Source organism: Apodemus sylvaticus, chromosome 19 (genome assembly GCF_947179515.1).
Source record: "Apodemus sylvaticus chromosome 19, mApoSyl1.1, whole genome shotgun sequence".
Taxonomy (NCBI): domain Eukaryota; kingdom Metazoa; phylum Chordata; class Mammalia; order Rodentia; family Muridae; genus Apodemus; species Apodemus sylvaticus.
Genome location: NC_067490.1, coordinates 57,468,780 through 57,540,868, shown reverse-complemented (window position 1 = coordinate 57,540,868; position 72,089 = coordinate 57,468,780). Strand labels below are relative to the sequence as shown.

Sequence of the window (72,089 nt, the reverse complement as noted above, 5' to 3'; positions counted from 1 at the left end):
CAGCATCATGAACAGTGATTTTAAATCCAAATCTTGTTTCTCTGGTGTGTTGGCATAACCAGGACTTGCTGATGTTGGAGAGTTTGGTTCAGATGCTGCCATATTGCCTAGATTTCTGTTAGTAGCGTTCCTGCATTTGCCCTTTGCCATCTTGTTCTCTGGAGCTAGTTGGTCTTGTCTCTGGCTGGTGTTTCAGGCTCCTGAGAGGCTCTAGGGCAATTTCTGCAACACTGGATGGCAGGGGTTCCCCTGTTGCAGATTGCTGATGTGCTGTCCCTCTCTTGGGTGCTTTTGCAGCACTAGTGTGTTTTGCCCCAGATTGTGACTGTGAACCAGATAGTGCCTGTTTGCTCCTTCAGGGAGTGCTGAGGGGTGTATGCTGTGGGAACCTTTTCTGCGTGCTGATCACTCTGCTGGCCAGCGGAACTCCCAACCAGGTTGGTGCACACAAGGCTAGCCTTGCTGCTCAGGCTCTGAGTCTAGGCAAAAGCCTGGCAGGCTAATGTCTGAGCAAAGTTCCCCTCAGCTGTGAGTGTTAATTGGGTCTGTAAGGTGGCCAGGATGGCGGCGTGCGCGCGCTCCCTGAGAGTGCTGGGAGAGTCTGCTGGGCTAACAACCTCCTGGCCAGGTCAGCACACAGATGGCCCACCGGGCAGCCCAGGGACTGGGGGCAGTCCAGGGCTTGACCTTCTTAGACCCCAGCTATGTCATCCTCGGGCTAGCCTGTTAGCTGGTTTGCCTGCTAGGACTCTCTGGCTTCCCGTAGGCAAAATGGTGGGGGCTGGCGAGCCCGCCCGGGCAAACAACCTCCTGGCCCGGTTTGCACACCGGTGCCCCCCCCCCCCCGACCAGCTCAGTGCCTGGGTGCAGGCCAACACCCGTTGGGCTTTGACCCCCGCGATGTTGGTCCCGGGTTGTATTTGCATACCTCAGTCTGTCTGATTTCTCTGGTGTCTGAGAACCAATATGGAGGCCTTGTAACTGACTGGCGGGAGGCAGAGTTCTGATGTGGCTTCTGTGTGGTGAAAGGCGTCGTAAATCCTCCGCTGCTTGCAGCCCGGCTGGCCAGCGATAGCCAGTGGTTGTGGGCGCAGGGTCTGCTTGGGCCCTGTCAGCTTGGTTCTACTGCTGATGGCCCTTCCTCTGGACCAGCCGCCGCTGCTCCACTTGTGAGAAATTCTTATCTAACATTTAACTTTTACCTTGTAAAAGCTTCTTGACTTAATCAATGCTTTCCGTACCACAGTGTCAGAGCCTCATCTACATACACACAGCCATATAAACCTACATGTGGTTGGAAGGTTGTAATTATGTAAATGACTATGAGGCAAAGTGTTGCGATTCTTTTTTTATTTAATTATATATTTTTATTTTCTATATTCTTTGTTTACATTCCAAATGATTTCCCCTTTCCCTGTTCCCCCCTCCCCATATGTCCCATAAACCTTCTTCTCTCCACTCATTCTCCAATCACCTCTCTCCTTTTTCTCTGTCATGATACTCCCTTCCAATGCTAGATCAAGACTTTCCCCTTACTTCTTCATGGGAGTCATTTGTTATGCTAATTGTACCTTGGGTATTCAGAGCTTCTGGGCTAATTAATATCCACTTATCAGAGATTGCATTCCATGTGTGTTCTTTTGTGACTGGGTTACCTCACTTAGGATGATATTTTCTAGATCAAACCATTTGCATAAAAATTTCATGAATTCATTGTTTCTAATTGCTGAGTAGTATTCCATTGTGTAAATATACCACATTTTCTGTATCCATTCCTCCATTGAGGGACATCTGGGTTCTTTCCAGCTTCTGGCTATTATAAATAAGGCTGCTATGAACATAATGGAGCATGTGTCTTTATTGCATGCCAGGGAATCCTTTGGGTATATGCCCAGGAGAGGTATAGCAGGGTCCTCTGGAAGTGTCATGTCCAGTTTTCTGAGGAACTGCCAGACTGATTTCCAGAGCAGTTGTACCATCTTAAAACCCCACGAGCAGTGGAGGAGTGTTCCTCTTTCTCCCCATCCTGCTGTCTCCTGAGTTTTTAACCTTAGCCATTCTGACTGGTGTGAGCTGAAATCTCAGGGCTGTTTTGATTTGCATTTCCCTAAAGACTAATGATGTTGAGCACTTCTTAAGGTGCTCCTCAGCCATCCGAAATTTTTCAGGTGAAAATTCTTTGTTTAGATCTGTACCCCATTTTTTAATAGGGTTATTTGGTTCCCTGGGGTCTAACTTCTTCAGTTCTTTGTATATAATGGATATTAGCCCTCTATCAGATGTAGGGTTGGTGAAAATCTTTTCCCAATTTGTTGGCTGCCAATTTGTCCTTTTGATAGTGTCCTTTGCCTTACAGAAACTTTGTAATTTTTTGAGATCCCAATTTTTAATTCTTGATCTTAGAGCATAAACTATTGGTGTTCTGTTAAGGAACTTTTCCCCTGTGCCCATGTCCTCAAGGGTTTTCCCTAGTTTCTTTTCTATTAGTTTCAGTGTGTCTGATTTTATGTGCAGGTCTTTGATCCACTTGAGTTGAGTTTAGTGCAGTTCTTAAAAAGAGTTTGAGGTCAGTGACTCTACTTCAACGAACGGATTATTGGCTGGGCCATTAGGATACCCTTGTGAAGAGAGGACGAGAGGAAGTTTAGAGTAAATTGCTTTTTGAGAACTATCGGCTCAGAATTATTTTCCAATCTGGAGAGTTCCACAGCCTCCCCAGGAGACTTTCTCGCCTTTGGAGTTAAATTCTTTAGCCTGTGGAACTTTTTTGTCACACAGAATCTACTGGGGCTGATGTGGCACACAGTAATCTGAAAACATATCTTGGAATAAATCTAAGAAAGTGAAATATTTCTTGAGTGAAAAAGTTTAGGATACTGAAGAAATTGAAAAAACTACTAGAAGATGAAAAGACCTTTCATGCTCATGGATTGGTAGGATTAGTATTCTGATAGAGCCATTCTATCAAAAGCAATCTCATATTTAATTCAATTTATATCAATTGTGTTTTTATATGAATCTATCGTATACATTTTGAGTTTTCTATTTTACAATTTTTGTGTACAACAAAATATACTCACACAAGTTTAAGCATTCATAATTTTTAATGTGTAAGTGTTGGTAATAGAACTTTAAAAATAATAAAATTGTGTGATATGTCACTCATGTAACACATTCTTATGGTATAATTTAATAGAATATAGAAATAGTTTTACTTCATGTTGAATGTAATAGAGATAGCATGTCTTCTAACAATATGTCTAATAATTTTTACCTCTTTGACCTGTCCAGCAGGTCCATTTACTCTCGGGTCCCAAAGAGCCACTACCTGAGGGTCAAAAATGGGGGAAAGAGAGAAGGGGGCCAAGTACACTAACAAAGTCAGAGTCAGTCTGGGTTGTGTCAAGGCCTCATTTAATGTCAGGGAGGTAAGTGGGTTTTAAGGCTTACAGAGAAGGAATTGACCTTCACACAAAAGCAAAGGAGGGAAGGGCGGAGACACCCCTAGCAATGGAAGCAGGAAGCGAGAAGGTCATCCAAGTGGGGACACCCGGAGTTAACACAGGCAGGAACATTCCACGGTTAGGGTAGGAACATCTTGTGGTATTCTCTGGAATCTTCTCGCACCGATAGCTCAAGGGGAAGGCTCTAGTTAATTGTTCTTCCTTCTAGGCAGCCGCCACCTTAGGGCTCTGAGTAAACATAAGTCCGAATAGCTCGGGACGGTTCCCCACACCTCTTTAGAATGTAATATGTTCATATTTTGCTTAAATATCCACCATAATTGCTTATGAAATTCTTCCTGTACTCTTATTGACATTAAATACTTATATAATGTTAATTCCTGAAAACTGATTTAAAATGCATTTAGCAAAATAGATATTGAGGTGGATGGAGGGAGGAAACTAAAAGGGAGGGGAGATGGGAAAGGGAGTGGGCTTTGAGGGGATCAGGTATAGAGAAAGCAGGAGACAGAGAATGGAAATCAGAAGAGTAGGATGTGCATCTCTAGGAAGTGCCAGAGACCTGGGACAGGGCAGTTCCCAGATTGTCTATGGGGGTGACTCTAGCAAAAAAATCCTAGCAGTGGGGGATATGGATCTTTAATTGGCCACTTCCTTTAGCTAGGCTTGACTCCCAGTGAAGGGATAAGAACAACAGCCCACCCACAAAAACTTCAACCCAAAATGTGCCCTGCCTATAAGATCTGCAGAGACAAAGACAGAGCAGAGCTAGAAGGAATGGCCAACCAATGACTGGCCCAGATTGAGACCCATCCCATGTGCAATCACTAATCCCTAACACTATTAAAGATAACTCTATTATGCTTGCAGATAGGATCCTAGCATAACTGTCCTTGGAGAAGCTTCACCCAACAGCTGACAGAAACAAATGTAGATAGAGATCCACCACCAAAATTACCTGGAGATTGGGAAGTCTTTTGGACGAGAGACAGGGAAGAATTGAGGCCTCGACAAGATTAGCAACTTCACAGGAAGACTAATAGAGTCAACTAAACTTGACCTTTAGCAGCTCCCAGAATGAACCAAAGAATGAACATGGACTGGACCTAAGCCCCAAGACATATGTAACGAAGGTTTAGCTTTGTCTTTATGAGGGTTCCCCAAGAATGTGTGGTGATTTTACCTGTCTGTGGACTCTGTTCCCTAAATGGGTTGCCTTGTCTTACCTCAGTGAGAGAGGTTCCACTAAGTCTTGTAGTTACTGAAGTTCCAAGAGGAAGAGGAGATTATGCTACTCAGAGGGTAGGTCCCTCTTCTGAGATAAGAACAGGAGGAGAAACTAGTGGAGGTCCTTTGGTAGGACCTCCTGGGAGAAGGTCCTACTGGGAGAAGATGGAGCACTGATATTAGAATGTAAAGTGAGTAAATAAACACATTTAAAAAAAAAACACAGATATCCCATCTACAGACAAGTTTTGGGATGGCCTGCACTCCAGTTGTTCAGGACCCACATGAAGACAAACTTTCACATCTGCTACATAAGTGCTGGGAGGCCCAGGTCCAACCTATTTATGTTCTTTGATTGGTAGTTCAATCTCTGAGAGCCCAGTACTCAAGGTTAGTTCTCTGTGGTCCTCCTGTGGAACTTCTATCCCCTTAGAGGCCACAATCCTTTTCTTTCTGTTCTTCCATAAGAGTCCCCAAGTTCCATCCATGGTTTGGCTGTAGGTGTTTGCGTCTGACTGACTTAGCTGCTGAGTGGAGCCTCTCATAGGGAAGCCATGATACACTCCTGTCTGCAAGCTTAACAGAGTGTCATTAATAGTGTCAGGGATTGGTGCTTGTCCATGGGTTGGGTCTCAGGGGGGCGTTGGTTACAGGTTAGTCATTCCTTCAGTCTACTCCATCCTCTTTGCCTGCATTTCTTGTGGTCAGTATATATTTTGGGTCAAAAGTTGGTGTCCCTATCATTCCATTAGGTTTTCTGTCTGGCTATAGTAGGTGGCCTCTTCAGGTTCTATATCATCAATGCTGTGAGTCGCAGCTCAAGAAATGCCCATTGATTCTTGGGTATCTTCCTTATCCCAGATCTCTGTCTCTTCCTGGATGTGTTCCTTACCTCCTCAACCCTGTCAGTGTAGGCTTCTTTGTTTGGCCTCAGTAGCAGAGGATGTGATTAGCATCACAGAGACTTGATAAGCAAAGTGCAGGAATACCCATGGGTCTCCAACCTGCTCTGAGGAGAAGGGGGTCAGGGAAGGATTGTGGAAAGGGTGAATTGGAGGTGGCCAGTATGCAGGATGTAAAGCAAATACATAAATAAATTCTAAATACATAAATATCAAAATAATTAAATCTATAAAATTGTGTGTGTGTTTTTAATATTAAATTATCACATTAGAGAAAAAAGTGGTCTGTGCAGAAGACAAGTCAGCTTAAGTACTATATTTATAAAAATGGCATTTCCTGAAGATGGAGAAATGGCTCAGTGATTAATAGCACTGTGTGTTCTTCCAGAGAAGCTGGGACCAATTCACAGCTACCATGTGACAGCTCACTACTGGTTGTAATTTCAGTCTCAGGGGTTCTGACTACCTGTTCAGACTCCTGGGCACTAGGCATGCATGTGATGCACAGATATACATGCAGCTAAAACACTCATAAATATTAAATAAAAACTATAAAAACAAAATAGTAGTTCTTGGTCCACATAATTTGATTTACACATAATGATAATCACAGTCAAATAAGCATTTATTGTTCTATAATGCAATCAAATACATAAAAAGTGATATGTTTACCACAATCACTTAACATTTATTTATCTAAGAACATGAAATAAATATACAAATTAATAAACAGTATACTCACATATAGCTGAAAAATAATACTTTCCACATACTTGTTAGGCTTTTATAAGTATGGTAGCTTGTGTTTAGTTTGTTGTTGTTTTTTGCACATGTTCTTTTGCAGGTATTACCCAATAAACTCATTCAGAATACACTACAGGAGCTCAGGCTCTGTTCTGTTGGCTCTCTTCAGTTGAATATAGTCAGGTTCCTATTTGGTTTTGTTCTTGTCTGATCTTTTTCCTCTATGTATGTTACAAGAGCAGTTTTCTTCTTACAGTGTTTTATGTTTTCCATATGCATATGAGTTCTCATGGGAAGAATCTTGCCTTAACTTTCCATATGCATATGAGTTCTCATGGGAAGAATCTTGCCTTAACTTTCTTGTTTATAACATGCAATGGTATGTTGGGTATGTTCTAGTTTTAACAATATTTTATTTTTGAAGCTGCTTCCTGATGTCAGCACTATCACTGTTGTAGATTTTCAAATTCGTCAAATGAACAGAAGCTATTCAGGGACTAAGCATGCCTTATAGTTACTTGAGGATGCCATTTCACTATGCTGTTTTGGTCTTTTTGAAAGAAGAAATCAGGAGAAGGGAATGGAGAAAGGGGTACTCTATAAGTGGGGACAGGGAGGGGGTAGCATTTGGGAAGCAAATAAATAAAATAAATGAGTAAATAAATATAAAAATAAAAAAAGTAGAAATCAAACAGTACAGGAAAGTCAGATTTAATTCATAGGAAATAGTACTAATGTTTCACATCTTACCCCAATTTCTGAATTTTGTATTCTATCATCTAATGACTAATTATCAAAATCAGGAAATTGGAAAAAGTAAAATATTACAAGTCCCATAATATGTTGGCCTAATTATGACAGAAGGGTTTCTAGTACTGTATATCTTCTATTCCAGTATCTAATCCAGAAATCCAGTTGACATTTAATTATTATATATCCTAATTTATTCTAGTCTCTTATAGTTCATTAGCATTTTTATCTTCTGTGACCGCACCTTTGAATTACTAATTTTGCTAGACTGTCTATGTATTTGAATTCATCAAGTGATTCTTTTTTTTTTTTTTTTATATTGAGGTTGTACATATTTGGCACAAATACCAAAGAATGTTTCCTGCTTTGCTTATCTCCGTTCAATATTAGCGGGATGCACTGTATTTTAATCTCCTGATTAAGGAGCAATTAAATTATTTTAAACTATTTTCCTTTTGTAATTACAAATATTTTAAAGCATTTTTCTTTTGTATTTCCTTTTAAAGTAATAGAAGTCTTGGGAGAAGTACTTACAGACTATGGAAATGTTCTGTGATCCTTCAAAACATTAGGCACTGTATTCAGCAACTCAGTGATTTTTTTCCCCAACACTATGACCTTAAAGGTATTTAATGCATGTAATTAGGCTCTGAAGAATGATTCTGAGGAGTAGATAATTTTTGTCCTTCTGTTTAGGTGAATCCTGCCTACAACATTACTGCAGTTTTAGTGTAATGGTAATTTTTTTATTTCTTTAAAATTTATTGTACACTTAATTATAATTTTATCTTCCTTTCATTATACACTTATTTGATTATAATTTTATTTTGTGCATTATAATAACTTCTATGATTATTTGTGCTCAAAGTGCTTCAACTTTGGCCATTGAAAGCTCTTTGAAATTGACTCCTTGTGTTTTCAGCATGTTGCATTTACTTCATGATTTTGATGGTTTGTTGTCTTATTTTTGAAATGACCCTACTACTTCTCCAAGGAACTATGGTTTCTTTTCTCATGGAATGACACCCAGAATCCAATTATCTGATGCTAGCTGACCTTTTATATTAGCCTTCCATCACCTGTAAACCCATTTCAATTCCTGTATATGATGCATATGTGTATGTTTGTGTGGTGTGTGTATGTATGTGTGTGGTGTCTGTGTGTGTGTTTCTGTGTGTGTTTATCTGAAACTATGATGTTGAGAATCACCTGGCTGGAGTTCTTTTCTCCTATCCTGCTGGAAATCATACATGGGGGGAGGAACTATAACTATGCCCACAATTTTAGGCCCTGGGTGCTCAAAGCCTTGAGTGTGGACTGATCTAACAGTACACAGAGTAGAGGCTAACAAATCAGTACCCTGAGAACTGCTTAGCTCTTCCAGTCCAATGCAATGGGTTTACATGTTCTGAGGAATATGGAATTGTCCCATAATGAGCTGAGATCACTTAAAAATAATTTGTCAGAAGATCTCCAAATGTGTTCTGATTCATATGCACATACATAAACTTATAAATTTTAGAAAAAATCTTGCAAATATGTCAATAACTTTGTCTTTATTTCTTCTCCTGTAATATCACTAATATTTTCTTTAAAATTGTTTAGATCTTAGAAAATGCTGACAGTTACTTCCCATACATTTTCATTAATGGTTTGTAGCATATAGTTTCAAAAGTTGACAGTTTGCATTCTTAGAATGTTTACATGTTCTGTAAATACAATCTACAAAAGAACTATGTAATTCTACATTACATGTGTATGTAGTTGCATCTGAAGAATTTAATGACTTTGATGAGAAGAAATACATGGCTTCATAGGATTTTTTTAAAAGATTTATTTATTTATTATATGTGAGTACACTGTAACTGTCTTCAGACACCAGAAGAAAGCATCAGATGTCTTTTCTGTTTTCGGATGGTTGCGAGCCACCATGTGGGTGCTAGGATTCGAACTCATGACCTATTGGAAGAACAGTCGGTACTCTTAGCCACTGAGCCATCTCTCCAGCCCCTTAAAGATTTATTTATTTATTATATGTGAGTATATTGTAGCTGTCTTTAGATACCCCAGAAGAGAACATCAGATGTCATTACTGATGGTTGTGAGCCATCATGTGGTTGCTGAGATTTGAACTCAGGACCTTCAGAAGAGCAGTCAGTGCTCTTAACCACTGAGCCATTGCCCCAGCCTGCCTCATAGGATTATTAAGGTGTTAAGTGCAATGTTTTGAGAACTTGTGTAGAGTACAGAGTTAACAGGCATATCAGGGGCTGAACAATGGCTAAGAATGGATTCTGAGAACTTGTAAGACTCCTGAGATATTAGCATGTGATTTTAAATTCTGCCAGAAGAAAATGTTAAGTACTGGATTAACCTACTAAAGTTATTTAGTAGCAAGCATACTTTTCCATTTTTTACAATTAAAAATAGTGCCAAGTAAAGAGAATACTCTAAAACAAAGTTATGTTTCTAAAAGATTGTTTTAAGACAGCCAAGAAAATCACAGTGGTTTTCTTTGTTTGCTTTGACAGACTGTGCACTCTTTCAGGAGCACTTTAGGATCCTCAGTTACTTATTATCAGAACTTTCTTCAGGCCCAGAGTTCTTCTCAGTGCTCCCTTTACTTCCTTGTTCCTCAAGCTATAGATGATGGGGTTCAGCATGGGTGTCACTGCTGTGTAGAAGAGGGCCAAGAGTTTGTTCATTTCTGGTAAGTGGCTAGACTTTGGCTTCAAGTAGGTAATAGATCCTGAGCCATAAAAGAGTGTGACTACAAGTAGGTGGGAGGAACATGTGGAAAGAGCTTTATGGCGCCCCTCAGGGGAAGGCATCACCAGCACTGCAACCAGAATTCTGACATAGGAATAAATGATGAATAATAATGGACTAGATATACAGAGGATTGTTACCACAAAGATGGCAGCCTCATTTTGGGATGTAGCTCCACCAGGCAAGCGCCAGGACAGGTGGAAGGTCACAGAAGAAGTGGTCTATCTCACAGGGTCCACAGAAGTCCAAAAAGAAAATAAAATTAGTTTGTCCCAGCTCTACTATAGATCCCATTCCCCATGAAACTATTGCTAAATGGGCACATACACCACGACCCATTTGGGTTGCATAGTGGAATAGGGAGCATATGGCCATGTAACGGTCCAAGGCCATGGCTGCCAATATGCAGCACTCCGTTATACCAAAATATGAGAAGAAAAACATCTGTGTGGCACATCCCTCCCAAGAGATCTCTCGGACCTCACTTACAAGGCTCTGCAGCATCGTAGGTATGACAGAGCAAGTGTAGCCAATTTCCAGGAGAGACAAGTTGGCCAGAAAGAAGTACATGGGGGTGTGTAGGGCTGAACTGATACAGATGGCAAATGTTATGAGTGCATTTCCTGTCAGTGATACTAAAAACATGAGGAGGATGAGGGTGAACAGGAGGAAGCATTCTCCAAGGACCTCAGAGAACTTAGCAAATACAAAGTATTTGACAGACAAGCTGTTCTCTTGCCACAGAGAGCAGTTGACACTCATCTGGAAGACAGAACAGTAAGTCATTAGAAGGTTTCTTGCAGATAAGGGAAATTTATCCTTGTAATACTTTTAGAGCCTCAGTTACATCAGAGACAGAATCTTTATCTGCAGTCATAAAATCAAAACTTAGAAATGATTTATCTCACAGATTTTCACATCTAATACTTTCTCTCTTCACATTAGTTGATATTCCAAAGTGTACTGAACATTGAGCAAAGTGTACAAATATTTACAGAAGATGATGGAAACTTGTCGTCCTGGCACTGATGAAGCTCAGGCAGAAGGCTTACCATGGGTATAAGTTCATGTGTCATGTAAGCTATCATTCAAATAAAAGAAAAGGAAAGTATTAATTGTATCTCAGTTCTTTACACATTCTTCTCATTAAGTAGTTATCAATGTTACACAGGAAATTTGATCGACTCACACTAATCTATGTGATTTCCTGTTGCCTCATATACAGTCACTTCAACCATTCTCTCTGTGTATTGGGCCCATATTATTTTGTGATTGCTATTGCTTGTATTTAGATCCATGCATTAAACTTATCGTTTCCTCAAGACTCATATTTTTGAAGGGAAAGTAAAATCAAATAACAATTCAATAAATAAATAATGACTGTTTTTAATGTATAGGATTAAAGACAGCGCACATACTGATGTCTGGACAGTAATGAGGTGGTCAGAAAAGCTTCTTATCATAACACAATACCCCTTCATGCCACAATCCTCAATATGACTGCTGATTCTGCAACTTAATAGTTCCTATTTTTTTATAGAACATGTTTTCTTATTGATGGTATCACTGCTTATACATTATCTTTCTGTTTTCATAATATTGTTTATGATATTCTATGAATCAGACTATTGAGTTAAATAAAGGGAAAAAGACTAAAAGGAATGGTGACTTAGTATGTAGCCCAGGCTAACCTAAAATTCCTAATTCCTCCGTCTCAGTCTATTGAATGCTAGAATTCTAACAGTAAGACATTTTGCCTGGCTTGATAGAAATTTCTTCCTAACCTTCCATCTCAACAGACCTTACATTTCAATACCATCAAATTTCCTGTATTTCAATACACGTGTTATCTATACCCTTCATTCCTCATTCATTTTTGCACAGGGTAGCTGATGTGTGTTTGCTTGGTTGCTTACATAAAAAACTGTTCATTCCCAGCACAGCCTTGTCTGTTTTCCAGATATCCTCCATCTCTTCTGCATATGGTTTCACTCTGTTTTTCACACTATAACTGCTAAACTAGCCTTTGGTATTCTGGTAGTGACTATTTCTCCTTTCTTTCACAGTGTAGCCTTATACAGAGATTGAGTATGGACTTCAATGTTCTTTTTTTTTTTTTAATTTATTGATTTTTCGATTTGTTTTTTTCGAGACAGGCTTTCTCTGTGTAGCCCTGGCTGTCCTGGAACTCGCTCTGTAGACCAGGCTAGCCTCGAACTCAGAAATCCGCCTGTCTCTGCCTCCCAGAGTGCTGGGATAACAGGCGTGTGCCACCACCGCCCAGCTTGACTTCCATGTTCTTATCATTATAATGACCATCTTTACCAGTCCATGAGTTCTCATGTAATGAGAATTTCCAGTGTTTAGCTTACTCTGGCTCCTCAGGTATTCTACATGTTCCTGCCCATTACATTCTCTGAAGTTCAGTCTCACCACCCTCAAATATTGGAGCCACAGTGAACTTATTTTTCTTCCAGTCTGATAACATTTTCTTTCAAATGAGATGACCTTTATTGTTTTGTGGGGTGTATGTGTCTTTGCTGAAGTTTGTGTCTTCTTGCCAAAAATCTGAATACACCACATTTTTCCTGACAAGATAGAATAGGAGACATCACCAGCCTATTAGGCCTTCCCTCTCTTCACTTGATACAATGAAATGACACAGGTTATGCTATATTGTATGTGAGTAGATCAGTTCATGGTTGATCCACAAATCAAATGTGGGCTTCAGTATTTCCAAATTATAAATAAACATGTTACCCATGTTCATAAACACATGTAAGGCATACATATATACATGCCACACATATGTGTGTGCCTATATATTAATGCAGAAACACATACACAGAGAAACACAATAGAGTAGAGCAAGGCAAGATTGTGTGTGAGATAAAATGTTAATATTAACACCAAATCAGGGTAACAGAATTTGTTCACACTCTGCTTCTTCATTTGGTCACTTATAAAAGGGGCTGAGAAAAAAATGTGTTCCCCATGAGGTTGTTACAGTGAGAATTAAGTTAATTTTCCAAATCACTTAAATTGATCAGGTACTGAATGCTTATTAGCTACATAGGACATGAACATGTGTGTATGTCTTCTACCCATAACCACTTTAGATTTACCTCTGTGTATACTCTTTTTTTGGGAAATTTCTCATCATAATACATAATTTTTGTTCCTATTAACTAATTGATCACCAGATTATTTTTCTATAGGGGATAATGAAAACCACTCCCCCCAAACAAAACATTATAAAACAAAACAAAACAAAAAACCCCAAACTATACATAGTTTTCTTATCCTGGGGACATTTAGTTGTGTATACTAGCTTATTGGATCTATTAGATTAGATATGCACCCATTCATGCAAAAGTTTTAAAACTCTAAGTATAGAGAACACAGGAAGTATTGCCTTAAAGCTCTGACAACTATGAAGCAGGAGGTTTGTTCTACTTACTTGATGTCTCTGTGGATTCTGTGCTTATAAAATTTGCTGAAATGCTGAGAGTCCTAGCATGAGGGTTGTAATGCATTTTACACTTATTTTAATGTACTGTAAACATTTCTCTGTATTAAATTAAAACAAAACAACACAAAACCCAATAATTAACCCTCCCAATGAAAACACATAAATGACTATTGTTTAACCTGAAATATTTTTTCAAGCACCTTGCCTTTCATTATTAGTGTCTGCATTCTTTATAGGTAGCTCTGTAGTTGCCTCTCTCAGTTAAATTTCCAGAAACTCAGCTCAAGACACAGAATGTTATATTTTCATTTACATTTGTTTCATAAGAATGATTTTCTCAGAAACAGTATCAAGATTCTTGAGAAACAAGTGTCACAACACTCTGTAGATATCTCATCTGCCTCTCATTTCTTATATTTTTTGACTTAAATTGTGGGTGCACTATTTCCTTGTAAGCTCCATAGGATGTAATCCTCCCCATCTTTCTAGTTGAGCTGTTTGAACTGGTTTCCTACCAATAGTCAACTATATTTTATATATAGACTTTCAGGGTTATAAAAAAATCAGGTGTGCACTAAGCACTGGTAAGATTCTGGTAATATGAATATGAAGGTTCATATTACAAACTGTGTTTTTATTGGCAACTGTATATATGCAAGACATGGTATATGATATGAGAGAACACTGAAATCTCACTGTCTTGGTGTTGCGTGATACCTTATATAGGCTGAAGATAAAAGTCAAGCACACTCTACATAGTTTTGCTTTGTGAATGGAGCAGGTGAAAAACAGTCTTGTTTTTCATGTTCTCATAAGGTTAGAAGTGTTCACTGGTGGGTTCAGTCCCTTATCTGATCTTTTTAGGCCACCACACACTGTTAGAAAATTTTCTGAAACACTACAGTATCTGTATGTAGAAATCCTCAGGAAGTGTTCATCTTCACTACTATCTAGTAACTATTTCTAAATTCTATAACAGCACATACAACTTGTGTATCTTGCTTAGGAACATTATTAGGAGGCTCACCCCTGACCTCCCAGGTTCCTCCTACTCACTCACCATTTATTAGCACAACACAATAGAGACAGTGGGATCACTTGACTAGATTACAATGTACAGTATAACTTGAGTGTTTCAGAATTAAGTGAATTCTAATTTACGATGATATAAGTGATTAACAAAATACACAGCTGTTTTTGGAGAGGGATACTGGAGTCTGCCTAAACTTTAACAGTCTTCAAAAGAAGAGACAATAATTACTTAGAATAACAAGAATGGAAAATGTTTTGAGTATCAGATATCCTTTTATATCCCTTAATTCACTCTCCTCATGCCTAATCTTGAAAAATTAATTATGACACCCACCTCAAATCACAGTAAATGAAGAAATAATAAGATAGTTTCTATTTCTGATTAGCTACTTCAAGGTTTCTCTTCATCCTCTCCTTACAACATACATGGAACACACAACATTCCCATCTTCTTCTCTACATTGTTTTGAAAAGCTTTTTTTACAGTCAGACACCATGCCTGATGTCAAGAAGATTGCTTCTCTCAGGAGAGAGAACTGAGCAATGTCCAATATCACACAAACACACACACACACACACACACACACATACACACACACACACTCCTCACACACTTAGTTTACTATTCCCATTATATGCATTTTCTCCTTTCCTGGAAAACAATGAGCTACAAGCCTATTATGCAAAAATTCTGTCTTCTGAATCCTTTTCCTCTTACTCTCCCCAGGAGACTCATAATCTCTTCTCACTGGTGAGTTCCAGGAGGCTTCAGATTGCCCTCCTGAGAGTCTTTATGGATAGAACAATAGCTCTGTGCAGAGGAGCAGAATTCTACAACAGCCCTTTCTCCTGAGAAATAGTTCCATCACAGAACATCTGAATCATTTCATCTACAAGGAAATATCACAATAAGATAATCATCTTTCTACTGAATCAAAATAGTCACACTGATGACAAAGATCCAACATAAGGCCTCCTGGGGAAAAAGTCATATAAACCACAGCTCTTGCTCATGCCTGGGCACTCTGAGTTTTGTGTTTATATGATGAATATTATATTCTTATCTCGTTAGTGATAGCCGAGTAAAGTTTTCATTCACATCATAGTATGCTTCATCATACTGTGGGTTTGCTGTGGATGCTAATTATTTCTATTTGTTATGAATTATCACTTGTTTTTTTAAAAATCATGAAAATATTTTCGATTTTATGAAATGAATTTTTTATTATCTACAATAATTTTGTGTCACTGATATTATACACTTACTGATTTCTAAGAAAATCAGTATTATTTTTCTACTATTCTACTATATTCTACTATATTATTCTACTATACTGCTGTACTCATTCCCTACTATTGTGTGGTAGGTGATTGTTGTTCTTATTACCTTATCTTTGTTACAGTAAGGTTGGTTTAAGTTTTATTCCTGAATGCAGGAACAAGTGACCTGATTTGGGCAACAGAAATAGAGGCATTGTTCCATGTTCTACTATACTTTAGAAGAGTTTGAGGGTTATTATTTATCCTGTATTAAGTGGTTGACAGAATCCATCAAAATATATGGGATGGAAACCAGATGAGGGAATATGGAGTGCTGACCATATCCTAGACACTACCCTAATAGGGCAAGAGTGGAGCCACTCTCTACCCAAATAAACCTTGAGTCTACTCAACCACATAGAGACTAAATCCAGGTCATAATAGCACCAGTTAGGCTTCTGTTTCCCCAATAGAGGACTGGCTTCTCAGAAATCATATGATGGCAGTCCTTCTAACTGATAGGCTTGGAAAATTCCTGCCTCTTCCAGAGTGCTTTGGCATTTGAATTGCCATGCAGCATTTACAGTTGCAGGTCTTCAATCTGGTCTACATGTGTAAATTAGGTGTCTTTCCAGTACTTTTTTTTTTCTTCCCTAGCCCCTGTGTCCAGCTCTATGAACTAGTCCTGCCATTTCCGTTCCCAAACTGTGCTCTGATATAGTCTCCTGGAATTTTTATACCATCCATACCCAACGCCACCAAGAACCTGATCCTTAGCTCCTCTAAGCACCCAGAGACCATTGTTGTACAACAACTGATCCTGGGTAAGGACCCACAAAAAAACTCAGCTGTTCAAAGATTTTACTTCATTAGCACTATTTTAGATAAATACAGAGTTTGTGTTTCTAAATCAATCAGTATTGGTAGGTTTTGTTTTAAGGACTTTGCACATATAATGACATAAGGGAAATATTACCACAAAAGAAAGAAATTAATTATTTTTATCACATTTTATGATAGTATAATAAAACTAGAAATCAGTAGGAGAATACATAAACTACAATTAGATTTAATCTAAACTACATTTAGATTGGAACAAGACACGTTGGGAGACATTGGGAGTCTAGTCAATCACTGAAAGGATCAGAAAGTAATTTGAAAGTCCCTAGACTTAAATTCGAGTTAACATATAACTTTCACATTTTTTTACAAACACATAAATGCACTCCTGAGAGGAAATTCTGAGATGGACCTTGCATAGGAATAATTGATTGTAAGTCAATCATGGGACTTCTGTTAGGCTTTCAGGTTGATACTCCCCAAAATAGCTTGAGTTAAGAATATCTAGGAATAGGGTTGTTTGGTTTTCTGGAATCTAACTTCTTGAGTTCTTTATATATATTGGAAATTAGCCCTCTATCTGATGTAGGATTGGTGAAGATCTTTTCCCAATTTGTTTGTTGCAGATTTGTCCTCTTGATGGTGTCCTTTGCCTTACAGAAACTTTGTAATTTTATGAGGTCCCATTTGTCAATTCTTGCTCTTAGAGCATACGCTATTGGTATTCTGTTCAGAAACTTTCTCCCTGTACCGATGTCCTCAAGGGTCTTCCCCAGTTTCTTTTCTATTAACTTCAGAGTGTCTGGCTTTATGTGGAGGTCCTTGATCCATTTGGATTTGAGCTTAGTACAAGGAGACAGGATGGATCAATTCACATTCTTCTGCATGCTGACCTTCAGTTGAACCAGCACCATTTGTTGAAAAAGCTATCTTTTTTCCATTGGATGTTTTCAGCCTCTTTGTCAAGGATCAAGTGGCCATAGGTGTGTGGGTTCATTTCTGGATCTTCAATCCTGTTCCATTGATCCTCCTGCCTGTCACTGTACCAATACCATGCAGTTTTTAACACTATTGCTCTGTAGTATTGCTTGAGGTCAGGGATACTGACTCCCCCAGACTTTCTTTTGTTGCTGAGAATAGTTTTAGCTATCCTGGGTTTTTTGTTATTCCAGATGAATTTGAGAATTGCTCTTTCTAACTCTGTGAAGAATTGCGTTGGGATTTTGATGGATATTGCATTGAATCTGTAGATTACTTTTATCAAAATGGCCATTTTAGCTATATTGATCCTGCCGATCCATGAGCATGGGAGGTTTTCCCATTTTTTGATGTCTTCTTCCATTTCCTTCTTCAGAGTCTTGAAGTTCTTGTCATACAGATCTTTCACATAGGTGTACAGAGTTAAACAAAGAATTCTCACTTGAAGAACTGCGGATGGCGGAGAAGCATCTTAAAAAATGCTCAACTTCATTAGTCATTAGGGAAATGCAAATCAAAACAACCCCGAGATTTCACCTTACACCAGTCAGAATGGCTAAGATTAAAAATTCAGGAGATAGCAGGTGTTGGAGAGGGTGTGGAGAAAGAGGAACACTCCTCCACTGCTGGTGGGGTTGCAAATTGGTACAACCACTCTGGAAATCAGTCTGGCGGTTCCTCCAAAAACTGGGCACCTCACTTCCAGAAGATCCTGCTATACCACTCCTGGGCATATACCCAGAGGATTCCCCACCATGTAATAAGGATACATGCTCTACTATGTTCATAGCAGCCCTATTTATAATTGCCACATGCTGGAAAGAACCCAGGTATCCCTCAACAGAGGAGTGGATGCAAAAAATGTGGTATATCTACACAATGGAGTACTATTCAGCCATTAGAAACAATGAATTCATGAAATTCTTAGGCAAATGGATGGAGCTAGAGAACATCATACTAAGTGAGGTAACCCAGACTCAAAAGGTGAATCATGGCATGCACTCACTAATAAGTGGATATTAACCTAGAAACCTGGAATACCCAAAACATATTCTACGCATCAAATGAGGTACAAGAAGAGAGGAAGAGTGGCCCCTTGTTCTGGAAAGACTCAATGAAGCAGTATTCAGCAAAACCAGAACGGGGAAGTGGGAAGGGGTGGGTGGGAGGACAGGGGGAGAGAAGGGGGCTCATGGGACTTTTGGTGAGTGGGGGGCTAGAAAAGGGGAAATCATTTGAAATGAAAATAAAAAAATATATCGAATAAAAAAAAGAATATCTAGGAGTCTTATCTGAAGTTCATCAAGCCTTGTGATATGAGGCAGCCAAGGCTGAGAGAGTCCCTTCTGGAGCTGATATTTTATTTCAACAGTAAGCAGATGTAGTTTTTTGTGGCTTTCTCAAGGCATCAGTCTTTGCAACATCCGGTTCTGACATGATGACTGTCCAGTTGGTTGCATGACTTATATTCTTTACCTTAGTTAGGTTCCTAATGCTAAAATAATCAAACACCAGGACCATCAGCAACTTAGGGAAGCAGAGGTTTATTTCATCTTACAATTTTTAGTTAGTACATCTTTCAAGCAAATCAGGGAAGGAACTCAAAGCAAGAATCTGGAAGTAAGAATTGATGCAGGAGACCTGGATTACTCAATCATGGTTTGCTTATTTTGTACCCAGGTCTACCACCAGTCAAGAGGTCATACTACTCATAAGGGGATGAGTTCTCTGTCATCACTTAAGCAAAAAAATAAGCAAGTTTGCCCACAGTTAATCTTGTACACCCATTTTCTCAATAGAGGGTCCCTCTTCCCAAATAACTATACCTTGTGTCAAGTTAACACAATAAAATTTACCAGGATGGTTTTTCATTCAAGAAACCCAGGGCATCAGGAGCATATCTAACAGCTATAATTTAATGTGTCAAAATTTCCCAGTGCCTAAAAGTTTATTTAGAATTATTTTTGCATTAAAGTCTTACTATTAACTTGGACCCTACTTAACACTGATCTAATGATGTTTCAACCCTGCTCTGGAGGCATAAAGGCAGGTATATTCCTTAAATGTCTCAAAATGTATTTTTTATGGTTAAATTGTCATTACCTCTATATCTCTTCTCCAATGTATATTCCTGCTCTCAGTTTATTTTTAGATATGGCACAAAATTAAGTGAGCCTTCTTTTTCAGATCTTATGAAAGTTATCACTGAGAGAATTATCTGTGTTTGTGTCCATGTTCTTCATGAAACCCATGCTGTTTGTATGTTTATTAGCTGTGATTTATGGCTGATGTCAACAAGTCTTTGCCTTCTCTATTCCAAAATGTATCTATAATATCTTTCTGCATTTGTCTTAATATCTTGTTTATATAAGTTATTAAGGAATATTACCCCCGCCCCCCCCCCCCCCCAAAAAAAAGGGATTTTAGGCAAATGAATTAGAAGAAAATAGTCTCAAGCAATTCTAGCCTATGTGCTTTTGCTTTGTGAGTTTGGAAGAACTACCAATGAAATTTGTGAGGTTTTCAGAGCTTTATATGTGTGAGAGCAGTATACACTCTTAAATCCTGAGGAAACCCCTTGAAGAAATTTGGTATATCAACTTCCCTCTTAGGAATGTTTTTGATAAACACCCAAGGGTTTGTTATATTATGCTTTCCTCTTTTTGTTGTCATTTTGGATACCAAGAATTGCTTTTATGATTAAATTTGTTTTAGACCATTTTGCACATGTATTAATGCACATTAACTACTCTCATTCACTGTAATTTTCATTGGCCAGTGGGTAGTTGGAGGAATATACAGCTTAAATTCCATGTGTTCTTAAATATTAGAAAGCTTTTCTTGCTATTGATTCCTAGTGCTATGCCATGGTGATCAGAGAAGATATTTAAATAATTTTAACACCGTTTTTTATTAGTCAAGATATAGCTTCTGTCCTAAGTTTTATTTCTTCTGGATAATATTTGTGCTAGTCAGTCTTTATAAATTTTAAGCAAACTTGAAACACCTGGGAAGAAAGAACTTCAGTAGAGAAGTTTTCTCCATCATACTGGCTCATGGCCACATTTCTGGGGAATATTCTTGATTTTTACTTTATGATGGAGGACCAAGAGCACATGGCTGGTATCATTCTAGGCAGATGAGCCTGTGTTTTGTAAGAAATATATCGGAATATGAGCCAAGAAGAAAGCCAACAAACAACGTGCTTCTGTGGTTTGTTTTAGTCCCTATCTATTGGTTCCAGCTCTGAATTCCTGCTATGTCTTTCCTTGATGACTGATTATTAGCTGAAAGAGTAAGATGAAATAAATGATGTAAATGATACTTTTTTCCCCTGAGATGATGATAAGATGAGCGGTATACCCAAGTTGTGTGGAAACATTGCTTGGGTTGAGCCCAGAGCATTTCCTTCTCAGTCCCTAACTATCCCTAGGCCTAGGCCTGAAAGCTTCTACCTCCATACAATCTAATCTTTCATGCTGAGTGATTAAACACACCTTCTCTCAGCTTCTGACTGAATTACTCTGTTTGACTTCATATTAATTTTAGCCCTATGTTCCGATCTTCTGTCTCATTCTCATTCTCTGGTTCAGTCTGTCTACACCTGTGTCTATCTTCTTTCTGGAACCTGTCTTTGTGAAACTGTCCTGCTAAAACTCTTTATATACACACCTTACCACAACACCACTACCTTTCTTTTTCACTGCTTTTTTCCCATTAATTAATTTACTTATACACTTTACATCCTGATACAGACCCTGCCTCCTCCCAATGCCCCCCTCACATTACCCCTCCCCCATCTGTTCCTGCCTTCACCCCTGTCTCTTGCTGCTCTTAAGTATCCTCTCCTTCCTGTCTGTTCTCATGAGAGTTGGTGGATCTTATCTCTGACTTATTCTGTCAAAATTTTCTCTGATTCATTACTTTGTCTTCCCCTCAATTAGACTTAGATGGCACTTTTAAATATGGCTGCTTCCTTTTATGAAATGATCGTACCTTCATTCTTAGGGATAAAAGGTATTCACTCAGGGGACATTTATATTCCAGCAAGATCACACTGTATCCAAGGCATGTCTGCATTCCACCTGGGTCGTGTAGACCTAAAAATTCTTTGGGTGTTTACCTTGCCAAAGCTGTTATGCTGTTGAATTAAAAATCCTCTACTTCTTACCCCTTTCTGTGAATTCCACAAACTTAACACTCTAAATGTCCTCATGAAGATCAGTAGATGAGATGATCCTTTATATGTGTAATCTAGATCATCTTTCATTCAGTAAATGTCTATTTCAGCATCAAGGTTTTCCAGTCTTAGAAAATTTCAAAATTCCAAAAGCATCTGTAGGACCTAGAATAGTCAGAACCCAACAGACACATATTTTTTATAGTACCTTAGTGGAAACAACAACAAATACTAAGGCAAAGGTATTTACACTTTAGCACTTCTTTAACACTTAAAGGTATAATAAAATATCCTTGCATGTAAAATCATACAATTTTTACTTAAATTGGCAATGAACAAAAATTTTCATTTGTATCATGGTGGTTATATAATATCATCTACACAAATCTTGGAAAGCAGTTTTGGATTATATGTCATCTGTAAATGTCACAGGAACATACATCTGACACAGATTCCCAGAGGTTCATGCAGAGGTGAATGAACAAACAACTTCAATGCAATGTTGTTTACATAAGCACAGAATAAGGCATGTTAAATGCTCACAAATCTTGAGATTATTCATTATACATTTGTAATGTAGAACATTTATTCATTCAACATAATAAAACAAGTTTATGGATAGAAAACTAAAATTGACTCTAAGGTATATACACAATCATACACAAACACACCTCAAGATAGAATTGAAAGGAGGAAACCTAAACAGATCAGTGATATATAACCATATTGAATGAATTAGAAGTCTCTCATCAAGAATAGTAAAAGTCCATGAAGGTTTTTGTTGTTGTTGTTGTTGTTGTGCCTACTAATGCCAGAGCCCATGTCTTAGGTGCTACTCAAAAGCGAGATGATGTATTCACAAAATGAAGAGGACTACAACACCTTCTGAATTCTTGATGATGCTCAAGGAATCATATGGGAGACGTGTCAGCATCATTTTAGCCCCTTATTTATTTATTTATTTATTTATTTATTTATTTATTTATTTATTCGATATATTTTTTATTTACATTTCAAATGATTTCCCCTTTTCTGGCTCCCCACTCCCTGCAAATCCAATAAGCCCTCTTCCCTTCCCCTATTCCCCCATCCACCCCTTCCCACTTCCCTGTTTTGGTATTCCCCTCTACTGCTACACTGAGTCTTTCCAGAACGAGTGGCCACTCCTCCGTTCCTCTTGGACATCATTTAATATGTGGATTATGTCTTGGGTATTCCACGTTTCTAGGCTAATATCCACTTATCAGTGAGTGCATACCATGATTGATCTTTTGAGACTGGGTTGCCTCACTTAGTATGATGTTCTCCAGCTCCATCCATTTGTCTAAGAATTTCATGAAATCATTGTTTCTGACGGCTGAATAGTACTCCATTATGTATATGTACCACATTTTTTGTATCCATTCCTCTATTGAGGGACACCTGGGTTCTTTCCAGCTTCTGGCTATTACAAACAGGGCTGCTATGAACATAGTGGAGCAAGCATCCTTATTGCATGCCGGGGAATCCTCTGGGTATATGCCCAGGAGTGGTATAGCAAGGTCCTCCCGAAGTGTCATGCCAAGGTTTCTGAGGAACCACCAGACTGATTTCCAAAGTGGTGGTACCATCTTGCAATCCTACCAGCAGTGGAGGAGGGTTTCTCTTTCTCCACATCCTCGCCAACACCTGCTGTCTCCTGAGTTTTTAACCTTAGCCATTCTGACTGGAGTGAGGTGAAATCTCAGGGTTGTTTTGATTTGCATTTCCCTAATGAATAATGATGTCGAACACTTCTGAATGTGCTTCTCAGCCATCCGAAGTTCTTCATGTGAAAATTCTTTGTTTAGCTCCGTACCCCACTTTTTAATAGGGTTATTTGGTTCTCTGGGTTCTACCTTCTTGAGTTCTTTGTATATATTAGATATTAGCCCTCTGTCGGATTTAGGGTTGGTGAAGATCCTTTCTCAATCTGTTGGTTGACCTTTTGTCCCTTTGCTAGAGTCCTTTGTCTTACAGAAACTTTGTAATTTTATGAAGTCCCAGTTGTCAGTTCTTGATCTTAGAGTGTAAGCTGTTGATGTTCTGTTCAGGAACTTTTCCCCTGTGCCCAGGTCCTCAAGGATCTTCCCCAGTTTCGTTTCTATTAGTTTCAGTGTCAGGTTTTATGTGGAGGTCCTTGATCAACTTGGAGTTGAGCTTAATACAAGGAGATAAGAATGAATCAATTCACAATCTTCTGCATGCTGACCTCCAATTGAACCAGCACCATTTGTTGAAAAGGCTATTCCCCTCCCCCCCACTGGATGTTTTCTGCTCCTTTGTCAAAGATCAAGTGACGATAGATGTGTGGGTTCATTTCTGGGACTTCAATCCTATTCCATTGACCCACTTGCCTGACATTGTACAAATACCATGCAGTTTTTATCACTATTGCTCTGTAGTAATGTTTGAGGTCTGGGATACTGATTTCCCCAGAAGTACTTTTACCGGTGAGAATAGTTTTAGCTATCCTGGGTTTTTTTGTTATTCCAGGTGAATTTGAGAATTGCTCTTTCTAACTCTATGAAGAACTGAGTTGGGATTTTGATGGGGATTGCGTTGAATCTGTAGATTGCTTTTGGCAAGATGGCCATTTTAACTATATTAATCCTGCCAATCCACGAGCATGGAAGAGTTTTCCATTTTCTGAGGTCTTCTTCCATTTCCTTCTTCAGAGATCTGAAGTACTTGTCATATAGGTCTTTCACATGTTTGGTTAGTCACCCCAAGATACTTTATATTGTTTGTGGCTGTTGTGAAGGGAATCATTTCCCTAATTTCTTTCTCAGTCTGCTTATCCTTTGAGTATAGAACGGCTACTGATTTGCTTAAGTTGATTTTGTAACCAGCCACTTTGCTGAAGTTCTTTATCAGCTGTAGGAATTCTCTGGTAGAGTTTTTTGGGTCACTTAAGTATACTATCATATCATCTGTAAATAGTGATTATTTGACTTCTTCCTCTCCAATTTGTATCCTTTTGACCTCCTTAAGTTTCTCTCCATTTAGTTTGATGTTGGCTACTGGTTTGCTGTATATTGCTTTAACTATGTTTAGATATGGGCCTTGAATTCCTGTTCTTTCCAAGACTTTTAGCATGAAAGGATGCTGAATTTTGTTAAATGCTTTTTCAGCATCTAATGAAATGACCATGTGTTTTTTTTCTTTGAGTTTGTTTATGTAGTGGATAGCATTGATGGACTTCCGTATATTGAACCATCCCTGCATCCCTGGGATGAAGCCTACTTGATCATGGTAGATGATTGTTTTGATGTGTTCTTGGATTCGGTTGGCAAGAATTTTTTTTCACTTTTTTAAAATTGATATATTTTTATTTACATTTCAAATGATTTCCCCTTTTCTGGGTCCCCACTCCCCACAAGTCCCATAAGCCCTCTTCCCTCCCCCTGTTCCTCCATCTACCCCTTCCCTCTTCCCTGTTCTGGAATTCCCCTATACTCTTGCACTGAGTCTTTCCAGAACCAGGGGCCACTCCTCCATTCTTTTTGGACATCATTTAATATGTGTATTATGTCTTGGGTATTCCACGTTTCTAGGATAATATCCACTTATCAGTGAGTGCATACCATGATTGATCTTTTGAGGCTGGGTTACCTCACTTAGTATGATGTTCTCCAGCTCCATCCATTTATCTAAGAATTTCATGAATTCATTGTTTCTAATGGCTGACTAGTACTCCATTTTGTAAATATACCACATTTTTTGTATCCATTCCTCCATTGAAGGACACCTGGTTTCTTTTCAGCTTCTGGCTACTACAAATAGGGCTGCTATGAACATAGTGGAGCATGTGTCCTTATTGCATGCTGATGAATCCTCTGGGTATATGCCCAGGAGTGGTATAACAGGGTCCTCAGGAAGTATCATGCCCAGTTTTCTGAGGAACCGCCAGACTGATTTCCAAAGTGGTTACACCATCTTACAATCCCACTAGCAGTGGAGGAGTGTTCCTCTTTCTCCACATCCTCGGGTAAGCAAGAATTTTATTGAGTATTTTTGCATCGATATTCATAAGGGATATCGGCCTGAAATTTCTTTCTTTATTGGATCTTTGTGTGGTTTTGGTTTCAGCATAATTGTGGCTTTGTAGAATGAGTTGGATAGTATTCTTTCTGTTTCTATTTGGTGGAATAGTTTGAAGAGTATTGGTGTTGAGTCTTCTTTGAAGGTTTGATAGAATTCTGCACTAAAACCATCTGGTCCTGTGCTTTTTTTGGTTGGAAGGCTTTCTATGACCCCTTCTATTTCTTTAGGGGTTATGGGTCTGTTTAGATGATCTATTTGATTCTGGTTTAATTTGAGTATTTGGTATCTGTCTAAGAAATTGTACATTTCCTCCAGATTCTCCAGTTGTATTGAGTATAGGCTTTTGTAGTAGGATCTGATAATTTTTTGAATTTCCTCGGTTTCTGTTGTTATATCTCCCTTTTAATTTCTAATTTTGTTAATTTGGATACTGCCTTTGTGCCCTTTGATTAGTCTGGCTAAGGCTTTATCTATCTTGTTGATTTTTTTCAACGAACCATCTCCTGGTTTTGTTGATTCTTTGTATGGTTCTCTTTGTTTCTACTTGATTGATTTTAGTTTGATGATTTCCTGTCTTCTTCTCCTCCTGGGTTAATTAGCTTCTCTTTGTTCCAGGGCTTTCAGTTGTGCTGTTAAATTTCTAGTGTATGCTCTCTCCAATTTCCTTTTGGAGGCACTGAAAGTTATAAGTTTTACTCTTAGCACTCTTTTCACTGTGTCCCATAATTTTGGGTATGTTGTGCCTTCATTTTCATTAAATTCTAAAACGTCCTTGATTTCTTTCTTTATTTCTTCGTTGACCAAGGTATCATTGCATATAGTATTGTTCAGTTTCCATGTGTATGTGGGCTTTCTGTTGTTTTTGTTATTAAAGACCAATTTTACTCCATAGTGATCTGATAGGAGGCATGGGATTATTTCGATCTTCTTATATTTGTTGAGGTCTGTCTTGTGACCAACTATATGATTGATTTTGGAGAAAGTACCATGAGGTGCTGAGAAAAAGTATATTCTTTTTCTTTGGGATGAAAAGTTATATATATATATATATATATATATTTAATTGGATTATATATATATATATATATTAAATCCAATTGGTCCAAAGCTTCTATTAGCTTCATTGTGTCCCTGCTTAGTTTCTGTTTTCCTGATTGGTCCATTGAGGAGAGTGGGGTGTTGAAGTCACCCACAATTGTTGTGTTAGGTGCAATGTGTGCTTTGAGCTTTAGTAAAGTTTCTTTTATGAATGAGGGTGCCTTTGCATTTGGAGCATAGATGTTGAGGATTGAGAGTTCTTCTTGGTGGATTTTTCCTTTGACCAGCACGGAGTATCCTTCCGTGTCTCTTTTGATGACTTTAGGTTGAAAGTCTATTTCATCTGATATTAGAGTGGCTAATCCTACTTGTTTCCAGCTTGTAAAATTGTCTTCCAGCCTTTTACTCTAAGGTAGTGTTTGTCTTTGACACTGAGGTGTGTTTCCTGTATGTAGCAAAATGTAGGGTCCTGTTTACATATCTAGTCTGTTAGTCTATGTCTTTTTATTGGGGAATTGAGACCATTGATGTTAAGAGATATTAAGGAGTAGTGATTATTGCTTCCTATCATTTTTTATGTTAATTTTATACTTGTGTGGTTATCTTCTTTTGGGTTTGATGAAAGAAGGTTATTATCCTGCTTTTTCCAGGGTGTAGTTTCCTTCCTTGTATTGGTATTTTCCTTCTATTATCCTTTGTAGAGCTGGGTTTGTGAAAAGATATTGTGTAAATTTGGTTTTGTCACGGAATATCTTGGTTTCTCCATCTATGGTGATTGAGAACTTTGCTGGGTATAGTAGTTTTGGCTGGCATTTGTGTTCTCTTAGAGTCTGCATGAGATCTGCCCAGGATCTTCTAGCTTTCATGGTCTCAGGTGATAAGTCTGTTGTAATTCTGATAGGTCTTCCTTTATATATTACTTATCTCTTACTGCCTTTAATATTCTTTGCGTAGTACACTTGGGGCTTTGATTATTATATGATGGGAAGTATTTCTGTTCTGGTCCAATCTGTTTACAGTTCTGTAGGCTTTTTGTATCTTCATGGGCATCTCTCTCTTTAGGTTAGGGAAGTTTTCTTCCATAATTTTGTTGAAGATATTTGCTGGCCCTTTAAGTTGTAAATCTTCACTCTCCTCTATGCCTATAATCCTTATGTTTGGTCTTCTTATTGTGTCCTGGATTTCCTGGATGTTTTGGGTTACAAGCTTTTTGCATTTTGCATTTTCTTTGAATGTTGAGTCCATGGTTTCTATGGTATCTTCGGCATCTGAGATTCTTTCTTCTATCTCTTGTATTCTGTTGTTGATATTTGCTTCTAAGGCCACTGATTTCTTCCCAAGGTTTTCCATCTCCAAAGTTGTCTCCCTTTGTGATTTCTTAGTTGTTTCTACTTCTGTTTTTAGATCCTGGATGGTTTTCCCCAGTTTCTTCACTTGCTTGTTTGTGTTTTCCTGTAATTCTTTAAGAGATTTTTGTGTTTCCTCTTTCATGACTTCTGCCTATTGTTCAAAGTTCTCCTGTATTTTTTTTTATTCGATACATTTTTATTTACATTTCAAATGATTTCCCCTTTTCTAGACCCCCACCCCCCCGAAAGTCCCATCAGCCCCCTTCCTTCCCCCTGTTTTCCCACCCAACCCTTCCCACTTTCCTGTTCTGGTTTTGCCCTATACTGCTTCACTGAGTCTTTCCAGAACAAGGGGGCAATCCTCCATTCTTCTTGTACCTCATTTGGCATGTGGATTATGTTTTGGGTATTTCAGTTTTCTAGGTTACTATCCACTTATTAGTGAGTGCATACCATGATTCATCTTTTGAGTCTGGGTTACCTCACTTAGTATGATGTTCTCCAGCTCCATCCATTTGCCTAAGAATTTCATGAATTCATTGTTTCTAATGGCTGAATATTACTTCATTGTGTATATATACCACATTTTTTGCATCCACTCTTCTCTTGAGGGATACCTGGGTTCTTTCCAGCTTCTGGCAATTATAAATAGGGCTGCTATGAACATAGTGGAGCATATACCCTTATTACATGCTGGGGAATCTTCTGGGTATATGCCCAGGAGTGTTATAGCAGGATCTTCTGGAAGTGAGGTGCCCAGTTTTCGGAGGAACCGCCAGACTGATTTCCAGAGTGGTTGTACCAATTTGCAGCCCCACCAGCAGTGGAGGAGTGTTCCTCTTTGTCCACATCCTCGCCAACATCTGCTGTCTCCTGAATTTTTTTTTGAAGAAAAAAAACATTTCTTAATATAAATTCTTGAAGACATGTACAGCTTGTTACATCAAGCAAGATCAACTGGTTGAAACTGTAGCAGTGTTCACAGTGAACGGGATCTTCTAATAATAAATTATCAAAAAGACAGAAAAAAGAAAAAAGTCCAATATATAGACAATAGATAGGCATGTTTGTAAATTAATCTAGTGAAATCATCCTTCCACTAAGAGTAACTCTTGCGAGGAAAAAATAGTTTTGTCAAGTTAAAAACAACAAAAAAATACAATTTGTCTCGTTTCAACTTGATTCAGAAATATATTATCATTAAATCATAACCTTTCCTTTCTTGTTTATTTCTAAGATATCACGTAAATATTACAAAATAAAGCATAGAAATTCCTTATGGTTTTCAAAGTCTCACAGACATTAAAACACCTATTTAATAAACCATCATCTTTCAACTGTGATTCCTATAGCTTCAAAAATAAATTACATGTTTCTTACAGCATTACAGAAATGTCAAAGGACAAAAATGATTACACTTCAGCCAAGCAAATGTACAGCAGTATAATGCTGTCAGACATCTGTTGTGTGTAGCTTTTAGGTACCCCACCTAAGCTTGTTCATTTTCTCTTTTTTTTTTTTTTGTTTTTTTTAAATATTTTTATTTTCTGTATTCTTTGTTTACATTCCAAATAATTTCCTCTTTCCCGGAACTCCCCTTCCCATATGTTGCATAAACCTCAGTCTCCAGGAAGTGCAAGAGACCTGGTGTGCACCCAGAGGCAATCTGGGAGCGCACCCTCAGATCTCTCCGCTTCCGGATCCAGATCAGCCTGGGCGGCAACACCATATCTCTAGGTCCTGCAAGACGCAAGAGGGGCTTCAGGGCAGCCAGTGGGGAGAAGTCAGTGTGCTTTGGTGAATCCAGCAGGCCCTGGCAGGAGCCTCCAGGTGTCTGCTTTGGGATCTGAACAGCCTGGGCAATAGCACCCTGTCTCCAGGCAGTGCAGGAGGTAAGCTGTGCACCAGAGGCCACCTGGGAAGGGGCAGCTTGCACTGGTGAGTCCAGCATTGACAAGACCAACTAACACCAGTGAGAACTAGATGGCAAAAGGGAAACACAGGAACGTCACTAACAGAAATCAAGGCAATATGGCAACATCTGATCCCAATTCTCCTTTAACGGCATGTCCTGGATACCCCATCACACCAGTAAAACAAGATTTGGATTTAAAATCATTGGTCATGATGCTGGTACAGGAACACATGAAGGACATACTTAAAGAAATTCAGGAGAAAATGGATCAAAAGTTAGAAGCCCTTGCAAGGGAAACACAATCATTGAAATAAATTCAGGAGAATACAAAAGCCAATAATGAGGAAACGCAAAAAACACTTAAAGAAATACAGGAAAACTTTGGTCAACAGGCTGAGGTCATGAAAGAGGAAACACAAAAATCTCTTAAAGAATTATAGGAAAGCACAAACAAGCAAGTGAAGGAGCTAAGCAAAACCATCCAGGATCTAAAATCAGAAGTAGAAACAACTAAGAAAACTCAAAGGGAGACAACTTTGGAGATAGAAAGCCTTGGGAAGAAATCAGGGGACATAGATGCAAATATCAACAATAGAATACAAGAGATAGAAGAAAGAATCTCAGATGCCGAAGATACCATAGAAACCATGGACTCAACAGTTAAAGAAAATACAAAATGCAAAAAGCTTGTATCCCAGAACATCCAGGAAATCCAGGATACAATGAGAAGACCAAACCTAAGGATTTTAGTCATAGATGAGAGTGAAGATTTACACCTTAAAGGGCCAGAAAATATCTTCAATAAACTTATGGAAGAAAACTTCCCTAACTTAAAGAGAGAGATGCCCATGAATATACAAGAAGCCTACAGAACTCCAAACAGACTGGACCAGAACAGAAATACTTCCTGTCTCCTAAATTTTTAATCTTAGCCATTCTGACTGGTGTAAGGTGAAATCTCAGGGTTGTTTTGATTTGCATTTCCATAATGACTAATGAAGCTGAGCATTTTTTAAGATGGTTCTCCGCCATCCAAAGTTCTTCATGTGAAAATTCTTTGTTTAACTCTGTACTCCATTTTTTCATAGGGTTATTTGGTTTTCTGGAGTCTAACTTCTTGAGTTCTTTATATATCTTGAATATTAGCCCTCTATCTGATATAGGGTTGGTGAAGATCTTTTCCCAATTTGTTGGTTGCCGATTTGTCCTTTTGATGGTGTCCTTTGCCCTACAGAAACTTTGTAATTTTATGAGGTCCCATTTGTCAATTCTTGATCTTAGAGCATATGCTATTGGTGATCTGTTCAGAAACTTTCCCCCTGTACCGATGGGTTTTCATCAAGGGTCTTCCCCAGTTTCTTTTCTATTAGCTTCAGAGTGTCTGGCTTTATGTGGAGGTCTTGATCCATTTGGAGTTGAGCTTAGAACAAGGAGACAAGGATGGATCAATTCGCATTCTTCTGCATGCTGACCTCCAGTTGAACCAGCACCATTTGTTGAAAAGGCTATCTTTTTTCCATTGGATGTTTTCAGCCCCTTTGTCGAGGATCAACTGGCCATAGGTGTGTGGGTTCATTTCTGGATCTTCAATCCTGTTCCATTGATCCACCTGCCTGTCACTGTACCAATACCATGCAGTTTTTAATACTATTGCTCTGTAGTATTGCTTGAGGTCAGGGATATTGATACCCCCAGAATTTCTTTTATTGTTGAGAATACTTTTAGCTATCCTGGGTTTTTTGTTATTCCAGATGAATTTCAGGATTGTTCTTTCTAACTCTGTGAAGAATTGAGTTGGGATTTTGATGGGTATTGCATTGAATCTGTCTATTGCTTTTGGCAAAATGGCCATTTTAACTATATTAATCCTGCCGATCCATGAGCATGGGAGGTTTTTCCATTTTTTGAGGTCTTCTTCCATTTCCTTCGTCATAGTCTTGAAGTTCTTGTCATACAGATCTTTCACATGTTTGGTAAGAGTCACCCCAAGGTACTTTATACAGTTTGTGGCTATTGTGAAGGGGGTCATTTCCCTAATTTCTTTCTCAGCCTGCTTATCCTTTGCGTATAGGAAGGCTACTGATTTGCTTGAGTTGATTTTATAACTTGCCATTTTGCTGAAGTTGTTTATCAGCTGTAGGAGTTCTTTAGTGGAGTTTTTTGGGTCACTTTGGTAGACTATTATATCATCTGCAAATAATGATAGTTTGACTTCTTCCTTTCCAATTTGTATCCCTTTGACCTCCTTATGTTGTCTAATTGCCCGAGCTATTACCTCAAGTACAATATTGAAAAGATAAGGAGAAAGGGGGCAGCCCTGTCTAGTCCCTGATTTTAGTGGGATTGCTTCAAGTTTCTCTCTATTTAGTTTGATGCTAGCTACCGGTTTGCTGTATATTGCTTTTACTATGTTTAGGTATGGGCCTTGAATTCCTGTTCTTTCCAAGACTTTTAGCATGAAAGGATGCTGAATTTTGTCAAATGCTTTTTCAGCATCCAATGAAATGACGGTTTTTTTCATTTGAGTTTGTTTATGTAGTGGATTGCATTGATGGATTTCCGTATATTGAAACAACCCTGCATCCCTGGGATAAAGCCTACTTGATCATGGTGGATGATCGTTTTGATGCATTCTTGGATTCGGTTGGCAAGAATTTTATTGAGTATTTTTGCATCGATGTTCATAAGGGAAATTTGTCTGAAGTTCTCTTTCTTTGTTGGATCTTTATGTGGTTTTGGTATCAGCGTAATTGTGGCGTCATAGAGGGAATTGGGTAGTGTTCCTTCTGTTTCTATTTTGTGGAATAGTTTGAAGAGTATTGGTGTTAGGTCTTCTTTGAAGGTCTGATAGAATTCTGCACTGAAACCATCTGGTCCTGTGCTTTTTTTTTTTTTTTTGGTTAGAAGACTTTCTATGACCCCTTCTATTTCTTTAGGGGTTATGGGACTGTTTAGATGATCTATTTGGTCCTGATTTAATTTTGGTATTTGGTATCTGTCAAGGAAATTGTCCATTTCCTCCAGATTCTCCAATTGTGTTGAGTATAGGCTTTTGTAGTAGGATCTGATGATTTTTTGGATTTCCTCAGTTTCTGTTGTTATATCCCCCTTTTCATTTCTAATTTTGTTAATTTGGATACTTTCTCTGTGCTCTTTGGTCAGTCTGGCTAAGGGTTTATTTATCTTGTTGATTTTCTCAAAGAACCAGCTCCTGGATTCATTGATTCTTTGTATGGTTCTCTTTGTTTCCAATTGATTGATTTCAGCCCTGAGTTTGATGATCTCCTGTCTTCTCCTCTTCCTGGGGGAATTGGCTGCTTTTTGTTCCAGGGCTTTCAGGTGTGTTGTTAAACTGCTAGTGTATACTCTCTCCATTTTCTTTTTGGAGGCACACAGGGCTATGAGTTTTCCTCTTAGCTCTGCTTTCATTGTGTCCCAAAGATTTAGGTATGTTGTGCCTTCATTTTCATTAAATTCTAAAAAGTCTCTGATTTCTTTCTTTATTTCTTCTTTGGCCAAGGTGTCATTGAGTAGAGTATTGTTCAGCTTCCATGTGTATGTGGGCTTTCTGTTCTTTTAGTTGCTATTGAAAACCACTCTTACACCATAGTGATCTGATAGGAGGCATGGGATTAGTTCGATCTTCTTGTATTTGTTGAGGTCTGTCTTGTGACCAATTATATGGTCAATTTTGGAGAAGGTACCATGAGGTGCTGAGGAAAAGGTATATTCTTTTTCTTTAGGGTGAAATGTTCTATAAATATCAGTCAAATCCAATTGGTCCAAAGCTTCAATTAGTTTTACTGTGTCCCTGTTTAGTTTCTGTTTTCCTGATCGGTCCATTGAGGAGAGTAGAGTGTTGAAGTCCCCCACAATTATTGTGTTAGGTGAAATGTGTGCTTTGAGCCTTAGTAAAGTTTCTTTTATGAATGAGGGTGCCCTTGCATTTGGCGTATAGATGTTCAGAATTGAAAGTTCTTCTTGGTGGATTTTTCCTTTGACCAGCAAGAAGTATCCCTCAGTGTCTCTTTTGATGACTTTACGTTGAAAGTCAATTTTATCTGATATTAGAATGGCTACTCCGGCTCGTTTCCCGAGACCATTGGCTTGTAAAATTGTCTTCCAGCCTTTTACTCTAAGATAATTTTTGTCTTTGACATTTAGGTGTGTTTCCTGTATGCAGCAAAATGTAGGGTCCTGTTTCCTTATCTAGTCTCTTGGTCTATGTCTTTTTATTGGGGAATTGAATCCATTGATGTTAAGAGATATTAAGGAATAGTGATTATTACTTCCTGTCATTTTTGATGTTCTTTTTATATTTGAGTGGTTATCTTCTTCTGGGTTTGATGAAGGAAGGTAACTATCTTGCTTTTTCCAGGATGTAATTTCCCTCCTTGTATTGGAGATTTCCTCCTGTTATTCTTTGCAGAGCTGGGTTTGTGGAAAGATAATGTGTAAATTTCATTTTGTCATGGAATATCTTGGTTTCACCATCTATGGTGAATGAGAGTTTTGCTGGGTATAGTAGTCTTGGCTGACATTTGTGTTCTCTTAGAGTCTGCATGAGATTTGCCCAGGATCTTCTAGCTTTCATGGTCTCTGGTGAGAAGTCTGGTGTGATTCTGACAGGTCTTCCTTTATATGTTACTTGGCCTTTTTCTCTTACTGCCTTTAATATTCTTTCTTTGTTTAGTGCATTTGGGGTTTTGATTATTATGTGATGGGAGGTATTTCTGTTCAGGTCCAGTCTGTTTGGAGTTCTGTAGGCTTCTTGTATATGCATAGGCATCTCTCTCTTTAAGTTGGGAAAGTTTTCTTCCACAATTTTGTTGAAGATATTTGCTGGCCCTTTCAGTTGTAAATCTTCACTCTCATCTGTACCTATAATCCTTAGGTTTGGTCTTGTCATTGTATTCTGGATTTCCTGGATGTTCTGGGATACAAACTTTTTGAATTTTGCATTTTCTTTGACTGTTGAGTCAATGGTTTCTATGGTATCTTCAGCATCTGAGATTCTTTCTTCCATCTCTTGTATTCTGTTGTTTATATTTGCATCTGATTTCTTCTCAAGGTTTTCTATCTCCAAAGTTGTCTCCCTTTGTGATTTCTTAGTTGTTTCTACTTCTGTTTTTAGATCCAGGATGGTTTTGCTCAGTTCCATCATTTGTTTGTTTGTGTTTTCCTGTAATTCTTTTAAGAGATTTTTGTCTTTCCTCTTTCATGACTTCCGCCTGTTGACTCAAGTTCTCCTGCATTTAAGTTTTTTGTTTTTGTTTTTGTTTTTGTTTTTGTTTGTTTGTTTGTTTGTTTGTTTTTTTGCATTTCTTCTTTACTGGCTTCTATCTCTTGAGCCTTATTCTCCTGCATTTCTTTAATGATTTTTGTGTTTCCAGTATAAGGGTTTCTAGCTTATTCATGTTCTCCTGTATTTTTTTTTAAGAGATTCATTTATGTCCTTTTTGTGTTCTTCTAGCAGCATCATGACCTGTGATTTTAAATCCAAATCTTGTTTCTCTGGTGTGTTGGCATAACCAGGACTTGCTGATGTTGGAGAGTTTGGTTCAGATGCTGCCATATTGCCTAGATTTCTTTTAGCGTTCCTGCATTTGCCCTTTGCCATCTTGTTCTCTGGAGTTAGTTGGTCTTGTCTCTGGCTGGTGTTTGAGCGTCCTGAGGGTCTCTGGGGCTATTTCTGCAACACTGGATGGCTGGGTTTCCCCTGTAGTGGATTGCTGATATGCTGTCTTCCTCTTGGGTGCCCTTGTAGCTCTAGTGTGCTTTGCCCCAGAATGTGTCTGTGAACACCAGATGGTGCCTGTTTGCTCCCTCAGGGAGTACTGACAGGTGTATGCTTCGAGGACCTTTTTTGTGTGTTGATCACTCTGCTGGGCAGCCGATCTCCCAACCGGGTTGGTGCACACAAGGCTAGCCTAGCTGCTCAGACCCTGAGTCTAGGCAAAAGCCTGGGAGGCCAAGGTCCGAGCAAGGTTCCCCTCAGGCTATGACTGTTAATTGGGTCTGTCAGGTGGCCAGGTTGGCAGGCGTGCATGCGCTCCCTGAAAGTGCCAGGAGAGTCTGCTGGGTTAACAACCTCTTGGCCGGGTTCACACACAGATGACCCACCGAGCAGCCCAGTTCTTGGGGTCAGTCCATGGCCTGTTGGGGCCTAGACCCCTGTTATGTTAGCCTCGGGCTATGCCTGTTAGCCGGCTTTGCCTGCTAGAACTCTCTGGCGTCCTGTAGGCAAAATGGTGGTGGCGTGCTGGGCCTGGGCAAAAATACCTGCTGGCTGGGTTGGCACCCCGATTGTCCCCCAAACAGCCCAGGGCCTGGTTGCAGGTCAACGCCCGTCGGGCTTAGTCCACCGCGATATTGGCCTCGGGTTATATTTGCGTACCTCAGTCTGTCTGATCTCTCTGGAGTCCGAGAACCAAGATGGAGGCGAGTCTCTCGTGACTGGTGGGAGCTAGAGTTCTGAAGTGGCTTCTGTGCGGTGAAAGGCACCGTAAATCCGCCACTGCTTGCAGCCCAGCTGGCTAGCGATGGCCAGTGGTAGTGGGTGCAGGGCCTGCCTGGACCCTGTCATCTTGGTTCCACTGCTGATGGCCCTTCAGCTGGACCAGCCACTGCTGCTCTCTCCTGTATTTCTTTAAGTGATTTTTGCATTTCCTCCTTATTGGCTACTATCTTTTGACCCATATTCTCCTGAATTTCTTTAAGTGATTTTCGTGTTTCCTTTGTAAGGGCTTCTAGCTTTTGATCATTTTTGTCCTGAATTTCCTTAAGAGATTTATTTATGTCCTTCATGTGTTCCTCTAACAGCATCATGACCAATGATTTTAAATCCAACTCTTGCTTTTCTGGTATGTTGGGGTATCCAGGACTTGCTGTTGTTGGAGAATTGGGTTCAGATGCTCCCATAATGCCTTGGTTTCTGTTAGTAATGTTCCTATGTTTGCCTTTAGCCATCTAGTTCTTACTAGTGTTAGATGGTCTTATTGTCACTGGCTGGTGCTTCAACCTCCTGTGGACCTTTTAGGCTATTTCTTCGACACTGGATACCTGGGTTTCCTCTGGCCCAGATTGCTGATGTGCTGCCTACCTCTTTTGTGCCGTTGGAACCCTGTTGAGTCTTGCCCCAAGTAATGTTATACTTGAGTTGTCTCAGTGAACCAGTTGCTCCCGACTGCTCTGTCATGAAGATAGCAGTGGAGAGTCACTCCCTCTGCTGATCCCCACTTAGGACACAGGCGCCATGACAGGCTGGCTGGTAGATGAACCGCCTATGTGCTCAGGTCCTGGGCGCAGGCAGACCCCTGGCGGTTTGCACCCCCAGAGATCTTAACCTCTGGATATCTCAGTACCTGGCGCTGCTTTTCTGCCCCGGCAGGCAGAGAAGATGGCAGTGGGGAGTCACCCCCTCTGCTGATCTCCACGTAGGACACAGGTCCCATGACAGGACAGCTGGAAGATGAACCGCCTATGTGCTCAGGTCCTGGGCATAGGTAGACCCCTGGCAGTTTGTGCCCCCAGAGATCTTAAACTCAGGGTATCTCAGTACCTGGGGCTGCTTTTCTGCCCTGGCAGGCAGGGAATATGGCAGCGGGGAATCACCCCCTCTGCTGATCTCCATGTAGGACACAGGCCCAACCCCACCCCCATTTTAGCCCTTTGTTCTAGGTTTTTAAACAGTGTTTGTTACAGGGCTTCAGTTCTGGGGGCAGAATGAGGAAATACTCAAGTAAAGTTGCATGCTTTATCTAGGAGAGTTTTGACTACCTGTATGTTAATCAAACCTAGCAGGGTATGATTAAAGGTTCTACAGACTTCAGACTCCATATTTTTAAGGGCAAGTTTTGCTTCCCACTGTTGTGACATCCTAGAACCCTTATGTGGGTGTGTAGACCTGGAGACTATCCATGTTTTAGATAACGTTTAAGTCATGGTTTTATTTTCACAATACATTCTGCCTTCTAACATGGTTTTTATCTTTTTTTTTTCTAGTGCTTTTAAGATCCTGTGGTACCAGTTCCTTTATTCTTACTTTTGTCCCTTTCCCTGCCCTAACTATCTTTAGGCAGTTAACTGTCATCTCCCACCCCTTTTACCTGTGAATTTTTTACTACTTTTCATCCATTTCTCATCTTACAGAAATCTGCTTATGTATTCTGTGCTCAGCTACTTTCTGTCTGTAAAGATTCTCAAATATTTATAATGGCATTTATTCATCAGACTGTTTATATTCTTTAAAGAGAATGACAATTATCCCTTCTGTTTTAACAGATTACATTTGATCAGATCTCAATTTTTAGCCACTCAGGAGGCTAACTATGAGGATGAATCAATAGAAACATTTAACAGATGTTTGTATAGTTACAGTGATAAAAGTGTGTGGTGTGATGTGGGGTCAATTTCTGACCTTTATCATTAGAAGTCAAGGACTTCCATTTTTTAGAAATGTGTTCTCTGTTTTTTGGCAAATTCAGAATATTCTTAACTAGAAAACAAGTTAATTCTGTTTGCATATATTTGCAATTATATCATTTGCAAAGTAATAGCAGCCAATGGAAAAATGCATCTTTTAATACTAATTTCTCAAACACACCAAGAGTCAGTAAACTTAACACTATATGTCTTTTGAATTAAGTGTTTTCTTGTTTATAATATCTTCCCTGGAGTACTATGTATTAATACGGCCAATGCATGTATCTTCTAGCTACTTATAGTGATTTACTTACAGTGGTTTTAAAACTATTATTTTTTGAATGAAAAATGGTTGATATTTGACTAGCGATTGTTTACAATCATGCTTTTCTTCTTATAACACTATTACATGGGGAAAGATTACAGATTTATTTTATATTATATTAAGTTATTATTGGTTGAGTTTAATATAATGGACTATGCACAGATACCATAAAATTGCAATCAGGTAGCAGAAGATAATAGGGAAATATATAATTCATAAGTATAAAAATAAGTATAAGAAAAAGCATAAAGTTGGTAAATTTAAGGTGAAAAGTGGATCATGCTATTATATATTTTCAGGAAGAACTTTAAGTAAGTGTCATGTGTTATAGCTATACTGAGTCAACAACTTCCATGATTGGAGAACTAGGTGACTAAACATAGAGGATAAACTATGCGGTTTGGTGAGAATGTTCTTCAGACTTTGAGCTTATGTCAGTGTGAAGAATGCATCTTTGCCACACTATGTAAATCAGAAATCATGGAAATCAAACCTGATGCTACCGATAAGTTACCACATTTAAATTGCACTGTGTCAATCCAATCACAACAAACTTTTATAAACATACACTTTTATATAAAACATCGAACAAACTTATTTAAGATGGATAGCCTAAATCTGTTGGATTATTAAAAATTCTTATTATTATAATAAAACAGATTAATATGGGTTGAGTAAGGCATCAGTAATGACTAGTAACTGCTTGCATACCTTTATCTATGGAAAATGGGTTTTTTTCTATATTTTGTTTACATTCCAAATGATTTCCCTTTTCCAGTTTCCCCCTCCCCATAAGTCCCATAAGCCCTCTTCCCTCCGCCTGTTCCCCAATCAACCCCCTCCCACTTCTCTGTTCTGGTAATCCTCTATATTGCTGTATCAAGCGTATGGAAAATGTTTTTGCGTCTATCAAGGCCATGTCCTCTCCTTGACAGTATGAATTTTGTTAGGATGAGAAACAGTTTATCAATGATACATGTTAAATATTTACTCTTTGATGAGGATTTTCTTTTTTTTTTCTTAGATATATTCTTTATTTGCATTTCAAATTTTCCCTTTTCTGGTTCCCCCTTCCCCAAAAGTCCCATAAGCCCCCTTCACTCCCCCTGTTCCCCAATCAACCCCGCCTGTCTCCCTATCCTGGTATTCCCCTATACTGCTGCATCAAGCCTTTCCAGGACCAGGGGCCTCTCCTTCCTTCTTCTTGGACATCATTTGATATATGAATTGTGTCTTGGGTATTCCAAGCTTCTGGGCTAATATCCACTTATCAGTGAGTGCATACCATGTGTGTTCTTTTGTGATTGGGTTACCTCACTTAGGATGATATTTTCCAGTTCCAACCATTTGCCTAAGGATTTCAGGAATTCATTGTTTTTAATAGCTGAGTAGTATTCCATAGTGTAAATATACCACATTTTCTGTATCCATTCCTCCACTGAGGGACATCTGTATTTTCTAACTATTGCAATACAGCATAAAGTTGGACTCATGTTAGGAATGAAGCAGTCAAGACCTCAGCCTTTCCTATTCCAGGTGCTATTTATTTCCATACACAGAGCATCAGTATTGGAAGGATTGCCATCATTAAAATCAAGTAGAACACACTTGTCTCAGCTAGGGGTTCCATTGCTGTGAAGAGAAACTATGAGCAAGGTATCTCTTATAAAGGCAAACATTTAATTAGAGTTGGCTTACACATTGAGAGGTTTAGTCCATTATCATCATAGAGGAAGAATGGCAGATCCAGGCAGACAGGGTGCTGGAGAAGAAGCTGAGAGTTCTATATCTTAGTCCAAAGGCAGTTAGGAGAGGCCTGTCTTCCAGGCGGCTAGGAAGAGGTTCTTAAAGTCCACCTCCACACTGCTACATTTCTTCCAAGAAGGCCACACCTACTCTAATCTCCTAATAGTTCCACTCCATGGACCAAGCATATTCAAACTACCACAGCACTGAACAAGGAGGGGCATATGGGAGGGTTTAGAGGGGCAAACAATGAAATTATAATCTCAAAATATAAAAGAAATAATTTAATAAAACTGAATGACAAGAAACATGTTTTTTAGATTTATTTTTATAGATTTTTAAAAAAGATTTATTTATTATATATACAGAGTTCTGCTTGCATGTATGCCTACATACCAGAAGAGGGCACCAGATCTCATTATAGAAGGTTATGAGCAACCATGTGGTTGCAGGGAACTAAATTTAGTACCTCTGGAAGAGCACCCAGTGCTTTTAACCTCTGCGTTATCATTCTAAGTCTGAAGATGGCTAGAGTATATATGTATATATGTGTATATATGTATACATATATGTGTATATAACAAAGAGATACATAGTAAAGAATACCTCATTTTGGTGTTATTTTCAAGGAATAGATTTTTTCATTCATAAAAGGATGCAAGTAGATAAAAAAAACTACCAACTGGGTTAGAAATATTAGTTGATACAATAAAACATGTTAAGCATAAGTATACCACCAGTATTATAATCATAAAAGTACAAGTTAGAAAATATGGTATTTATTTGTCATTTAGTATGAAATATGTTGGTTATCATAAAGATGAATGTTAGTTTTTAAATCATAACTCAATATGGAAATGAAGATTTGACTAAATCTGCACAAGCTTAGAAAAGAAATAGTGGAGTTATAATCCCAAGTCTGTAGTTTAACTTCCCCAATGTTTTCTGCAATATCAATGGTGATGTTTGCTGTAAAGATGGGAAAAGTTGCTTTCTTGGATTATTAGAATATTCCTGGGCAGGAACATGCTTTTTATTGTTGTTGTTGTTGTTTTGTTTTGTTTTCAGAGACAAGATTTCTTTGTATAGTTCTGGCTGTCCTGGAACTTACTCTGTAGACCAGGCTGTCCTTAAACTTAGAAATCAACCTGCCTCTGCCTCCCAATTGCTGGGATTAAAGGCATGGGCCACCACTGCCTGGCTGGGGAGGGACATGCTATGGAGCATTATGGTAATGTTTGTGAGTTCATATACAGAGGAAAAAAAGAAAGTAGGGAAGGGACAATCAGAGTATGAGAAACAGAAGAATCTCTTACATCCAGGGATGTGGGGAAATGTGACCTCTTCTGGGTCCCAAAATATCCTGAGTAGAGACTGAGAAGACAGTCTTGAGGCCAAGTGCATTGCAGCACTGGCAAAACATGTAGTGTGCTTCATAGGCTAAGATGATTCTAGCACAAGATTATATGACAATATGTTCAGGATCTTCTAGTCATAAAGTCCTGTCACTATGTGCTCTGCTTCATTTGTATACTTCAGAGGCTCTACTGAAGAGCAGTCTCAGAGCTCAATTCACCTCCTTGTTCCTCAGTGGGTAAATGAGAGGATTAAGGAATGGGGTTATGACAGTATAGAAGAGAGAAATGAACTTTTCATTTGTGTAGCATATGACTGTTTGGATGAAAATGGCTGTGATGATGCTGTAGAAGAGGGATACCACCATCAAGTTGACTCCGCATGTACCCAGGCTCTGCATCAAGCCTGGAATGACTTGATTCTGATAACTGCCTTGGGTATATTTCTACAGGACATTAGTATCAGTGAGAGAAGCAAGACCAATGAGGTTTCAAAGACTTGGACCTCATTGGAGTGAATGTCCACACAGGCAAACTTAATTATGGTGAGGAACTCACAGAAGAAATGATGGAGCCACAGGTGGCCACAATGTGGGAGCCAAAGAGCGATTGTTCCTTGGATGAGAGCATTTCCTGTTCCACTGGGTCAAGAGATTCCTTTCATGTGCTTGCTATATCAAAACATCCTTTCACTTGTGTCTGCCTCAGGAAAAAAATTCTTTTCACATGCTTTAGCAAAACATCATTTCACCTGTGTGCCCCAGCAAACATCATTTGACATAACGAACTTTCCAAAGAAACTAGAAGTTCACACTTCAATACCCTTTTGCCCACATTACTTGCGAATGTGTATTGCAATGACTCATTGGTCTGGTATGAATCTACTGGTTTCTGCTACTCTATCAATAGTAAAACCTCATTGGGACACCTCTTGGATATCCTAATATTGCCCTGTGTCATAGAGATCCTGTAGTTCTGGAAATATAGCTTTGTCCTGTTCATGAACCCAGGCATTCATCAGTGGGGTAGGTATTGAAGTGGGTCAATTCAAATTCCTGGATCTGGGACTGAAAGGTATGTGAGCTGGTTAGCTCACTGGATCTCCTGCTCTCATCACCTCAGAACCAGCTCATCAACAGCACCTGCAACCAGGGTCAGCTTTATCCTGATGCCCTGGCAAGGTATAAGGTCTTCTATCTGAGTGCTGTAACAGGTGAGTGACAGGGACAGTTCTCCTGCTTTCATGGCCTTATTGGGGTCAGCATTTCCATCCACTGCTGGAAAAGAAAGTAAAAGGGAGGGGAGGGACTCTCTCTTGTAGATGACACAACCTATTGGATAAAAGGCAGTGCTGGCTCTCCCACACTCCCTTGGGGCCGGCTAACTGGAAACCCAGACATTCAGGACAGCTCTACTGTGCTGCCCAGGTTAGGTGTAGGGCCTGTTCTCCTGAGCCCTGCAACAGATGAGGGACTTGGAGAGCTCTCTTGTTTTCATGCCCCTAGGGATGCCTCTCCCATGGTGTCGTGGAGAGGGGTGGGGCCAGTTCTGTACAGCCCTCAGCCAGCAACATATCTCAAGGGTGGCTGCCCAGTCATGGATATCCATCTGTTCTTTGGTGATAAGAGATCCCTGATGCAATTGAGTCATAGACCAAGATATGGACCCTGTTGGCAGCACAGGCCAGAAACCTACCACGGTCTTAGGTGGCATTACTAGCTACTCTCATCAGGCTGTTTGACACTACCCTTAAATTTCCAATCCTGCCTCTTTTTATTGTGCCCACATCCTTATATTTCTTTTTCTTTTTTATTTCTCTACCACTTACTTGTCCCCTTTAGTGGTACCTGGGGTCTCTGGGTGTCTGTGGTCATCTCAGGAGTGATCTCAGGATTGCTATACCCTGCTTGTGCCCCATGGCTCCTGGAATGGGTCATCTGGGACATGATCTGTCCCTGCTCAGACTGCTGGTCATCTCAGGCTAGCTCCCTAACCAAGACCCATGGCACTTGTCTGATGATTTTCTCAGGCTCTCTTTTTGTTCTAGGAATGTTAGGCTACTAATTATTCAGATGTTTGTAGGTCTTTCCTCTTTGCCCCCTTCTGATGCACATGTTATAGAGCAGCCACACCTGCAATGATTCTAGGGTCAGATCTTTTAACTTTCCTTGGATCAGCTTCACCCAACAGCTGACAGAAACAAATGTAGCAATCCACAATCAACATTAGCTGGTGATTGGGAAATCTTTTGGAAGAGAGAGGGGGAGGAATTGAGGCCTGGATGAGATTAGGAACTCCACAGGAAGACCAATAGAGTCAACTAACCTTGACATTTAGCACTTCCCAGAGACTGAACCACAAACCAGAGAGTGAACATGGACTGGACCTAAGCCCCATGACATATGTAACAAATGTGTAGCTTTTTCTTTATGGGAGTTCCCCAAGAATGAGTGTTAATTTCCCTGAATCTGTTGCTTGTCTGTGGACTCTGTTCCCTAAATAGGACTCACCTCAGTGAGAGAGGTTCCACTAAGTCTTGTAGTTACTGAAGTGCCAGGAGGAAGAGGGCATTATGATACCCAGAAGGTAGGAAGTGGGGGAGAACTTTATTAGGGGGTACTAGGAGAAGAGGGAGCATTGATATTGGGATGTAAATTGAGTTAATAACTAAACAAACACATTTTAAAAAGACAGAGATAATCCATCTAAAGACAAGTTTTGGGATGGTCTCCACTCCAGTTGTTCAGGACCCACATGAAGACAAAGTTTCACATCTGCTACATAGGTGCTGGGAGGCCCAGGTCCAACCTATTTATGTTCTTTGATTGGTGGTTCTGTCTCTGAGAGCCCCAGTAGTCAAGGTTAGTTCTCTGTGGTCCTCCTGTGGAACTTCTATCCCCTTAGAGGCCACAATCCTTTTCTTTCTGTTCTTCCATAAGAGTCCTAAGCTCCGTCCATGGTTTGGCTGTTAGTGTCTGCATCTGACTGACTTAGCTGCTGAGTAGAGCCTCTCATAGGGAAGTTATGCTACATTCCTGTCTGCAAGCTTAACAGAGTGTCATTAATAGTGTCAGGGATTGGTGCTTGTCCATGGGATGGGTTTCAAGGTGGGCTGGTTACAGGTTGGCCATTCCTTAAGTCTCTGATCCATCCCCTGTTCCTGAATTTCTTGTTGGCAGGATAAATTTTGGGTCAAGTGGTGTCCCTATCATTCCATTAGGGTCCCTGCCTGGCTACAGGTGGTGGCCTCTTCAGGTTCTATATAATCAATGCTGTGAATCACAGCTAAGGAAATTCCCATTTATTCTTGGGCATCTTCCTTATCCCAGGTCTCTGTCTCTTCCTGGATATGTTCCCTACCTCCCCACCCCTCTCTATCTAGGCTGCCTTGTCTGGCCTCAGTAGCAGAGGATGTGATTAGCATCACAGAGACTTGATATGCAAGGTGGGCTCCAACCTACACAGAGGAGATGCTGGTGGGGGAATGTTGGGAACCAGAGAGCTTGGCTCAACACCCCCAGCTGAGCTTTTTGTACAGGTTTCTTGAGAGCAAAACATCCCATGGCTTAGCTTGATTCCTGCCTTCCTGCCCGGTGTGGTATTGACTTCCCAGGTGCCTGACCTATGACTATAATTGTTTTTTCCTTTTCCCTTCCCTGGCCTCTAGTATATATATTGCTGGTCTCTCAGTAAAGCTTTGGCATTCTCCTTGCACAATGACCCATGTCTGTGTTTTTTGTTAATCCCCCAGGCCTACGCCCGATACTCGGTACCGTGGCAGCGCAGGCACCGAGATCGGGAAAAAGAGGAGCACCTGACAGGATCTTTCCAAGAAAAACCGGCCGGCGAAAGGAAGAGGAACGTATTGGGGAATATATGTTGCAAGAAACAAAGTAAAAGTGACTTCAGGATGGCGTCATGGGGATAACAAGTTCTACCTTAAAATTGGTGGATCAACTGGTGGTTCTGCTTAGGTAACAGATATTGGGTTCAAGGTTAAAACAGCTAGGGTGTGATAGCAAATTGGGATGGTGAATTTTATTAGGCAAATTGTCAGCAGTCTAAAACTGCATCAGGCAAGAGGAATGGGGCATAAAATAAAATAAAATAAAATAAATAAAATAAAATAAAATAAAATAAAAAAAGAGTAAAAAACAAAAAGCAGATTTTAGAAACATGGAAGAGAAAGAGAGAGAAGGAAAATGGATTCAAAACTCTCTTGGAGACAAAGGGAAACATGGAGACGTCCAGTTTCCTATATGGACCCTACTGGAGATATTATTAGTACTGGTTACAAGTGCTCTTTCCTCTCTATGTATTGTCTTTGGTGCACCAATTTGTCCACATGTGTCTGTCCTTGTTTCGTTGTTTGAATGATTGTCCTATGTTTCATGTTGAAAATAAAAAATGGTAAAAACTTTATTTTATGTTGAAAAGAAAAATTGGTAAAAACTTTATCTACTGGAGGTCCATCTCTTGATCCAGTATCAGTTTAGACAGCAGAGGCTGATTTAAGCTGCCCTGCATTTAGCTAGGAGTCAAGCACTGCTAGAGAAAAGCTGCTTTTTAAAGGGCCAGCAGCTTCTCAAGTTCTAGGGCAAGTAGGCTGATGGTTATTTCTCCTATTGGGTACAAAGTGCTTTTTCTCTTGAAATTGCAGCTAGAAAAAAAAGGTTGGTTTAAATTTATAAGATTTGTGTAGTTGCTTCATTTTTGTTTCTGATTGGTCTTAAAGGTATAAGTACAGTGGCCCCTTTCTAAGGAGAAAATGGAGGCAGCTCATCACCTAGTACAAGAACAACTTAAGGCAGGACAATATTACCTTAAATCTTACATTAGAGAATAGTTTATGCTAGATAGAACTTAATTTCTTGACTCTTGTCTTGTGCTTTGCAATGAATGATTCCTTGAATACTAAACCACGTGTTTTAGTCCAATTCTTCTGTAGTTTGAGAAGTCTGTAATGAACAGAAAGAAGACAAGAAGAAATTGAATTGTTCTAGCAGATTGTGTGTACTGACAAACTACTGAGAGTATGAAGATGCTGCTGTGGTTGAAGAGTTTCTGGAATTGTGTCTATGCCTCTAAGTAATGAAGGGAGATTCCCTGTCACCATGTATTACCATCAGAGAGACTTTGGCATTATTGCCACCCCTGATTAAAAAAGGTCTGGGTCTATGGCACTGGGGTTTTTGGCTTGTGGAGCTGCCACATTGGGATTGTTCCTGCTAAACTGTATGCTCAAACAACAAAACCAGTCCAGAGCAGTAATTGAAAAAGTTCTTAGGCACAGGATAATACATTTATTGCTCAAATTTGGCTCAGCCTGTAGTGAGAATAGTTAGTCTATGATGGGCAACTCCTTTGCAGTCCACACCAACCTAAGACAGGGGCTCTGGGACCGGCAGAGATTCCCAGAGATGGGTAATGGGAGTTGGACGGAAGGTGTCCAAAGACAGCTGCTATTCATTCTTAAAAAAATAAAAAAGGGGGAGTTGTTGGGAACCAGAGAGCTTGGCTCAACACCCTCAGCTGAGCTTTTTGCACAGGTTTCTTGAGAGCAAAACATCCCATGGCTTAGCTTGATTCCAGCCTTCCTGCCTGGTGTGGTATGGACTTCCCAGGTGCCTGACCTATGACTATAATTGTTGTTTCCTGTTCCCTTCCCTGGCCTCTAGTATATATATTGCTGGTCTCTCAGTAAAGCTTTGACATTCTCCTTGCAGAATGACTTGTATCTGTGTTTTTTGTTAATCCCCCAGGCCTACGCCCGATACTTGGTACCGTGGCAGTGCAGGCGCTGTCAGGGGAAGGATTTGGGAGGGGTGAACTTGAGGGGAGCAGTCTGTAAAGAGAATTAAATAAATACTAAATTAATATCAACATAAATCTACGTGAAGGTAAGAAGCAGTTGTGTGTGTTTAATATTATCATATTAGAGAAAAAGGTTGTCTATGTAGAAGACCGGTCAGCTTAAGCACTATATTTATAAAAACAGCATTTACTGGAGATGAAGAAATGGTTCAGTGATTAAGAGCACTGTCTGTTCTTCCAGAGAAGCTGGGACCAATACACAACTCCCATGTGACAGCTCATAACTGGTTGCAATTTCAGTCTCAGGGGATCTGACTCCCCCTTCAGCCTCCTGGGCACTAGGCATATATGTGGTACACAGATATACATGCAACTAAAACACTCATTCATATTAAAAACTATAAAAACAAAATGACAGCACTTGATCCATATAATTTGATTTACATTAATATTTAAAATGATTATCACAGTCAAATAAACATTTATTGTTCTTTAATGCAATCAAGTACATGAAAAGTGATATCACCACAGAATATATCTAATATCACTTAAAATCTATCTAAAATGCACTATATGTACAAATTAATAAACATTAGTATATTCACATATTGCTTAAAAATAATACTTTCCACATACTTCTTAAGGTTTTATAAATATTGTAGCTTGTGCTTAGTTTGTTGTTGCTTTGTACACATGTCCTTTTGCAGGTATTACCCAATAAACTCATACAGAATACACTACAGGGGCTCAGGGTCTGTTCTGTTGGCTCTCTTTAGTTGAATATAGGCAGGTTCCTATTTGGTTTTGTTCTTATCTGATCATTTTTCCTTATGTATGTTTCAAGGATAGTTTTGCTCTTACAGTGTTTTATGTTTTTTATATGCATATGAGTTCTCTTGGGAAGAATCTTGCATTAAATTTCTTGTTTATATCATGCAATGGTATGGTGGGTAAGAAGGGATTCTAGTTTTAACAATATTTTATTTTTGACGATAATTTTTGAAGCTATTTCCTGATACCAGCACTATCACTGTTGTAGGTTTTCCAATTGGCCAAATGAACAGAAACTATTCAGGGACTAAGCATGCCTTGCCATTTCACTATGTTATTTGGTCTCTTTGAAGAAAGAAATCGGGAGAAGGGAATGTAGGAAGGGGTACTCTGTAAGGGGAGTTAGGAAGGGGCACAGCGTTTGGCACATAAGTAAATTAATAAACTATATAAGTAAATAAACAAATATAAAAATAAAAAAGCAGAAATCAAACTGTACAGGAAAGTCAGATTTAATTAATAGGAAATAGTACTAATGTTCTACATCTTACCCCAATTCCTGAATTTTGTATTCTATCATCTAATGACTAATTATCAAAATCAGGAAATTGAAAAAAGTACATTACAAGTCCCATGTGATGTTGGCCAATTATGACAGCAGGGTTTCTAGTACCGTACATCTTCTATTCCAGTATCCAATCCAGAAATCCAGTTGACATTTAATTGTTATATATCCTAATTTATTCTAGTCTGTTATAGTTCATTAGCATTTTTATCTTCTGTGACCACACCTTTAAAGAGAAATAATTACCAATTTTGCTAGACTGTCACTGAATTTGGATTCATCAAGTGATTCTCTTTTTTATATTGAGGTTGTAACTATTTGGCAAGTACTAAAGAGTGTTTCCTGCTTTGCTTATCTCAGTTCAAATTAGGGGGATGTTCTGTATCTTAAACTACTGGAGCAATTACATTATTTTAAACTATTTTCCTTTTGTATTTACAAATATTTTAAAGTATTTTTCTTTTGTAATTCCTTTAAAAGTAATAGAAGTCATAAGAGAAGTACTTAGAGACTATAGAAATATTCTGTGTCTCTTCAAAACATTAGGCACTGTATTCAGCATCTCAGTGAATTTTCCCCAACACTTTGGCCTTAAAGGTCTTGACTATGTGTAATTAGGCTCAGAACAATGCTTCTCAGGAGTAGATAATTATTGTCCTTCCATTTAGGTGAATCCTGCCTACAACAGTACTGCAGTTTTAGTGTAATGGAATTTTTTATTATTTCTTTAAAACTTACTGCACACTTAATTGAAATTTTATCTTCCCTTCATTATACACATATTCAAGATTATAATTTTATTTTGTGCATTACAATAACTTTTACCATTAATTATGCTCAAAGTGCTTCAACTTTGGCCATTGAAAACTCTTCCAAGTTGGCTCCTGTGTGTTTTCAGCATGTTGCATGTACTTCATGATTTTGATGGTTTGTTGTCTTATTTTTGAAATGACCCTACTACTTCTCCAAGGAACTCTGTTTTTTTTTTTCATGGAATGACAACCAGAATCCCATTATCTGATGCTAGCTGACCTTTTATATTAGCCTTCCATCACTTGTAACCCCACTTCAATTACTCTAATGCGCATGCACGTGTGTGTGTGTTTATCATTAACTATGATGTTGAGAATCACCTGGCTGGAGTTCTTTTCTCCTACCCTGCTAGAAATCATATATTGGGGGTGGTAACTACAACTGTAGCCACAATTTTAGGCCCTGGGTGCTCAAAGCCTTGAGTGTGGACTGATCTAATGGTACACCGAGCAGAAGTAACAATTCACTGCCCTGAGAACTACTTAGCTCTTCCAGTTCAATGCAATGGGTTTACATGTGTTGAGGAATATGGAATTGTCACATAATGAGCTGAGATCACTTAGAAGTAATTTGTCAGAAGATCTCCAAATGTATGTTGATTCATCTGCATATACATAAACTTATAAGTTGTATAAAAATCTTGCAAATATATACCAATAAATATTTGTTTGCCTTTGTTTCTTCTCCTGTAATATCACTAATATTTCCTTTGAAATCATACATGTTAGAAAATACTGATAATTAATTCTCATACGTTTTCTTTAATGGTTTGTAGCATGTAGTTACAAAAGTTGACATTTTGCATTATTGGAATGTTTACATATTCTGCAAATATAATCCACAAAAGATCTATGTAATTCTACATTACATGTGTATATAATTACATCTGAAGAATTTAATGACTTTTATGAGAAGAAATACCCTGCCTTATAAAACTATTAAGGTGTTAAGTAACCATGTTTTGAGAACCTGTGCAGAGTGCAGAGCTAACAGGCATATCAGGGGCTCAACAATAGCTAAGAATGGATACAGAAAATTTTTAAGACTCCTGATAAATTAGCATGTGATTTTCAACTCTGCCCAGATGAAAATGTTTGAGTACTGGACTAACCTACTAAAGTTATTTAGCAGCAATCATACTTTTTTAATTGCATTATTTCCAATTAAAAATAGTGTCAAGTACAGAGAATACTCTAAAACAAAGTTCTGTTTCTAAAAGATTGTTTTAAGACAGCCAGGAAGATCACAGTGGTTTTCTTTGTTTACTTTGACAGACTGTGCACTTGTTCAGGAGCACATTAGGATCCTCAGTTACTTATTGTCAGAACTTTCTTCAGGCCCAGAGTTCTTCTCAGTGCTCCCTTTACTTCCTTGTTCCTTAAGCTATAGATGATGGGGTTCAGCATGGATGTCACTGCTGTATAGAAGAGGGCCAAGAGTTTATCAATTTCTGGTGAGTGGCTAGATTTGGGCCTCAAATAGTTAATAGATCCTGAGCCATAAAAGAGTGTGACTACAAGTAGGTGGGAGGAACATGTGGAGAGAGCTTTATGGCGCCCCTCAGGGGAAGGCATCACCAGCACTACAACCAGAATTCTGACATAGGAATAAATGATAAGTAAAAATGGACTAGATATACAGAGGATTGCCACCACAAAAATGGCAGCCTCATTTTGGGATGTATCTCCACAGACAAGTGCCAGGACAGGTGGAAGGTCACAGAAGAAGTGATCTATCTCACAGGGTCCACAGAAGTTCAAGGAAAAAATAAAATTGGTTTGTCCTAACCCGACAATGCAACCTGTTCCCCATGAAACAATTGCCAAATGGGCACATACACCACGACTCATTTGGGTAGCATAGTGGAGTGGGGAGCATATGGCCATGCATCGGTCCAAGGCCATGGCTGCCAATAGGAAGCACTCAGTTATACCAAAAAGTGTGAAGAAAAACATCTGTGTGGCACATCCCTCCCGAGAGATCCCTCGGACCTCACTTACAAGGCTCTGCAGCATCTTGGGTATGACAGAGCAAGTGTAGCCAATTTCCAGGAGAGATAAGTTGGCCAGAAAGAAGTACATGGGGGTGTGTAGGACTGGACTGGTGCAGATGGCAAGTGTTATGAGTGCATTTCCTGTCAGTGATACTAAGAACATGAGGAGGATGAGGGTGAACAGGAGGAAGCATTCTCCAGGGACCTCAGAGAACTTGGCAAATGCAAAGTGTTTGACAGACAAACCGTTCTCTTGCCACAGAGAGCAGTTGACACTCATCTGGAAGACAGAACAGTAAGTCATTAGAAGGTTTCTTGCAGATGAGGGAAATTTATCCTTGTAATACTTTTAGATCCTCAGTTACATCAGAGACAGAATCTTTAACTGCAGTCATAAAATCAAAACTTAGAAATGATTTATCCTCACAGATTTTCACATCTAATACTTTCTCTCTTCACATTAGTTGATATTCCAAAGTGTACTGAGCATTGAGCAAAGTGTAAAAATATTTACAGAAGATGATGGAAACTTATAGTCCTGGCACTGATGAAGCTCAGGCAGAAGGCTTACCATGGGTATAAGTTCAGCTCACGTGTTGTGTAAGCTATCATTCAAATAAAAGAAAAGGAAAAGTATTAATTGTATCTCAATTCTTTACACATTTTTTCTCATTAACTAGTTATCAATGTTACACAGAAAAATTCATGAACTCACAGTCATCTCTATGATTTCCTGTTGTCTCATATACAGTCACTTCAACCATTCTCTGTGTGTATTGGGCCCAGATTATTCTGTGATTGCTATTTCTAGTATTCATATCCATGCATTAAAAGTATTGTTTCCCCCAGACTCATAGTTTTTGAAGGGAAAGTAAAAGCAAATAACAATTCAATAAATGATTACTGTTTTTAGTGAATAGTAAAGACATGGCACATACTGATGTCTGGGCAGTAATGAAATGGTCAGAGAAGCTTCTGAAGATTCATAAGCTGAGACATGAGAGAGAAGGATAAATTAAACAACACAATAGCCCTTCATGTCATAATCCTCAACATGGCAGCTGATTTCTGTAACTTAATAGTTCCTATCTCTATAGAACATGTTTTCTTAGTAAGGGTATCACTGCTTATGCCTTGTTTCTGTTTTCTTAACAGAGTTCATGATATTCCATGGATCAGACCACTGAGTTAAATAAAGAAAAAAAGAGTAAAAGAGATGGTGCCTTCATATGTAGTCCAGGCTAACCTGAAATTCCTAGTTCTTCTGTTGCATTCTCCTGAATGCTAGAATTCTAAGAGTAAGACATGGTGCCTGGCTTGATAGAAAGTTCTTTCTAACCTTCCATTTCAACAGACCTTACATTACAATTCCATCAAACTATCTATATTTCTCTATACTTATTATCTATACACTTCATTCCTCTTTGCTCATTTTTGCACAGGGTAGCTGCCGTGTGCTTGGTTGGTTGCTTACATGAAAAACTGTTTATTCCCAGCATAGCCTTGTCTCTTTTCTGGATTCCACCCATCTTTTCTGCCTATAGTTGCACTCGGTTTTTCACACTATAACTGCTAAAGTAGCCTTTAGTATTCTAGTGGTGACTACTCATCTCTTTCATAGTGTAGCCTTATACAGAGATTGAGTATGGACTTCCATGTTCTTATCATTATGTTTACCATCTTTACCAGTCCATGAGTTCTCATGTAATGAGAATTTCCAGTGTTTAGCTTATTCTGGCTCCTTAGGTATTCTACCTGTCCCTGCCCATCTTATTATCTGAAGTTCAGTCTCATGACCCTCAAATACTGGAGATGTAGTGAACTTATTTTTCTTTCAGTCTGATAACATTTTCTTTCAAATGAGATGACCTTTATTGTTTTGTGGGGTGTATGTGTCTTTGCTGAAGTTTGGGTCTTCTTGCCAAAAATCTGAATACATCATATTTTTCCTGACAAGACAGGACATATCACCAACCTCTATTCACTTGATAGAATGAAATGCCACAGGTTATGCTATATTATATGTGAGTAGATCAGCTCATGGTTGATCTACAAATCAAATGTGGGCTTCAGTATTTCCAAATTATAAATAAGCATGCTACCCATATTCATTAACACACATTAGACATATACATATATACATGCCTCAAACAGGTGTGTGCCTGTGTATTCATGCAGAAACACAGACACATGGAAGCACAATAGAGTAGAGCAAGGCAAGATTGTGTGTGATTTAAAATGTTATTATTAACAACAGTGCCGGGAACAGCATTTATTCATACTCTGCTTCTCCATTTGGTCACTTATAAAAGGGGTTAAGAAAAAAACGTGTTCCTCATGAGGTTGCTAGAGTGATTATTAAGTTAATTTTCCAAATCACTTAAGTTGATCAGGTACTGAATGCTTATCAGCTATATAGGACATGAACATGTGTGTGTGTGTACCCATAACCACTTGAGATTTACCTTTGTGTATACTCTGCTTTGGCGAATTTCTCACCATAATACATAAGTTTTGTTCCTATTAACTAATTGATCACCAGATTATTTTTCTATAGGGGATAATGAAAACCACTGCCCCCAAAATAAAAGAAAACAAAACAAAAAAAACCTCAAAACAATACATAGTTTTTTGTATCCTGGGTGGTATGTAGTTGTATATACTAGCTTATTATAACTATTAGATTATATATGTACCCATTCATGCAAAACTTCTAAAACTCTAAGTATAGAGAACACAGGACTGACTTAAAGCTCTGACCACTATGAAGCAGGAAGTTTGCTGTACTTACTTGATGTCTCTGTGGACTCTGCTCTAAAAATTTGCTGAAATGCTAAGGATTCTATTGTGAAGCATTTTACACTTATTTTAATGTACTGTAAACATTTCTCTGTATTAAATTAAAACAAAACAAAATAAAACCCCAAATGGATAGCTCTTCCAAAGCCAACATAGACATGGCTATTTTTTAACCTGAAATATTTTTCAAGCACGTCGCCTTTCATTACTAGTTTCTGCATTCTGTACAGGTAGCTAGCTCTGTAGTTAGAGAGTAAGGCCTTGCTTCTCTGTTAAATTTCCAGAAACTCAGCTCAAGACCCAGAATGTTATATTTCCATTTAAATTTGTGTCATAAGAATGATTTTCTCAGAAAAAGTATCAAGATTCTTGAGAAACAAGTGTCACAACACTCTGATGTAGATATCTCATCTGCCTCTCATTTCTTATATTTTCTTGACCTAAATTGTGGGTGCACTATTTCCTTGTAAGCTCCACATGATGGAATCATCCCCATCTTTCTAGTTGAGCTGTTTGAACTGGTTTCCTATCAATAGTCAGCTATATTTTATACATAGATTTTCAGGGTTATAAAAATCAAGTGTGTGCTAAGCTCTGGTAAGATTCTGGTAATAAGAATATGAAGGTTCATATTACAAACTTTTTATTGGCAATTGTATATATGCAAGACATGGTGTATGATATGAGAGGACACTGAACTCTTACTGTCTTGGTTTTGCATCCCCTGACCTCCCAGGCTCCTCCTATTCACTCACCATTTATTAGCACAACACAATAGAAACAGTGGGATCACTTGACTAGATTACAATGTACAGTATAACTTGAGTATTACAGAATTAAGTGAATTCTAATTTACGATGATATAAGTGATTAACACAAAACACAGCTGCTTTTGGAGAGGGATACTGGAGTCTGCCTGAACTTTAACAGTCTTCAAAGGAAGAGACAATAATTACTTAGAATAACAAGAATGGAAAATGTATTGAGTATCAGATATCCTTTTATATCCTTTAATTCATTCTCCTCATGCTTAATCTTGAAAAATTAATTATGGCACCTACCTCAAATCACAGTAAATGAAGAGATAATAAGGTAGTTTCTATTTCTGATTAGCCACTTCAAGGTTTCTCTTCATCCTCTCCTTACAACATACATGGAACACACAGCATTCCCATCTTCTTCTCTACATTGTTTTGAAAAGCTTTTGTTATAGTCAGATACCATGCCTGAGGTCAAGAAGATTGCTTCTCTTAGGAGAGAACACCATGTCCTTCCAGGCAATGTCCAATATCACACACACACACACACACACACACACACACACACACACACACACACACACATTCCCCACACTCTCTACACACTTACTTTACTATCTCCATTATATGCATTTTCTTCTTTCCTGGAAAACAATGAGATATAAACATATTATACAAACATCTTGTCTTCTGAGTCCTTCCTATTACTCTCCCCAGGAGACTCACAATCTCGTCTCACTGATGAGTTTCAGGAGGCTTCTCATTGTCCTCCTGAGAGTCCTTATGGACAGGACAATAGCTCTGTGCAGAGGAACAGAATTCTGCAACAGCCCTTTCTCCTGAGAAAAAGTTCCATCACAGAACATCTGAATCATTCCATCTACAAAGCAATATTGCAATAAGTTAATTATCTTTCTACTGAATCAAAATTGCCACACTGATGACAAAGATCCAACATAAGGTCTCCTGCAGAAAAAGTCATATAAACCACAGCTCTTGTTCATGTTTGGGCACTCTGAGTTTTGTGTTTATATGATGAATATTATATTCTTATCTTGTTAATGATAGCTGAGTAAAATTTTCATTCACATCATAGTATGTTTCATCATACTGTGGGTTTGCTGTGGATGCTAATTATTTTTTGTTACTAATTATCATTTGTTTTTTTAAAAAATCATGAACATATTTTTGATTTTATGAAATGAATTTTTCATTATCTACAATAATTTTGTGTCACTGATATTATATACTTGCTGATTTCTAAGAAAAATTATTCTACTAATACTGAGTCCCTACTATTGTGTGGTAGGTGATTGTTGTTCTTATTACCTCATCCTTGTTACAGTGAGGTTGGTTTAAGTTTTATTCCTGGATGGAGGAACAAGTGACCTGATTTGGGCAACAGAAATAGAGGCATTGTTCCATGCTCTACTATGTTCTACTATATTTTAGAAGAGTTTGAGGGTTATTGTTTATTCTGTATTAAGTGGTTGACAGAATCCATCAAAATGTGTGGGATGGAAGCCAGATGAGGGAATATAGAGTGCTGACCATATCCTAGACACTATCCTAATAGGGCAAGAGTGGAGCCACTCTCTACTCAAATAAACCTTGAGTCTTCTCAACCACATAGAGACTAAAGCCAGGTCATAATAGCACCAGTTTGGCTTCTATTTCCCCAATAGATGACTGGCTTCTCAGAAATCATATGATGGCAGTCCTTCTAACTGATAGGCTCAGAAAATTCCTGCCTCCTCCAGAGTGCCTTTGCATTTGAACTGCCATGCAGCATTTGCAGTTCCGACTAGAAATCAGTCGGAGAATACAGAGGCTACAAAATCATTTGGATTCAAACAAGACACATTTGGGAGACTAGCCAATCATTGAAAGTATCAGGAAGTAATTTGAAAGTCCCTAGACTTAAATTCAAGTTCACATATAACTTTCACAATTTTACACAAACACATAAATGCACTCCTGAGAGGAAATTCTGAGATGGAACTTGCATAAGAATAACTGATTTTAAATCAATCATGGGACTTCTGTTAGGCTGTCAGGGTGATACTCCCCAAAAGTGTTTGAGTTGAGAATATCTACAAATGAGTCTTATCTGATGTTCATCAAGCCTTGTGATAGGAAGGTCTGGCTCAAGTTGATTGAGGAAGCCAAGGCTGAGAGAGTCCCTTCTGGAGCTGATATTTTATTTCAACAGTAACTAGATGTAGTTTTTTTGTGGCTTCCTCAAGACATCAGTGTTTGCAACACCCGGTTCTGACATGATGGCTGTCCAGTTGGTTGCATGCCTTATATTCTTTGCCTTAGTTAGGTTCCTAGTGCTAAAATCAAACACTTGGACCATTAGCAACTTAGGGAAGTGGAGGTTTATTTTATCTTACAATTTTTAGTCATTCAACCAAATTATTCAACCAAATCAGGGAAGGAAGTCAAAGCAAGAATCTGGAAGTAAGAATAGATACAGGGGGCCTGATTACTCAATCATGGTTTGCTCAGTGTGCACCCAGGACCACCATACAAGAAGTGATACCACTCATTTTTTTTTCTGGACTATTGGTTTTTTTTTGTTTTTGTTTTTGTTTTTTTACTACATTCTTTATTTACATTACAAATTCTTTACACTTTCCAGTTTTCCCCTCCCCATATGTCCCATAAGCCCTCTTCTCTCCACCCATTCCCCATTCACCCCCCCCCCTCCCATTTCTCTGTCCTGGTATTCCCCTACAATGCTGGATCAAGCCTTTCCAGGACCAGGTCCCTCTCCTTCCTTTTCATGGGAAACATTTGATATGCTAATTGTGTCTTAAGTATTCAGAGCTTCTGGGCTAATTAATATCCACTTATCAGTGATTGCATTCCATGTGTATTCTTTTGTGATTGGGTTACCTCACTTAGTTGGAACCTTACAGTTCCAACCATTTCCCTAAAAATTTCATGAGTTCACTGTTTTTAATTGCTGAATAGTATTTCATTGTGTAAATATACCACATTTTCTGTAACCATTCCTCCATTGAGGGACATCTGGGTTTTTTCCAGATTCTGGCTATTATATATAAGGCTTCTATGAACATAGTGGAGCATGTATCCTTATTGCCTGACAGGTAATCCTCTGGGAATATGCCCAGGAGTGGTATAGCTGACTCCTCCAGAAGAGTCATGCCCAGTTTTCTGAGGACCCACCAGACTGATATCTAGAGTGGTTGTATCATCTTACAATTCTACCAGCAGTGGAGGAGTGCTCCTCTATCTCCTCATCTTCCCCAATACCTGCTGTCTCCTGAGTTTTTAACCTTAGCCATTCTGACTGGTGTGAGGTGAAATCTCAGTGTTGTTTTGATTTGTATTTTGCTAATGACTAATGATGTTGAACATTTCTTAAGGTGCTTCTCAACCATCCAAATTTCATTAGGTGAAAATTCTTTGTTAAGCTCTGTACCCCATTTTTAATAAGGTTATTTTATTCTCTGGGGTCTAACGTCTTGAGTTTTTGGTATATATTGGATATTAGCTTCTGTCTGATGTAGGGTTGGTGAAGATCTTTTCCTAATTTGTTGGTTGCTGTTTTGTCCTTTTGACAGTGTCCTTTGCCTTACAGAAACTTTCTAATTTTATGAGGTCCCATTTGTCAATTCTTGATCTTAGAGCATAAGCTATTGGTGTTCTGTTCAGGAACTTTTCCCCTGTGCCCAGGTCCTCAAGGGTCTTCCCCAGTTTCTTTTCTATTAGTTTCAGTGTGTCTGGTTTTATGTGGAGGTCCTTGATCCACTTGGGAGTTGAGCTTAGTATGAGGAGATAACAATGGATCAATTTGCATTTTTCTGTATGCTGACCTCCAATTGAACCAACACCATTTGTTGAAAAGGCTATCTTTTTTCCACTGGATGTTTTCAGCTCCTTTGTCGAAGATCAAGAGGTCATAGGTGTGTGGGTTCATTTCTGGGTCTTCAATCCTATTCCATTGGTCCACTTGCCTGTCACTGTACCAATACCATGCAGTTCTTAACACTATTGCTCTGTAGTATTGCTTGAGGTCTGGGATACTGATTTCCCCAGAAGTTCTTTTACTGCTGAGAATAGTTTTAGTTATCCTGGGGTTTTTTTTTTTTTGTTATTCCAGCTAAATTTAAGAATTGCTCTTTCTAACTCTACGAAGAACTGAGTTGGGATTTTGATGGGGATTGCGTTGAATCTGTAGATCGCTTTTGGCAAGATGGCCATTTTAACTATATTAATCCTGCCGATCCACGAGCATGGCAGATTTTTCCATTTTCTGAGGTCTTCTTCGATTTCCTTCTTCAGAGACCTGAAGTTCTTGTCGTTTAGATCTTTCACTTGTTTGGTTAGAGTCACACCAAGATACTTTATATTGTTTGTGGCTATTGTGAAGGGTGTCATTTCCCTAACTTCTTTCTCAGCCTGTTTATTCTTTGAGTATAGGAAGGCTACTGATTTGTTTGAGTTGATTTTATAACCAGCCACTTTGCTGAAGTTGTTTATTAGCTGTAGGAATTCTCTGGTGGAGGTTTTTTGTTTGTTTGTTTGTTTGTTTGTTTTTTGTCACTTAAGTATACTATCATATCATCTGCAAATAGTGATAGTTTGACTTCTTTCCAATTTGTATCCCTTTGACCTCCTTATGTTGTCTAATTGCTCTAACTAGAACTTCAAGAACTATATTGAAAAGATGTGGAGAAAGAGGGCAGCATTGTCTGGTCCCTGATTTTAGTGGGATTGCTTCAAGTTTCTCTCCATTTAGTTTGATGTTGGCTACTGGTTTGCTGTATATTGCTTTAACTATGTTTAGCTATGGGCCTTGAATTTCTGTTCTTTACAAGACTTTTAGCATGAAAGGATACTGAATCTTGTCAATTGCTTTTTCAGCATCTAATGAAATGACCATGTAGTTTTTTCTTTGAGTTTGTTTATGTAGTGGATAGCACTGATGGACTTCTGCATATTGAATCATCCCTGCATCCCTGGGATGGAGCCTACTTGATCATGGTGGATGATCGTTTTGATGTGTTCTTGGATTCGGTTGGCAAGAGTTTTATTGAGTATTTTTGCATTGATATTCATAAGGGATATCAGCCTGTAATTCTCTTTCTTTGTCAGATCTTTGTGTGGTTTTGGTATCAGCTTAATTGTGGCTTTGTAGAATGAGCTGGGTAGTATTCCTTCTGTTTCTATTTGGTGGAATAGTTTGAAGAGTATTGGTGTTGAGTCTTCTTTGAAGGTCTGATAGAACTCTGCACTAGAACCATCTGGTCCTGTGCTTTTTTTGTTCGGAAGGCTTTCTATGATCCCTTTTATTTCTTTAGGGGTTATTGGACTGTTTAGATGATCTATTTGATCCTGATTTAATTTTGGTGTTTGGTATCCATCTAGGAAATGGTCCATTTCCTCAAGATTCTCCAGTTGTTTTGAGTATAGACTTTTGAAGTAAGATCTGATGATTTTTTGAATTTCCTCAGTTTCTGTTCTTATATCTCCCTTTTCATTTCTAATTTTGTTAATTTGGATACTGTCTCTGTGCCCTTTGGTTAGTATGGCTAAGTGTTTATCTATCTTGTTGATTTTCTCAAAGAACCAGCTCCTGTTTTGTTGATTCTTTGTATGATTCTCTTTGTTTCTACTTGATTGATTTCAGCTTTGAGTTTGATGATTTCCTGTCTTCTCTTCCTGGGTGAAGTAGCTTCTTTTTATTCCAAGGCTTTCAGTTGTGCCATTAAGCTGCTAGTGTATGCTCTCTCCAGTTTCTTTTTGGAGGCACTCAGGGCTATGAGTTTTCCTCTTAGCACTGCTTTCATTGTGTCCCATAGATTTGTGTATGTTGTGTCTTCGTTTTCCTTAAATTCTAAAAATTGTTTCTTTCTTTATTTCTTTCTTGACCAAGGTATTATTGATTCTTGTTCAGTTTCCATGTATATGTGGGCTTTCTGTTGTTTTTGTTGCTATTGAAGTCCACGTTCACTCCATAGTGATCTGATAGGAGGCATGGGATTGTTTAGATCTTCTTATAATTGTTGAGGTCTGTCTTGTGACCAATTATATGATCGATTTTGGAGAAGGTACCATGAGGTGCTGAGAAAAAGGTATATTCTTTTGCTTTATGGTGAAATGTTCTATAAATATGGCTATATTCAATTGGTCCAAAACTTCAATTAGTTTCACTGTGTCCCTGTTTAGTTCCTGTTTTCCTGATTGGTCCATTGAGGAGAGTGGAGTGTTGAAGTCACCCACAATTATTGTGTTAGGTGCAATGTGTGCTCTGAGCTTTAGTAAAGTTTCTTTTACAAATGAGGGTGCCCTTGCATTTCAAGCATAGATGTTCAGGATTGAGAGTTCTTCTTAGTGGATTTTTCCTTTGATCAGCATGGAGTGTCCTTCTGTGTCTCTTTTGATGACTTTAGGGTGAAAGTCTATTCCAACTGATATTAGAGTGGCTACTCCTACTTGTTTCCGGCTTGTAAAATTGTCTTCCAGCCTTTTACTCTAAGATAGTGTTTTCTTTGACACTGAGGTGTGTTTCCTGTATGTAGCAAAATATTGGGTCCTGTTTATGTATCCAGTCTCTTAGTCTATGTCTTTTTAGTGGGGAATGGAGTACATTGATGTTAAGAAATATTAAGGAATAGTGATTATTACTTCCTGTCATTTTTGATGTTATTTTTTATATTTGATTGGTTATCTTCTTTTGGGTTTGATGAAAGAAGGCTACTATCTTGCTTTTTCCAGGGTGTAGTTTCCCTCCTTGTATTGGTGTTTTCCCCCCTATTATCCTTTGTAGGGCTGGGTTTGTGCAAAGATATTGTGTAAATTTGCTTTTGTCATGGAATATCTTGATTTCTCCATCTATGGTGCTTGAGAGTTTTGCTGGGTATAATAATTTGGCTGGCATTTGTGTTCTCTTAGAGTCTGCATGAGCTCTGCCCAGGATCTTCTAGCTTTCATGGCCTCTGGTGAGAAGCCTGGTGTAATCCTGATAGGTCTTCCTTTATATGTTACTTGGCCTTTTTCTCTTACTGCCTTTAATATTTTTTCTTTGTTTAGTACATTTGGGGTTTTGATTATTACGTGATAGGAGGTATTTAAGTTCTGGCCCAATCTGTTTGGAGTTCTGTAGGCTTCTTGTATATTCATGGGCATCTCTCTCTTTTTAGGTTAGGGAAGTTTTCTTCCATAATTTTGTTGAAGATATTTGCTGGCCCTTTAAGTTGTAAATCTTCACTCTCATCTATACCTATAATCCTTAGGTCTCGTCTTCTCATTGGGCCCTGGATTTCCTGGATGTTTTGGGTTACAAGCTTTTTGCATTTTGCATTTTCTTTCAATGTTGAGTTCATGGTTTCTATGGTATCTTCGGCATCTGAGATTTTTTTCTTCTATCTCTTGTATTCTGTTGTTGATATTTGCATCTATGGCCCCTTATTTCTTGCCAAGGTTTTCTATCTCCAAAATTGTCTCTCTTTGCGATTTCTTACTTGTTTCTACTTCTGTTTTTAGATCCTGGATGGTTTTGCTCAGGTCCTTCACTTGTTTGTGTTTTCCTGTAATTCTTTAAGAGACCTTTGTGTTTCCTTTTTTTTTTTAATGACTTCTGCCTGTTGATGCAAGTTCTCCTGCATTTCTTTAAGTGATTTTTGCATTTCCTCCTTATAGGCATTCTATCTTTTGACCCATTTTCTTCTGAATTTCTTTAAGTGATTTTTGTGTTTCCCTTGTAAGACTTCTAACTTTTGATCCATTTTCTCCTGTATTTCTTTAAGAGATTCATTTATGTCCTTCTTGTGTTCTTCTAACAGCATCATGACTAGTGATTTTCAACCCAAATCTTTTCTTTCTGATGGGTTGGGGGTATCCAGGACTTGCTATTGTTAGAGAATTGGGTTCAGATGCTGCCATATTGCCTTGATTTCTGTTAGTAATGTTCCTACGTTTGCCTTTTGTCATCTGGTTATCTCCGGCGTTAGTTGGTCCTGTTGCCATTGGCTGGTGCTTGACCCTCCTATGAGCCCATAAGGCTATTTCTGTGCCACTGGATGACTGGGTTTCCCCTGGCACATATTGCTGATGTGCTGCTCTCCTCTGAAGCCCTGGTGTGTCCTGCCCCAAGCACTGTTATACTTGGGTTTTCTCTGTGCATCAAACCTGGTGCTGCCCATCTGCTCCGTCAGGGAGGGAACATGGCAGCAGGGATCCAGCAGGCACCCCTCATGGCACAGGACCCATGCCTGGCTGGCACACAGAAGAACCTTAGATCTACCCAGGTCCTGGGTATATGCAGCAGCCTGCAGCTTGGCGGTCTTCTTCCCCAGAGAACTTAGACTCTGAATATCTCGGTACCTGGGGAGCTTGTTCTGTCTGATCAGGAGCAAAGATGGTGGTGGGGGGCACCTCCACGCTCCGACTTCCCAGTAGGGCACAGGACCCACGTCTGTCTGGCCCCAAAAGAACTGCCCATCTGCCCAGGTCCTGGGTACAGGTAGCAGCTTACAGCTTGGTGGGTTGCATCCCCAGAGATCTTAGACTCAGAATATCTTGGTACCTGGGGCCGCTTGTCCTGTCTGACTAGGAGTGAAAATAGCAGCAGGGGAGGTGATATTACTCATAAGGAGATGTGTCCTCCCACACCACTTAATCAAGAAAACAAAAAAAACAAGTTTGCCCACAGTTAATCTGGTAGGCCCATTTTCTCAATAGAGGATCCCTCTTTCCAAATAACTATAGCTTGTGTTAAGTTGACATAAAACTCACCAACATAGTTTTTTACTCAAGGAACCCTGGGCATCAGGAGCATATCTAACAGCTATGATTTAATGATTTAAGAATGTGGATAACACTGTCAGTATACCTACTCTTATTTCTCTCCAACAGACTCCACATATGAAAATATATCCCTGTGATATTCAGGTTATGGGACCTTTAAATTATGCTCTGATTATATACAGACTACAAATTATATCAATAAAGGCAACTATATCCATGAGAATAAGGTCTTTAGTCTTGCTCAGAGTGAGAAATTTATTTTCATTTGCTTCACAATCCTAGTTCAGAATGTGACTTGATAGCCTCATATTAAAGACCTACCTGTACAGAAAAAGTGATTATAATGCAGTTTCCCAGAAGATTTTGCTCTTGGTCACTCTCATGACTGATGATAATTGCCCTATTAGGAATATAGGGCTCCCTAGGCCCCAGTTTAGACTGATATCATTTCCTGCTGCAGTGACACACTTCAGTGTGCCAGGGCTCTGGACAAAGCACTAACATATGATATTTGGCCTTAAATTCTAAGATTCTTTTTAAGAATCTAATTTCTGGAAATCAACATCTTCTCAGCCTGGGAAAGTAAATGAAATGATGAGGGGACAAAAGTTTCAGAGGTGAGGAAATAATAGGCATACATTTTTCTTTTGCTCATCTGTCTGTACTACAAAATCACTAGCTAAGGAAACAATATTATTTTCATTAACTGCCAAGTCAGCTTTCTTTAAATGATTCAGCTAATGATTAACATGTCTCTTATGCTAAGCATTTAAAGTGTTTCTGATTAATATAGCAAATTACATTTGACTATAAAATTGGATTTGAAATACTTCATATTTTATAGTTACCTTTAATCTGAAAAATATACATTCATCAATATATCTCTATCTCTATCTCTATCTCTATCTCTACATATATAACTCCTATATTTGGAAGGATTTCTTTGTGGCTTATATTTCTTCAATTCTTTCCAATTTTACATTTTTCTGAAGAACAAAAAATGTGAAGTTCTTTCTGATACAGCAATAGTGTTGGATGTGTATGGGCTACTGAAGAGACAGTCTATGGTTCATTGTGCTCATGTGTATGTACAGTAACTATATTCCCTGGATTTTGAATGATTGTCTGTTTGGAAAAATATAAAGAATAAAAAAACATTGCATTCTTATTAAATACTTACATTTAAAATGTGAGTAAAATAAGATGTTTATGCCCTCGAGCTTCTCAACAAGGTTGTGTTAAATAAGTATATTTGGACATGATGACCATATCAGAGGAAAAACTTGAAAATATAATATATAGCAGTTGCTATTCAAACAAATACTCTAACATATCTGTGAAATTTTATTTTACATCACTATAATATTAAAATATGGTTTTACACCATTTTTGAGGACATTCAAGTACACTGACTGAAGAATGTGGAGAGCACAAAGTTAGGGATGAAACACATTTGTTTTTCTTTCTTTCTTTTCTATTCTTTTCTTTTCTTTTTTTCTTCAAGACAGGGTTTTTCTGTTTAGCCCTGGCTCTCCTGGAACTCACTCTGTAGACAAGGCTAGCCTCGAACTCAGAAATTCACCTGCCTCTGCCTCTCAAGTACTGGGGTTAAAGGCATGTGCCACCACCACCCAGCACACATTTGTTTTTCAACAAATATGTATTAATGAATGTGTTCAGGTTCTCGAATCTGAATTCTGTGAATGTATGACATGCAAACTATTGTCCAGGGATGAATTTTCATATGTAGATTCTGTTGGAGAGAAATTAGTGTTGCTACTTTAATAGTGTTAGACACATTCTTCGATTTTTATAAATTTAATTAAAATTTTTACATTTTAAGTTTATTTTTCAATAAATGTGAATATATTAACATATAAATGTAAGCTTTGAATTAGATAATTTATGAAACATTATGTTATCACACAGTATATTTAATAGATGCCTTTAGCAACATTTGCTAGTTAAGAAAGGAAAGTGAGAAAGGGTAAGAATTTAATAAAATAGTAAAGATATCAGCTTATTAAAAGTACATTTATGTCTATTCTGTTGTTTTAAAATAATCATTCATTTTAGATAAGAAGAAAAGGATTAAAAATAACATTTATGCTCATTAAATGTTTCCTTCCCCTTTTAAGACATGTGGTCTACTCTGTGAAAGTGGGCTCATGCGCAAATTTGCATGGTTACAAACAAAGCAACTGAGGTTTCAGGAGGGATGCTTAGTGGTTGACAGTGCTGCTAGGCAGATGTTCATGTGGAAATAGTACTGACATGTGGGTAGAAGTTGGCAGGTATAACTGAAATAGTTTTAGGGAGAGACACAGGATGAATAAAGAAGTTAAAACTTGATTTGGTAAGAAGTAACACAAGTGGGATATCATTCTGAGAACAGAAAGGAAGACAAATATTTTACAAAACCCTGAATTGATTGATAGTGTATGAAGTTGATTACTTTTTATAAATAATTTTACATTGCTGAACGTCCTATATTTATGACTTTAAGAGGTTAAGTAATGAAGAGTTATAGCCAAAAGATAAGTGATCACCTATAAGGCTTCCTATCTACGATAGTCATGAAAAATCTTAGATAAATAATCAAATTAAATAGGAAATTAAGGGTTTTAATCCAGATACAATGTACATTTCTATGAAAATGGTATCATGTAGCACAGAATCATGTACAATGTAAACACAAATATTTAAAGGATCTATGTAAAGTAAGAAATCCATTAGACTTATATCCCCTGTTGCTTGTATACTATGAAACTAAAATAATAAGGGAAATAGTTAATAAAGCACAAGTTCAAAGAGAGAGCTATTAAAAATGAAAAATTGAGTCATAGGTACTGTATCCTAAAAAGAAAATGCACAATGCTGACACAATTTTACAACACTCTAAAATTATTCAAAACTAACAAGAATACTCTACATTGATTGTTAAAACACTCCAGACTGCCTGTTACCATAAGAAAAATTCTGGCAAAAAAAAAAAAAAAAAAAAAACAGTCCATGCATGATATCTAACAGTTAAGTCATTACGGTTGTGCACTTTGTTCTTAGCATGGTGCTTTTTAAAATATAAATGTAAGGTAGAGAAATAGAATAGCTTACAAATTCTCATTTAAGGTAGAGAAGTACAGTAACATGTCCTTTTATTTTTTTTCCTCCCCAAATGCATCTTTGTTACTTTTCCTATGGACACAATTGGATACCTCCAAAGACCTTGTTTATATCTTTGCAATCTCTCTTTCTACCTGTTGCTGATAGTCTTACAAGGTGGGGAAGAAAAAGGCAAATTTCCTGAAAGAACAATTGAGGCAACTTAGAAGAATTGGGCAATCATTGATTGTTGAGTGTTTTCTACATGTTCTGTTTTATAGCTCTGAGCCTTTCTGGAACATTTTTTTCTTTACTTTTTGAGATTGTAATATAATTAGATCATTTACCCATTCTCTTTCCTTCCTCCATATCCTCCAATATACTCCTCTTATTCTCTTTCCAATCCATGGCTTTTCTTCATTAATTATTACATGTATACCTACATTTACAAATGTCTATGTGTGTGTGTGTGGGTGTGAGTATGTGTATCCTGCTCAATCTGTATAATGTTACTCCTATGTGTTTTTAGGACTGGACATTTGGAATTGCTTAACCAATTGGTGTCCACTTCCCTGGGTAAGACAATTTCTCTCACCTCATTCCTTTGTCGTTTGTAGTTCTATGTGTAGCTCTGTACCTTTAACAGGTCTCAGTGTACTCTGTATTCTTTGACTTTCCTCCTTGAAGAACCTCAGTCTCTCTCTCTCTCTCTCTCTCTCTCTCTCTCTCTCTCTCTCTCTCTCTCTCTCTCTGTCTCTCTCCCTCCTGCCTTTCCCCTGTATAGAACATATCCCATCTTCTACTTCCTTTAGAGTCCATGTCCCTCAAGAGGATTTCTGATCACATTACATTACTCTTTATCTAACATGTATTTCTGCACTTTTTACCCTCCTTTTTGTGAGTAGAGTGATGACAATTAACAAGAGCTCGGGTGGTGATTTCATCCTGGTGGGCTTCTCTGATCAGCCACAACTTGAGAAGATCTTCTTTGTGGTGGTGCTGATCTCCTACCTCCTGACACTGGTAGGCAACACTGCGATCATCCTCATTTCCTGTTTGGATTCTGCGCTCCAAACGCCCATGTACTATTTCCTTACCAACCTCTCTTTCGTTGATATCTGCTTTTCAACCAGCATTGTTCCTCAGCTGCTGTGGAACCTCCATGGCCCAGCCAAGACAATTACTGCCACAGGCTGCGCTATTCAGCTTTATGTGTCTCTGGCTCTGGGGTCCACTGAATGTGTCCTCCTCGCAGTTATGGCATTTGATCGTTATGCTGCTGTTTGCCGACCACTTCACTATGCTACAGTTATGCACCCACGGCTCTGCCAGTCTCTTGCAGGAGTGGCATGGTTGAGTGGAGTGGGCAACACATTGATTCAGGGCACCGTCACCCTCCGCCTGCCTCGCTGTGGGAACCACAGGATTTATCACTTCATCTGTGAAGTTCCTGCCATGATCAAGTTGGCCTGTGTAGACATTCATACCAATGAAGTGCAGCTATTCATGGCTTCCTTGGTATTGCTCCTCCTTCCCCTGACACTCATCTTGGTGTCATATGGATACATTGCCCAAGCATTGATGAGGTTAAGGGCAGCTCTAACCTGGGGTAAAGCTCTTGGAACCTGTGGATCCCACCTGCTGGTAGTAGTACTATTTTATGGCACAATCACTGCTATCTATATCCAGCCTAACAGCTCCTATGCACACAGTCAGGGAAAGTTTATCACCCTTTTGTATACCGTGGTTATTCCTACTCTAAACCCCCTCATTTATACTTTAAGAAACAAAGATGTAAAGGGAGCTTTGAAGAGGTTGGTAAGGAAAGATAACAGCACTGGAAAGAAAATTCTTTCCAGGTAGAGATGTAGCTCTGTCTGTCCTCACAAAAATAAAGGTGCTGATCTAGATGCATTACCCAGGGTCACCATGAGACCCATGCTCTAAAACTAAACTCACCAGCCTCTCTGGATTGCTCCAAGCCAGGAAACTACTCCCTTAATTATCATACTCAGAGATGCCCCATCTAGACCTGACAATCAGATTAACTAATAAATTGAGAACAACATTTGCTGTTGTCAAGACTCCTGCAATTCTTTTCTTTTACTTTCTTAATGATCACTCTTTTATTAAGAATTTTCGTTCTTATTAGATTAAGTATGTCTACTAGTTTATCTCTTTCATATAAAGATAAAGTATATTCACAGCTAGCTAGAAGTCGTTGAGGTATTCTTTCCTAGGATGTTTTTGTGAACCCAGTGAAATATGGCCTCCTATATCCTTGGACCAATGTCCTTTGTTAATGTTCTAATCTAAAATAGACACTTGGGTTTTCCCTCACTGGTCTACTTCAGTGGCTCTATTAGTGGAGTTTTGTTAATTTTTACATCCAGTGCTTTTGCTAAGTGAGATTTTCAATAACATTTCAATTTTTTTCTACCTAAGTATTTTCATTGGATGGTGCTTCCTGAGCTTTGATTTCTTAGATTTTATTCAGAATATTAGGTGATTCTTATCATATGATCTTAGGAATCCAATTCATTCTAGGCTAAACCAGACATGAAATTTGAGCCTAATCTGTTTGGAGAGAGAGAAGAGAGAGAGAGAGAGAGAGAGAGAGAGAGAGAGAGAGAGAGAGAGAGAGAGAGAGAGAGAGAGAGAGAGAGAGAGAGAGAGAGAGACCCTTTGAATATTCTAATGTCTGTAGTGAATATAATTTTCCTATGGAAAATGTAGGGTGGAGAGAGTCTGAGTTATTTGTGCTTATGATTTTTAATGGAATCTTCTTCATGCTTCTGTGTTTCCATTATGATTAATCTTACTGATAATGAAAATCTTCACAGTTTCACAGCATTCTGATTTTTTTAAAAAAAATAAATATCTGTTGTAGGCCCAGTATTTTTCAATATCTGAGAAAACAAATTGATGTAATAAAGTCAATCTACTACACCATTATTTCCTGTAGGTATTTTTCACTTTTATAAAACATGTACTCAAGAGGAAATAGAAAGGGTTCATGAATTCTGAGGTTCTCAGATTCAGTCTTCCTTAGTTAGTTTATAAAAGTCTTTAAGTGTCTACATAATGTGAAATCCATGTTGTTTTCTATTTGTATAGTTAGGCCAAGCAACGGAGACATGAAAACCTTATAGAATTATAAGTTGAGCAAATTAAGGAGAAAATGTGGCTCTTAAAACCATATGAACTTAAATCTAAAAGTCACACAAATTATCTTTATTTTTGTCTTATTGACATTCAAATGTTAAATGAAATAATCTATTAATATAAATTATTAATATAATCTATTAAATCTATAAATCTATTAATATAAATCTAATATATAAGTCAAGCTTGATTATTAAAATTGATTGAATAGCTTTCATAGCACTGTCATGTTTATAGTGAAATTGCTAATGTGCTGGTAATTTCATTTACATCTACAATAGAGTTTACCCAATATTTAGTGCTTCTATCCTATTCCAAGACTCCAGATATTGCTACACAGCCAACACTATTAACTAAAATCAAAGGAAAGATACAGTAGTATGATCCTAATAGATAAACATATTTCAAATAAAAATCAAGCATTTTCACTTCTGATTTAATATAAATACAAAGATCTAGAAATTGAGAGTGTGAAGTATTCAATATTAAGAAAGCAGGATAGATCAGTGGTTCAAAATGGAGGGTCAATCATGAATAGTTGACATTCATTGTATCTTTTTCATTGGTTCTTTAATTTTTGATGTATCCATTTAATATATGTAATATATTTTATTGATGCATATGTGTGTGTATGTGCACATGTCTACAGATGCCAGAAGAGTTATTGGTCTCTCTAGAACTGGAATTGTCCAGTATGTGCACTGAGAACAATGTGAACAAAACTCATCCCTTGATGAAATTTGGTATTATCAACTTCCCTCTTAGAAATATTTTTGATAAACCCCTAAAGTTTTGTTATATTTTGCTTTCATCTTTATTGTTGCTATTTTGGATAACAAGAATTGTTTTTATGATTAACTTTGTTTTAGACCATTTTGCACATGTATTAATGCACATTAACTACTCTCATTCATTGTAATTTTCATTGGCAATGGAGGAATATGCAACTTAAATTCCATGTGTTACTAAATATTAGAAAGCTTTTCTTTCTATTGATTCCTAGTGCTATGCCATTGTGATCAGAGAAGATATTTAAATAATTTTAACACAGTTTTTATTAGTCAAGACATAGCTTCTGTCCTAAATTTTATTTATTCTGGCTAATATTTGTGCTAGTCAGTTTTTATAAATTTTAAGCAAACTTGAAACACCAGGGAAGAAATTATATCAATAGAGAAGTTGTCTCCATCATACTAGCCCATGGCATATTTGTGGGGAATTTTCTTGATTTTAATTTTTGGAGGAGGACCAAGAGTACATAGCTGGTACCATTCTAGGCAGATGAGTCTATGTTTTGTACTAAATATATCTGAATACGGGCCTAGAAAGAAGCCAACAAGTAATGTGCTTCTGGAGTTGGTTTTAGTCCCTGTCTATAGGTTCTAGCTCTCAGTTCCCACTATGGTTTCCTTTGATGACTGTTAGCTTGAAGAGTAAGATGATATAAAAGACGTAAATGATACTTTTATTTCCTTAGATTATGAGATAAGATGAGCAGTGTACCCAAGCTGTAGGGAAACATTGCTTGGGTTGAGCCCAGAGCATTTCCTTCTCTGTCCTAACTATCCCTAGGTCTAGGCCTGAAAGCTTCTACCTCCATATGATCTAATCTTCCAAGCTGACTGATTAAATACACCTTCTCTTGGCTTCTACTAAATTGCTCTCTTGACCCCATATTAATTTTAGCCATGTG

The 72,089-nt window shown here is 38.4% G+C and overlaps 3 protein-coding genes and 1 pseudogene across 3 annotated transcripts; 1 reads left to right on the top strand and 3 right to left on the bottom strand.

Moving 5' to 3' along the window:
* Positions 1 to 9,651: 9,651 nt before the first annotated feature.
* On the bottom strand, positions 9,652 to 10,639 carry LOC127669259 (olfactory receptor 10A4-like). Its single transcript, XM_052163113.1, is given in 2 exon segments — positions 9,652 to 10,032; positions 10,034 to 10,639. Coding segments are annotated over 2 exon segments (966 nt in total). The 5' UTR covers positions 10,619 to 10,639.
* Positions 10,640 to 43,883: 33,244 nt separating this feature from the next.
* LOC127670287 (uncharacterized) lies at positions 43,884 to 43,989 on the bottom strand (annotated as a pseudogene).
* Positions 43,990 to 51,105: 7,116 nt separating this feature from the next.
* On the bottom strand, positions 51,106 to 52,092 carry LOC127669258 (olfactory receptor 10A2-like). The gene has a single exon (XM_052163112.1). It carries the CDS (start codon positions 52,069 to 52,071, stop codon positions 51,106 to 51,108), a length of 966 nt encoding a protein of 321 aa, XP_052019072.1. The 5' UTR covers positions 52,072 to 52,092.
* A 16,048-nt stretch (positions 52,093 to 68,140) lies between these two features.
* On the top strand, positions 68,141 to 69,094 carry LOC127669831 (olfactory receptor 2G3-like). The gene has a single exon (XM_052164047.1). It carries the CDS (start codon positions 68,141 to 68,143, stop codon positions 69,092 to 69,094), a length of 954 nt encoding a protein of 317 aa, XP_052020007.1.
* The last annotated feature ends 2,995 nt before the right edge of the window (positions 69,095 to 72,089 follow it).

Coding starts and splice junctions, on each gene's coding strand:
- LOC127669831 (XM_052164047.1), top strand. CDS start 68,141: ATGACAATTAACAAGAGCTCGGGTGGTGATTTCATCCTGGTGGGCTTC.
- LOC127669258 (XM_052163112.1), bottom strand. CDS start 52,071: ATGAGTGTCAACTGCTCTCTGTGGCAAGAGAACGGTTTGTCTGTCAAA.